Genomic DNA, 58,173 nt, shown 5'->3' with positions numbered 1-58,173 from the left:
TTTTTTCTAAGTTACATAGGCGATGTATAAAATTCTTGGGCTTTTAGAGCGGTTTATGTAACATGCATAGTGACAGAGTGAAACTAAAGCTACTGGGTGTTCTGTTGTTTGTATTTCTTGTTATGCATCAAGCAGAACATTATTTGGGTATGTAGCGTAGCATTTCAACATAAAAGATAATATGTATGCTGACTTCAGTTCATTGCATGTGCTCGGCTTACAAGCTCAAAATTTGAAGCATGTGTTGTGAATATCACCTGGTCATTGGTTTCAAGCTCGAAATGCGTATGTATAAATGAGCAAAGGATAAGTGGAAAAAAAGAATTATCATGGGCCTCGTATTACCATGTTTTTATTGACTGCGATCGTCACGATCTGCGAAAAACAAGTGCCATACGGGTCGAGCGACTCGAGACGAGAGCGCGCTCACGTGCGCGGAGAAATCATGCGAGTACCTGGTGCACGTGAGGACGCAGAATTCTCGCGCGACAAGTGTGCCTTCGCGCGCCACGAGCACGGAATAACCGCGTGTGTTGAGCAACAAACACGTACACGTCTACCCGCGTCAAGCGTGCAAGACGCGAACGACCCCTGCAATGAACTCCTATTTTCGTAGCATCGCTAACACCCCGCGCACTTCGCTTAAATACCTTCTAAAGCAGTGCCGAAAAGCACAAGCAAGGTGTACTTATACCTCGCACACGCGAGTGCTTTTTGTAGGCTTGAAATTCTTCCGCCCGATTCTGTGCAACCACGCAGAACGACGCTCCCGGTCATTTTTTCCGATCTGAACATAGAAAAAAGTCTTTCCAAACTCAGTTCGGTTGCTGCATCCGAAGGCGCAGCAGCCAGGCATGATTTCCTTGCAGTCAAGCGTGAGCGCGACAATCGGAACACAAAAAACGTAGGGAAACTGGGCTGCCTGCGCTCTAACTCAGCCGGCCCGCCCGGAACTTGGAAGGAATATGGCGCCCCAAAGTCACGTGGTACGGTTGGGCCAATGAACGCGTCGGCGGCGCGGGGAAAACGAATGCGGTACTCTGAAATTTTTTCCAGTGATTCTATGCAGTACGGCGCCACCATAACAAAACAGCCCTATAGAATGCGTCGCCTTTGACGTAATTCAATCACCAGCATCAGTGGCATTTCCTGCACCCTAATATTTACCACATAAAAGTTCGCTGCGTTTCGATTTTTTGCATGTCTGTGCCAAAAGGGTCTTTATTTTTTGCACAGTGATCCGTGGCACGTTATTTTTTTTCTCTCTCCAGGATTGCATGCCCATGCGCATGAAGGCCATGTACGCCGTACGAGAGGGGTTTGCATTCGACATGGTCTACGCGCTGGTTAGGCCATTCCTCAAGAAGAAGCTTGCCGACAGGGTATGTATCTGCTCTCGAAGCGCTTTGCTCTCGAAGCTTATTTTGCTATCGAAGCGAACAGTTTTTGTTTTGCAACTTACACAAGCGCCAGCCATACATTGTGATATTGAAATGAGCTGAAAGTCAGCGGTATTAACCGTATGCAGTAGTGTTCTGAGTTGGACTAGTTGGTTTAAGTTCCATATGGCCAGCTGAGAATGCAGACGACGGCAATAAAAGTACATCTATTCTGCTCGTATACGTCTGTTGTTCCAGTGTCTGCGCTGTTTGTCATTTTGAACACATTCAGAAGACCACTAAAGAAATGCTGTGTTTGAGCAGCCGCACGTGCTGAATCAGCGAAGCCGCATGGTCGTATTTCCAGTCTTGATGCAAGAGTTTTGACAATAACAGTTTTTCAATAGAGAGAGTGTTTGTAGTGGGCGGAAATATTTATCTCTCTGTTTTCTAGCTTAGTCTGATGTCCTGTTCTGAGGATATGGTTGATATCACAATTCTGCGGTGCTTTCTCCCTGTTGTGCAGTTTCATCCGTACGGAGAAAATTTTGAAGAACTCCACAAGTACATAGACCCTCACGTCCTACCTAAAGAGTACGGTGGAGACGCACCTCCATTGGACTTTATAGAATTCTGGAGCAAGCTTGAGGTCAACTACGATGACTATAAGGAGGACAGGAAGTATGGCTACATCACAAATAACCGCAGTTTTGCCACAGTTGCGGAAATTGAAAAAGAAGTCACGTTTTTGTAATAAAAACAAAACCAACAAGAGTAAGTACAAAACGAAACATATCTTATTTAATTTTTTTTAAAATGTCGTCGTCGCTAAGCAGCACGATCAAAAAGTTGGTGTTTGTAAACTATATTTAGGGATGACGACACTGCCATGGTGCAAATATATTCAGGTAAGCGAACTTGATTTCCGTTTTATTTTCCGCGATGTTTCCTTTCCTTTTCCTGCCTTTTTCCTTCTTTCTTTTTCACTGCTCTCCTGATTTTGTTCGTGTAGTAGAATTTTTTTTCTCTGTGCCTAAGTTTCAGCGTCATTATACTATTTTTATATATGTTTTCGATTGGCTTGAGCCCATAATATCAATGTCAGATGGACGTTAAATTTAATTTACTTTCGTGCTCACTTGGTCCGATAGAGACAGTTCGACGAAACTAAGGAATAAGAAAAGTCAAACACTCCGCAGCCGTGATACTTGCCTAATGGCGAAAGCACTACCATCGTGTCACCAGTTTGCATAATAGCGAGATTTCGGAAAGCATACCGCACAATTGACTTTATTTAGTGACTTACTATAGCAATAACAGTGGCCGTAACGTATGATAACATGACTCTATGTAGTGTAGCAACAAAACCCCAATACAGAAGGGCGTCAGGTAAGGAGATACGATCTCTCCTATGCTATTCACAGCGTGTTTACAGGAGGAATTCAGACACCTGGATAGGGAAGAATTGGGGATGAGTGTTAATAGAGAATACCTTAGTAACTTACGATTCGCTGATGATAATGCCTTACTTAGTAACTCAGGGGACCAATTGCAATGCATTCTCACTGACCTGGACAAGCAAAGTAGAAGGGTGGGTCTAAAAATTAATCTGCAGAAAACAAAAGTAATGTGTAGCAGTCTTTGAAGGGAACAGCAGTTTACGATAGGTAGCGAGGCACTGGAAGTGGTAAGGGAATACATCTACTTAAGGCAGATGGTGACCGCGGATCCGGAACATGAGGCTCAAATTATCAGAATAAAAATAGGCTGGCGTGTGTTCGGCAGGCATTCTTAGATCATCAACAGCAGGTTGTCATTATCCCTCAAGAGAAAAGTGTATAACAGCGCTGTCTTACCAGTACTCACCTACGGGGCAGAAACCTGGAGGCTCACAAAAAGGGTTCTACTTAAATTGAGGACGACGCAACGTGCTATGGAAAGAAGAATGATGGGTGTAACGTTAAGGGATAAGCAGAGAGTAGATTGGGTGAGGGAAAAAAACCGCGAGTTAATGACATCTTAGTTGAAATCAAGAAAAAGAAATGGGGCATGGGCAGGGCATGTGATGAGGAGGGAAGACAACCGACGGTCATTAAGGGTTACGGACAGGATTCCTAGGGAAAACGTAGCGGGAGGTGGCAGAAAGTTAGCTGATGTTGCGGTCTCCAAGGGAGCGTACTCCACCGCTGCCGACAGTTGTTGCGATGCCTTTTGCTCGCAGCTCGAGCGCCGTTACTATTGGGTAGCGTGACGTTGTCGGCAGGCTGCAGGCGTCTGGAAGACCATGGTGATCCGGCACGGACGAGACCACTTCCAGTGCGAAACTTGCACTATTTATTCAATGGTTGGTGAAAGATAACAAGAAGAGAATCAAGTGAAAAAGTACATTGCTGGGTCCTTTAAATAGGCCCACTAAAATCGTAGGAGGGATTTTGGTCATGTCAACGTCACGTGACACGCATTGAGTCCCACAGTGCTTGGCGGTGGCAACCACTTTCCGAGGGCGATGTTTTCCCGAGCTTGCCTTCACTGGTGGAACCAGCGGGTCCTGGGGATCGTAGGCAGCTGATCCCTTCTCTTTCGCGCGTCGTTGGTTCGCGGTGAGGGCTTCTGGTTGCGAATGGGCGGCTGATCCATTCTCCCCGTTGACGTCTTCACAAGCGCCTCCGCTGGCGGCAGCCCGGGGGTCCTGTATGGTTCGCGGAAAGCGTTCTCCCCTATAGTTGGACAGTTCGCTGAAAAGGTTTTCACGCACACACACAAAGGGGTCTGTGAGCACTGCGGGGCGTCCGCAACACTGGCATCCACTCGAGACAACCACAGCAAATTAGAAATCCACCCTCCGTTTCGATGAGGCATGGTGGTTGAGCATCCTTTTTGCCCGGGGTGTTACACCCCAACCGTAGCAGCTTTTCCGGTGGGAGAAGAAGATCCCGACGAGTAGGGGCCAGCAGTCACTCGACGAGGGATCGGAGTTTCAGTAGCAGAAATTCTCTCAGGGGTGGCGAACCCTTGGTTCTTAGCTGGTATATTCCTGGGCGTCGTGCATCAGTCCTTGTGGCACTCTCGTGCCTTTTCTCCTTAGTCTGATCCGGTGAACTGGATTTGCAAACCGGTCTCGCAACTTTTTGTCTCCTGTTTGGGCAAGCAATCACCCCAGAAGAGTGCCGGACCCGCAACCACAAAGCAGCGAGAACAAGGCCACCCTTCCCCAAGACACACGAATCTTTTAGAAAAAGAGAAAACCCGCTATTGCTTTCCCATGCCTCTCGCGCGTCCTCCCCCCTCCCCATGAACACTAAAACAGCCATTTCTTGAAAGCGTTAGGACGTGGTTACTAAAATCAGCTAACAGTCAACTACAACTTCGCTATAATAAAAGAAACGTATAAAAAACCAACGTAATAATGCCACGGAAATCCGAGTGAGCCTGATGCTTTCGTTACTCTAGGGGCAACGACTCAAACCATCGGCATTGCCGTTAAGCTTACCCTTCTTGTAGCGAATATCGAAGGTGTACTGTTGAAGAGCCAAGCTCCAGCGCCTGAAAATATGTCTTTCAATTCAAACACGAGGTCCATCAGTTCGCCCCTTTGATTGGGATTCAACCCCGCTTCTCTACTAGCTTGTCAATAGTCTCGTGAATGTGTTTTGCCCCCGTTACTGATGTTAACTCTGGAAAGTCGACAAGCATCTCCTCAGGTTGGTTAAGGGACATGTTTACAATGGCCTCCCTCTGCCGGTAGGGTTAAGTAGATTGCTGTGGTACACTTGTGGTGTCCTTCGTTTTCCCGGTACCATGATTACGTAGTTTGTTTCAGATAATTTCTGAATTATGAGAACCGGCCCTTCCCATTGAACCTGTAGTTTGTTTTTCAATAAGGGTTTAAGGATCATTACCTATTCCCCTGCTTCAAAGCGTTGCGTTCGAACCGTCCTTCCATAGTATTACTTAGAATTGCTTTGTGCCTTACGCATTTCCTGCTCTGGTAATTCTTGAGATGTGTGCAGTCGGTCTAACAGCTCTAGCACGTATGTCATAACCGAAGGATCGTCCGCCGAAGGATCGGCCTTTCAAGGATTCTCTAACAATGCGAAGATGTGACCGAAGGCCGCGACCGGGAACAAGCTATGAAGGTGAAAAACCTGTTGACTCGTGCGGTGCAGTTCGAAGCGCGACATTGCTGCAGGCAAGCAAACCCTCCAATCGGGTTTGTGCTCATAACAATGGGCTCGCAAACGCCATTTCATGATTGAATGGAATTTCTCTATCCCGTTTGATTGCGGGTGGTACACTGAGCTATGAATAATTTTAATACCGAACGTTTCCAGAAACATCTAGGATAGTGTGCTACGTAAAGTCGGATCGTTGATCTGACTGGATTTCTGCGGGAAACCCTACTCATGCGAAGACAGACAAAACCGCGTTGACAATCTCCACCGAGCTTAGTTCTTTGAGGGGCACCGCCTCTGGGAATTTCGTACAGTGAGAATGTACCGATATCCAGACTGCGTTGCAGGAAGGGGTCCCACTGTGTTTATTATGAGCCGGCGAAACGGCTCCGTGATAATAGGAACAAGTTTCATTGGTGCTTTAGCCTTATCTCCGGGCTTGCCTATGCGTTGACATGTGTCGCAGCCTCTTAAGAATGCTTCCCCTTCTCTAAAGCAGCCGGGAAAGTAAAATTTCTGCAGTAAGCGATTTTTTTGTTTTACGAATGCCCATATGCCCTGTCCAAAAGCCGCCGTGGACCACGCGCAGGAGCTGCTTACGATGGTAATGCGGCACCACGAGTTGGCTGAATTGGACTCCGCCTTTCGACTTGTGTACTTTCTACAGAGGACGCCTGCCCTCTTGAGGAACTTTACGTTCTATTTTGCTGCAGCTTCATTCGCGTATGGCCTTAGGTTACACATGGTGGAATCTTTTTCCTGTTAAGCAAGCAATGTGGCAGGGCTTACATTCAATAACTTTATTCCGCATTCTGTCTGTCGAGACATTTCAGGCTGTGGTGCTTTCCTGACCTCTTCATCAGCTAGTGTACGTCCCACAATATCCTCTATAGGACTGTCCTGTTTGGTTCTGGTTGACGAATCCTTCGTCAAAACTGTTTCCTCCACCACTGGACATTCATACACTGCCTTGGCCGCAAACTCCCTTGCCTTGGAACGAGTTAGGGCTTGCACTATTCCCTCACTAAACCCGATTCCCCTGCGTCGAAGCAAATCCTCAGATTTGTTAGAAAACAAATTTGGATTTTGTGGCGGGAGATGTGCCGAGACGGCGGCTTCAGTGTCCAGTACTCCAAAAGGGCCTTCGATACGAATCTTTGCCACAGGGTGACAAACACTGGAAGCCTCTACGGCTTGCCTTATCCAAGCACATTCTCCCGATTTTTCCTCGTTACTATTCAGTGACATCCACACCAGTTTGGGATTTTTGCATCCCACGGAGAATTGCCCCGTCTGTTGGAAGTTGTAGCAAACTACTGGTTTGTTTGCCTGAAAAGCTGTTTTCTTTTGTCTTTCTGCCCTCTGTTCGGCTGTCTCCTCCTTTCCCTCGCTGTTCTCGTCACTAATTTTTACCGAATCTGACCTTTCCTTGGATTTATACTGACTCGAGTTTGACCATTGCTCTGGCTTGCCGGGTCTGTATTTATTCATCTCCTTCTTAGGAACTTCGTTCCCTTCGTACGCGCGGCGAGTTACGTAGTCCTCAGCGAGATCGGCTACTCTCGTGATAGTGTCCACGCCTGGCCTATCCTGAACCCAATACTTGATATTTTCTGGCAGCCGGCGGTAGAACTGTTCTAAAGCAGCACACTGCATTGTCTTTCCGGCGTCACCGAGTGCACCCTCTTCTCTGAGCCATTCTTTCAGGTTTACCTCCAAGGTGTATGCGAAATGTGAGTATTATTCACTTTTGGTCTACTCGACCTCCCTGAATTTTCGCCGGAGTGCTTCTGCTGATAATCTATACTTTTTAAGCAGACTCGTTTTGACTTTATCGAAGTCCTCTGCTTCTTCTTTCCCCATGCAGGCAATGATATAAGCTACCTCACGTGACAGTAACGCAAGCAAGCGTTTCGGCCACGTGTTTCTCGCAAATTTTTTCCTTCTCACACGTGCGCTTAAATTGCACCAGAAAAAGACTTGTGTCCCACCCTACTGCGTAGGGTACCATCAAGTCTGTGATTCAGCGCTCACTTTCTCGTGCGTCTGTGCTAGGTCTTTCAGCAATTTGAGCCTTCAGAAACTCATTTCGACGTGGCGCTCTTCTTTGGCCTCACGTGCTGCCCGCTCGCATTCTTCTTTTTCTTCTAGGCGGTTACGCTCTTCTAGGCGCTTACGCTCTTCCTCCTTATCCGCAATGCTCTCTAGGCATTTCTTCAGTTCATCGTCGTCTGCCCTGGTCGCTTCGATTGCCTCTATGATCTCTGGCTTTCTCTTTGATTCGGAAATTCGGAGGCCCAACTTCCTGGCCAATATAAACAATTCCGGCTTCTTTAGTGCCTTCAATTTCAATACTGCCCTTAGTGCTGCTAGCTCTTCACTCTATAATAACTTCGACGTACTCGAAACTTCCGTCAACGGTTAAAGAAAAATCACTGCTCGGTACTCTCCCCTCCCCCCAAAAAAACATGTAAACCAAGTGATATCTTAGTGAAGAAAACCTGTGCACTCACCATACGCAGTCATGAATCCTGACACCTTCCTTCCGAACGTTGTCACCAGGAGGAAGACGAGACGATCACTTAGATTCCGTCCAAAGTTGGGGTCTCCAGAGTAGCGTATGCCGTCCGCTCCAACCAATTGCAGTGTTCTCCAGGGTAGCGTACCCCACAGCTGCTGACAGTTGTTGCGACGCCCGTTTCTCGCAGCTCGACCGGCGTTACTATTGGGTAGCGTGACGTTGTGGGCAGATGTCTGGTAGACCATGGCGATCTGGCAGGGACAAGACGTCTTCTAGTGGGAAACTTGCACTGTTTATACAATGGTTCGTGAAATATAAGAGATGAAGTGAAAGTGTACAATGCAGGGCCCTTTAAATGGGCCCACTAAAATCGTAGGCGAGATCTTGCTCACGTCAACGTCACGTGACATGCAGAATCCCACGGTGCTTGGCGGCGGCACCCATGTTTTCCCGAGCTTGCCTCCACTGGTGGCAACCCGTGGGTCATGGGGATCGTAGGCAGCTGATCGCTTCTCTTTCGCGCGTCGTTGGTTCGCGGTAAGGGCGTCTGGTTGTGGATGGGTGGCTGATTCATTCTCCCAGTTGACGTTTTTAGAAGCGTGCCTCCTCTGGCGGCAGCCTGGGGGTCCTGTCTGGTTCGCGGACACCGTTCTCCCTGAGAGTTTGACAGTTCGCGGAAACATTTTCACGCATGCACACAAAGGGGCCTGTGAACACTGCGGGGTGTCCGCCAGACCGGCACCCACTCGAGACAACCATAGCAAATTAGGAATCTATTCTTCGTTTTGCTTAGGTATGCACACACACGAGGGGGCCTGTAAGTACTGCGGTGCCAGACCGGTAACCACTCGGGACAACCACAGCAAACTAGGAATCCACCCTCCGTTTCGATGAGGCATGGTGGTTGAGCATCCTTTTTGCCCGGGGTGTTACACGCCAACCGTAACAGTGGGCGGAAGAGATTAAGAAGCTTGCAGGGACAACATGGCCACAATTAGCACATGAACGGGATAGTTGGAAAAGTATGGGAGAGGCCTTTGCCCTGCAGTGTGCATATCCAGGCTGATGATGATGATGATGATAATGATTTAGTAACTTACTATATCAATAACTGGTGGCCGTAACGTACGATAACATGGTCTAGTTCGAGTTTCATGCAAGCTGTCGCGTTCGGTCTGACGACCCTTGAGCCGACTACCTTCTCCGTTACTGAATTTGACACAAGTTCGCAGCATGCAATATTTTCGTCTACCGATTGTAGAATGCACATTGTTCCCCGGAAAGGCTTTGGTCCCGGGTTCGAGTCGCGGACCATGACGAATTTTTCTTCAACTGTGAGGCTTTTCTTTCGAGGAAATCGTATGGGTTTCCTTTGTAGCAATTGCTACGAAAGGGTGGATGTCTGATGTTTCCTTTATAATTATTGCTCCGCACTTTGCGGGTTTCCACAGAACTATTACGTCAAACTCTTGCCTTTGCTCCGAGTTGTTGACAAATTTGACTTCGCTATGCCACCTGCTAGCCGCCTGGTTAGCTCAAATGGTAGAGCGGCTGCCCCGGAATGGCGGTGGTCCCGGGTTCGTGTGCCGGAGCAGGACTAATTTTTCTTCAACTGTGAGGCTTTACTTTCGAGGAACTCGTATGCGTTTCCTTTGTAGCAATCGCTACGAACGGGTGGATGTCTGATTTTCCCTTTATAATCGTGTCCATATGTGTTGCGGTGACCCGTCGAGGTAATTTATTCGCAATATGATGTCATGCCGTTAAACACCTACGATTCAGATGAAAATACTTTCTGACGAAGCACAATGCGTATATTACATGATTGTTTGTTCCTGGACTCAGTCGCTAAACGCGCGCTTCGCGTAACGGCCAACAATGTCTCAAGAAAGCGATAATACCTATGGGCAAACGCCAAAGACGGAACAGTGCCCTCCCTATATACTGCTTGACGTAAGCAGCCAAAATGCTAGCCTAATAAAAATGTAAGGTTAAAATAATGATAAGCAAAACAAATAATATTTTTGCGATGCCGAAACAAGTCCAAGTGCTGTTCAGGACCGCAGGCACAAATACAGACGGCTCAAGTCGACATCTTAAAACATGGCGACCGATGCGTAGCAGCAAGAACACATACGGCATCCTAATAGTCTTTGGTTTGGCCCTTTTAGCCATCTTCATCACGATGATATAAACAAGGGCTACGCAGGGATAAATATTTTAGAAGTTTACCTCGTCATTTCTATTAATCATGGATTATGCCTTAGTTTTTATATAGGCAACCAAGGGGGGGGGGGGCTACGCAGAAAAGCGCTCAAGTGAGAAACCAACGTAGGTGACGCTGACGCATGCATACCGGCATTAACATTGCTTCCACGCGCACTGTTCGACGTACTTTCCTTCGCAAGCGTTGCACGTGTGTTTCCGCACTAGCAAGCCGCTGATAAATCTTTCCTCTACGGCTTTGCGGCTCCCGGAAACGCCGCTTTCCCCGATCGCCGTCTTTGCAGTCGAAGCACTTATCGGACAACGCGTCTGCCGGCTTGACGAACCTTCTCGTTCACCATTGTCCCCACAATGTCAGGAGTCTACACCAAGAAATGTGTCGACGACGTGTGGGATGTTTCCGAAGGGGCGCTTCCTTTAAAGCTGCAGCGGATAGCTGAAGTTGAGTTGGGAGAGACTTCAGCGAAAAGAAAAGAAGCCCTGGAGAGGCTTTCTGAACTCTTGGAAGGTAAGCAACCAGTACACTTCTTCTTGTAGCGCAGAGTGTGCGCGTGCTGCCAGCATCGAAAGCACGCGAAATTTTCCGTGAGCACATTACCGCACTCTCCTTCTTGCACTCGGTGATGCTGAGCAGAGAGAGAGAGAAAAAACATTTATTCGGACCATCGAGGTCGTTGCTCTCAACAGTATTTCCTTGAGTGTCCTGGACTCGCTACGCAGCAGCTGCCTTTGGTTGAGGCAATTGAGCGTAGATGTTTGTGTCTGAGCGACGTGAGCGATATGGTGTTTTGGCGAGGCTGGACATTCAGGAGGCACGTTTTTCGCGGTCGCTCCTGATGTTACTGAGTGATTTGGAATGGTAGTGCTTAGCAGACCCGTGTCGGGGCAGTGTGCTAGCGGGTGGGTGGACCGGTGCGGCTTCGTGTTGTGGATGGCCCACAAGCTCAGAGCTTCCGTCGTATTTCACCCCACTGTGCGAGACGTCTTGCTCGCGTCCGTCTCACAGCGATTCTGAATGACGATGCGCGCCACGACATACCTCCATAAATTTCACGCTTCTTAAACTCTGCGGGAAGGTGGCGCTGGCACGCAGCAATCGTAGAATGTGACCCTGACAACACGCCTGCCAGAACCACGCGAAGTCGCAATAGAGCTAATCAAACAGCTGGGTCCAAAGAGCAAGGCAATGTTTACTAATGCCTCAGAGCAAGTGATTAAAACGAGGAAAATTCCATGCGGATGGCTTGAAAGTAAGATCAACCTCATCTACGAAAGCAAATGTGATAAGGGCAAGACGAGTTCGTTCAGGCCAGTTACAGTAATGTCGGTGATATGTCGAATGTCAATGCAAGCCGTAAACTTAGAACTGTCGAAATGGGTGGAGAGAAATGATTTAGTGAGGCAACTACAGGATTGTTTTATAACAGCAAGCCGCTTACAGGGTAAGTTTATTCTAAAGCAATGCATAGATTTCAAGAGCTCATACTAGACTTTGACTGATAAAAATTTTATATTTTGTGGCAGCCTATGACAACGTTGACAAGGAATTGTTATTGGATATCTTCAAGCAAGCAGGTATAGATGATGAATATCTGGAGCTGCTGAGGGAAATATAAAGGCGCAACCGCGTACAAATTGCCTGGGAAGGCCAGAAATAGAATGATGCGGTGAATATTTCCCAACGACAGAAGCAAGGGTCTCCTATCTCTCTGGTATTGTTCACACTTTATGTTAAGGGCATAGAAAGACGACTGGAGCCCAGTAAATTATGGCTTGATTTATCATAAGTTCATAATGGCCAAAAGGTGCAACAGAAGAACCCTGGGCGAATGTATGCTGACGGCTTGTGCATCGTGAATGGCGCTGCGGACAATGCAAGAAATGTACAGGCACTTGCGTAAATGTGTGGTAACGAAGCGACGAATTATGCCTGAAGTTTAGCACCGAGAAATCGGTAATTATGACCGTTAACGAAGAGACGAGTAATCAACAGCCAGGCAGAGCCATAGAAAAGGAATATAAAAATCTCGCCGTATACGTAAACAAAGAAAGATTTATTTTGAACACCCGTCAATTACCGTGAACGCAAAGGGGAAGCAGAATGCATAAATAAGGAAACAGATAACACTTTGGGGCTACCGTAAATGTGAGGCCGTGCGTGGAATCTGAAAATCTGAAAATGAAGTAATGGTGTCAGTGCTTAACTTTCGCAAATGCCATTCTGTGCATAAAATCGAATATCTGGTTAGGGTTGGAAAGTAATGAAAAATTGGTAGGCCGGTTGGTTTTGGGAGACCACGGTGAAACCAAGAACTGAGGCAGTGAAGGGTGACACGGCTTCGGCCTCTTTTGAATCAAACATTTGCAACAAGTACAGCAAGGTGTCTGTTGCTGTGAAAATGTGAAGGCCACTCACCACATTCTACTGCAATGCGAAGGCATTCACCCAGCGAGATTCGTAGGCAACGTGCACGTTCCCAAAGCGCTTGGATGTAAAGTGGATGGAAGCATCAAAGAGTCAGCTGTCGTGATAAAGAAGAGACGTTGAGAGTATTGCTGAAAAAGAAAGCACCGAAGAGACTCATACGACCGGATCCATTACAGGCATCGATAGCGGTATAAGCTAGATAAAGAAATTTTAAGGAAGCGAGTGAAGGTTATTAAGAAGATGTATACAAAATGGTAGAACGAAAAGCACGTATGTCATACGAGAATGGCTCGAGCCCGCTAGGTGACTATTTGTCACCGCCCCGTTTCCAATAAATCAATAAAGGGTATGCCATTAAATCGTCTTCATGATGATCGCAGGTAAGTCACGCAAGGCAAGATCCGCATGTAGTAAGGAACATCGTCCCCTTTGTGTTCGATCTTTCTGTACTCGGTCCATGCAGCACAACATCCCTCCCATTATCCGTAGATCCCTCACGGAACGAAAACTACACTCGCCGTTCGCGTTGTCAGTTCCCTAGGAAAGCACTTAGAGGTTTCCTTCTTTGTACGATGGCACGTACAAATATCTCCAAGTGACAAATAAATTTTGACATCGCGTGTTAAAGCTTGTTCTGTAAAAATGTTAATTGATTATGTGTAATTGGTTAGTAATAAATGTAACTGAATTACAGTGAGCGTTACAGAATAAACTAGGTAATCTTGTAATTACATTACCGAAACAGGTTCTCCATTACAAGTTATTAATTACGTGTAATTCGACCCGTAAGAGACGGCTACAGGCACGGGCCTGTTATGTAACCGCTGTAGCCTCTTTGATTGTAATAGCTAGGGACGTCGCGAAGAACTCGCCTTCTCAGTAACCAGGTCACGTTGCTCTTTTGTACGCTTGAGAACGGGCAGATACCTTTGCACGCCAGTTTTGTAGCAAAGAAGAGCGACCTTTAAACAAAACCGCTATGTTGACATTTTTCTTTTTAGGTAGCAGAATAATTTACCAGAGCGGTAATTCTTTTTTTCGTAGTACGCGGCGTTCTGCAACGCCCAAGGACAGATTGCAGAAGTGAATATTTCACTCTTTGCTCGCCCATAGAGAATAACTGAAGATTTGCGCCGCTAACATCATCGCCTCTGCTATGCGCAGAAGAGGAAGGCCTCCATCCGAGACAAGATGCCGCATTCCTTCTGCGGTTCCTACGCGTGCGGAAGTACAACGTGGAGGCCGCACTGCGTACCATCCGCAACTACTACCGGAACCGTAACACGAGTTGGACCATCTTCGAGGACTTAATGCCATCCAGCATTTCGGAAGCAACTCGACAGATTATGATGATAATGCCGGGAACGGATGTTTGCGGACGCCCCATCTTTCTTTTCAAGATCGGTGAGTAACGCCAACCACGAGTGATGTGTGGTTGTTTGCATGGCCGATCGTAAGCTGTCTACTAACTAACTAACTAACTAACTAACTAACTAACTAACTAACTAACTAACTAACTAACTAACTAACTAACTAACTAACTAACTAACTAACTAACTAACTAACTAACTAACTAACTAACTAACTAACTAACTAACTAACTAACTAACTAACTAACTAACTAACTAACTAACTATATAACTAACAACCAACCAACCAGCTAGCCAACTACCTAAACAACTGGCTAACTGTCAAGATTTTTGCATTTAATGAAGTTAGAATATAGTGAATTTTGGAAGAAAATTTTTAGCTAGACCATGAGCATTCTTGCGAAAATTACTGAAAATTGCAAAACTGAAAAAAAAAGAAGCCTTAGGCATCAAGTTCAACTCTGTGCCTAAACAATGAAAACGATATCAAAAGTCCGTAAACTGCACTTAATAACAAACACAAAGCGAACAAGATTGACATGTTCTATACCACTTGGAAATATACAACTTATTGGTGAGTTGTTTTGCGAAACACTCGTAAAAATTGTTACAATTTTACGTACTTTGTAGATTCATATATCAAATCTGTCCGCTTTAGATAACTTAACAGAGTTAGTTTAGATTATTGCGATACCTTTTTTAGTGCCGAATTACCGATTTGTGAACTTCGTGCGGCTATTCTTTAGATAGTTACAAGTTTCCGAAAATATGGGTAAAATATTTTAGGCCCTAAAAGCATCTGCGTGTTTGGGCCACTGGAATTTAAATTTCGCTCTCATGTTGTAAATTTCTTTCAAAAAAGTCCCCGCTGTTGTTTCATCAGACCGTTCCTTCGTTTTACATTTATTTTAATTGAGAAATTGGATGTTGCCCTAGCGAAAGCTTTCTCTCAAGGTCACGACATTGTAGAAGAAAAGATAAGGCGAGATAACATCATGCAGAGAACTCTCATTTCACTCCTTCTAGTACATTGTCGCTTTCCAGGCTCGTGGGACATCGTGGAATCTTCTTACGTCGAAATGCACCGGGCCGTCATGCTCTGCCTTGAGCATTTAGCGAAAGATGCTACAACGCAAACACTGGGCATGGTCATGCTGTTCGACTACGCTAACCTGACGCCACAAAAAGTGCTCTCCATCAATGTGGGCTTGATTCGAAAAGGCTTCGAGTACCTTCAGGTACGTGTGCAAACGTTCTCTTAAAAAAAAATAAACTCGTGCTGTTTCTGCTTAAAACCGAGAAATATGCATTTGCCTTACATAGGGTCAGGTGTCGCCACATTGCTTGGATTGATTAACGGAGTCTAGCACTGTAATACAAATCAGGAAATTTGGGAAACGCCATATCGGGGCGCTTTAAATTTTTTTTGGTACCATCTGGGCTTTTTTAACACGCACGGAAAGTGCGATGCGTTTGTAGGTGTTAAAATTGTTGTCACGGGCTTCAGTGAAATCGAACAAACTCCTTTCGCATTAGTTCGCATTTGCTACTTTGGACTCAAGCTACTTTCGAAAGCTTGTAGGTCCGCCTGCACCTCTAGCAACACCCCTCCTCCATTCTCCTTTTTCTTCTCGTTTGTGCCAGTTATGATATGACATGCGTTGACAGAATACGCGCCTGCCAAATTAAAGAGCCAGCGTGAGCGCGCGGCTCCGCCACTGAAGTTTACCTGCCAACGCTGCAACGTTGAGTGACCCATGTCTGACAGTACGCGTCCCGGTGACTGAGAACTTTATCGTAATGTCTACCTAACTATAGACTTATTCATCGGGCGAAGGAGAAATGGCGCGCCCCAAGCGTTTCCTCCGCTCTGTCTTGCGCGAGCCTGAAGTGGCACTGCTCGGCTGTGTTGCCGCCGTGTGCTGCGGAACGATTTGGAGATGTTTCAGCTCGTTCTTCGCAAATTTTTAGATGACGTCGACTGATGCAAGGCCGGCGGGGAACTATTGTGTAGCCTTGGATGCAGCAGTGACCACAGCATGCGGAGATTTCTCTTTGCTCTGCAAACATGCGACGTGAATCATGAGTCGCGGTGTGTGCACGTGTTGTTTAAACTATTATGGCCGCATCGCATTCCACTCGGCGCATAGCAGCGGGGCCTGTAGATTGCCTGCGTGAATAAGAAAATAATCTCGCTCTCTGATTGCTCGCACGGGGAGATAAAATATAAGAGTGCTCGTTTTCAGCCAACCCAGCGCAACTCTGAAATACATAAGTTCCAAGCACAAGAATATTTTCATCAGCGACCGGCTTCGTTCTGCATGCAACTATGCTACGCCAACGTTAGCCTCCTGAATGAGGCCGATGATGTATTTAAATAAAGCAATCACTGCGGCGGATGAATAGGCATGACACATAAGGTTTGTATTGACAGGCATTGTCTCTTTAACCTGTAAACCACTGATATCCAAAGGCGGTAGAATGAAAAAGTCCAGCTTTGACCGAAAGGTGAAGCACGGATTGCGATAGCAAATTAGTCAATAGCTATGCAATGTAAGAATAGTAATTTTATCGGCCTCGTCAATTTGTGTACATTAGCTTATTAACTTAATTAACAGTGATATAATTTGTAAACACGACTGAACGAGGACGTAGAAACAGACACACGGATACAGCGCTACCTCTATGTGTCTGTGTCTTTTTACGTCCTCGCACCGTCGCGCTTACGCATTCTATCATAGATTTCAAACAACTAGTCCACAACCTCTTTTATCTATATTAACAAGCACGGTGCCATACGTGCACAGGTAAACATGAACATATCTCGCTCTATGAGCGCGGAAACTCGCTGTCAAAATGCTAGAGTAAGGAATGGCGACGGCAGCAATGCTTTAATTGACCTTTATGCATCTCTCGCTTCACCTCGAATGACACGTCGACAGCACAGCGCATACGAAGCTACCGGAACTACGCGCACTTTGCAAACATCACCGATAGCTTGGAAGATGGGGCCACGTCGCGGATCGTTCACGTCGCAGATCGCTTTGATGATAAGGCACCCGCACCGCGCGCCGTAAGCAGCAGCCGGCGGGGAACTCCCCCTTGCCTCCGTCGCCTCACCCCCGTGCTTCGCGCGCGGCATGAGAGGGCACGCTTACGGTAGGCCTTCCTTGCCCGCACACGCTAGAACGAGCTGCGTTCGCCGGCTCAATCTTGCACGCTTTCACTCGCGCATAGAGCACACGGCGCCCGGCGACAATTTCATCGGTCTTGAACTTTATACTAACCTCACGGCGACGCCGATGGCAGAAATGCGCTTGTTGTTCGCAATAAAGAAATGCACGGGTTATTTGCGAAGACACTATTTCCGCAAAGCAGGTGGGTTGCTCCTAGAGGACGCGCCCAAGAGCCAACAAAAAAAATGATTCCATTCCCTTGCGGGTTGTGATTGATGTTTAAATCCCGCATGAGTGATCAATCAGCGAATCTTTCTTCGCGAAAAAAACGCTAGAAAAAGAATGGGCTAACGCTCAGTAAGAACATGCGTGGTAACTCCGTATTTTTGCCGCATGCGGTTTAGAACCGATGAATTCAGCAGCTTTCACGGCTCTGTACTATCGCACTGTTTGCCCTAGGCCGCTGCAAGGCCCCACAAGTGTGATGCATACTGTACGGTATGATATTATTACTAACCAAAACTATTTTATTCGTGGGCGTAGACCGCAATTAGCAATAGAGGTAGCCGCGCAATGTATCTGCAGACCACAGTTTGAACGCTTTTCAATGTAAACGGCAGAACTTATTCCGTCGTAGAACGGGTACCCATGCTTTCACGACTGTTGCTTGTTTCCTAACTACTAATTGCTGCTAACCGACTGGTTCGAATTAAAGCAAGAATGTTTCAGTAAGACTATATTCGTGAAACAAGTCTTTAGAAATGCGCAACTGATATCCGATGCTGATGTAGGATAAAACGCCCGTGCACATATCGTAACTCAGCGCTCTGTCGGCCTCACCGGCAGCAGAAACTCCGGCCATACCAAGTTAAATCACTACAGTGCATCTCACATTTCCGTTTCCAATGTAGAAGACACTACATCACGCCAAGTAGACGTTCGCGAGCAGAAAAAAGAAACGTCCTCAAAGCAACTGCCGCTAAGCGCACACCTGGCATGCATGCACAGAGCGTTCGCCCAAACCAGCACGCGTACAGCTAATAGACGGAGCCAGTGCTTACGCAGTACTGCGGGTACCATCAAAAAAGCAGGTCTATAGAATGCTTCGCCTGTGGTGTAATTCAATCTCCAGCATCAGTAGCAATTCGTGCACCGTAATATTCACCATATAAGCGTTCGCCGCGTTTCAAATTTTTGCGTGTGAGTGCAAAATTTTTATATTTGCGCAGTGATCCGTGGCACGTTATTTCAGAGCCATAGCCCTACTCCGAAAAAAGCAGTAAAAGACGACCGGGACAGACTGGCCACGTACCACGACATAATGACACACTACACGAAACAAAGAGAAGCGTACCCACAACCCCAGAAACAACTCGACAGGTCTCAAGAAACAGATTGTAGAAGGTTGCAAACCAGAACGTTCCGAACCCAGTACACTTAAACAGAGCAAATTCAACACAATACCGAGAGCCGAGCTGCAAGCTCTGTCAAGCACTAACACGCAGACATGGCACACATCTTATGGAAATGCGCAGATATCAGATCAATATATGTAGAAGATAACACTGAACCGGACCTTCTTGAAGAGCGATGGCTAAGCGCTCTGACTAGATCGGAACTAGACGATCAACTATGGCCTATCCAGCGAGCCCGGGCAGCTATGGAAAGTGTTGGGAACTCGGCGCTGACGCCCGTTGTTGCACCTGGGTCGCAAGCCCCAAGGGTAGCGTTGGCCTGGCGGCCTGGGGTACAACTGGAAGCATCCGAAGGTCCGGGCAAAGCATGAGTCGACTGGTAACAACAAAACAACTTGTTTATTCTAACATCGCAAAGAGTTGGCGGTCAGGTTGACCGAAGTAGAGAGACGGGAGTGCACTTTACTCAACAGAAGAAATCGGAGCCCTCCTTTGGCGTCCGGGGGCAGCTGCTTTTATACTCTCGCAGTTGAGGGCAAGAAGGAACCCCTCTATAGACGAGCACGTGACTGTGCCGCTCGGGCACAATGGGATAAGGTGGCGCAGCCGTCGTGCCGGCGCCGTTCGGGCACAATGGGGAGGAGAAGGTGGCTCATACTGTCGTGTCGGCGCCGGTCGGGCACAATGGGGAGGAGAAGGTGGCTCATACTGTCGTGTCGGCGCCTGTCAGCCCCCCTCGCTTCACAGTTGTTGGGAGCTCCTCTCCCCGGCTGCCGCGCTTCGACAAGCGTGGGCACCAATATGCACATACACTCACACACGCACATGAAGACACGTGGCATCGGAACATGCCTGGACGCGCTTGGCGGGGAGGCGTAGCGGCGGCGCCGAACGGGCCAAAATGTCTGCCGCTTTGAACGAAGCCCCGGCGTCCGTTGCATCCGCGCCGGCTAAACCGCGCGTCGTAGGCGAAACGTAACAGACCGCCCCGCCGGGGGAAGGAGATCCCGATGGACAGGGGACTGCATCCGCTGTCCGGAGGGATGTCGCTCGATGATGCTCATAACCGAAGTCGGGCGTCCCTCGACGTTTCTTGAGCGCAGCGCACAGAGAAGGCCTCGTTCTCTCGTTCAGGTTCGCACGGGACACTGCAAAGTGACTTCGGGAGAGTTCACATTTTTGTTCTCGTTCCCGGCAAGCGTTAGAACTACGCTGAAACTCAACCGCTTAGTCAGCAAGCACGGCACAACCCTCACTAAGCCCTGCCAGGCTCTTTCCCCTTCTATACCACTGCCTAGTTCCTTACAGTAGTCTAGCAACACTCAGAACGCGTCCACAAATTGGAATATTGCACTAGAAAGCATGTCATCACTTTGAAACACTAAACAAAAGCAATATGTTAAAAATCCTGCCTCAGGAAGAAAAACATCAGTAACAAACAATTTTGAGGCTGATTCCTACGTTAGGGGCTTCGACTTAAGCCATCGGCGTTACCGTTGAGACTCCCCTTTTTGTAACGCACCTCAAAGGAATATTGTTGCAAAGCGAGGCTCCAGCGCAGGAGGCGGCCATTTTTGGGAGAGATGGTCTGCAGCCATTGGAGAGGGCAGTGATCCGTCTCAATGATAAACCTCGAGCCGGCTAGATAGCATGACAATTTCTGAACGGCCCACACGAGACACGCACACTCTTTCTCGGTGGCGCTGTACGCCTGCTCACGACTGGTCAGCTTACGACTAGCATACAGGACGGGGTGTTCTACTTCTCCATTTTCCCGTTGGCACAGTACAACGCCCATGCCTCGCTCACTAGCATCGCACTGAACTACGAACCCTTTTGTGTAGTCTGGCGATCGTAGCACAGGCTGGCTTGTTCGGGCGCTCTTTAGGGCGCTAAAAGCTCTTTCCTTTGTCTCGTCCCAGACGACTGTTTGCGGCTCTGTCTTTCTTAGAGCATCCGTCAGGGGAGCCGCGATATCAGAGTACCTGGGGATGTACCTCTGATAGTAGCCGGCGACACCTAAGAACGACCGAATATCGGTCTTCGTGCGCGGTTGCGGGAAGTCTCGCACAGCGGCCACCTTTATTTCAGAGGGGCGGCGACGACCCTGACCAGTCACGTGACCGAGGTAGACAACCTCGGCCTGTGCTAACTGGCACTTAGGAGCCTTGACTGTCAAGCCCGCATCGCGCAGGCGGGTTAATACTGCCCGCAAGTGTGCCATATGCTCAGACCAGGATGCGGAGAATATCGCTACGTCGTCTAGATACGGTAAAGCGAATTCTTGCTGTCCCCGCAACACTTTATCCATGAGGCTTGAAAAACAGTATGGCGCGTTCTTCAAACCAAAACTCAACACTTTAGGACGGAATGTTCCCATTGGTGAAATGAACGCCGCATACCTACTAGCCTCTTCTGTAAGAGGAACCTGCCAATAACCCCTGACAAGATCTAGGGTGGAAATAAACTGAGCGCTACTAACTTTCTCAAGGCGCTCCTCGATGTTAGGGATCGGATAAATTTGATCCTTAGTGATGGAATTAAGCCTGCGGTAGTCGACGCAAGGACGAGGTTCCTTGCCCGGTACCTCAACTAAAATCAAAGGGGAGGTATAACCAATCTCACCTGCCTCAATAACACCGAGCTGTAGCATTTTCTTTACCTCAGCCTCCATAATATCGCTCTGGCGGGGTGACACCCGGTACGCCTTGGATCGTACTGGCTCTGGGGAGGTAAGTTCTATGTCATGAGTAAGGACAGAAGTCCTACCAGGCCTCTCAGAGAACAGACCTTGAAACTCTTGTAAGAGCTGGTGTAGTTCGGTTTTCTGCTCAGGCGACAGCGATGCTTTACTGATTAAGTCACTAATGACTTGATCGGTGTCTTCCCTGTTCGTCACTGAGCCTAGTCCCGGAAGCTCGACCGGAAGCTCTTCAGGAACGTTTACCATCATGCACACCACTGCTTCCCTTTGTCTATAAGGTTTGAGCAGATTACAGTGGTAAACTTGCTGTGCTTTCCGCTTTCCTGGCAGACTCACCACGTAGTTAACGTCCGACAGTTTCTGAACAATTCGTGCTGGGCCCTCCCACTGCACGCCTAGTTTGTTGTTTAGCGATGTGCGCAATATCATGACCTCATCGCCCACCTCAAAACGACGGGCCCTGGCGGTCCGATCATAATAAACCTTGGCCCTCTGCTGGGCCTTTGCCATTGCTTCACCTGACAACTCCTGTGCCCTTCTTAAGCGTTCGAGGAGCTTAAGCACGTACTCCACCACGACTGGGTCGTCGCCCCTGCCTTCCCACGATTCTCGAAGCATGCGAAGCGGAGATCGCAGCGAGCGACCGTACACCAGCTCAGCTGGCGAAAACCCCGTAGCTGCATGCGGCGCGGTCCTTAATGCAAACATCACCCCAGGCAGACACAGCTCCCAGTCAGTTTGATGTTCAAAACACAATGCTCTCAACACGCGCTTCATGACGGAGTGGAGCTTCTCAACGGAATTCGACTGTGGGTGGTACACTGAGCTGTGTAACAGCTTTACCCCACACCTTTCGAGAAAAGTTGTCGTCAAAGCGCTAGTAAACACTGTGCCCTGATCTGATTGGATTTCCGCAGGAAAACCAACTCGCGCAAATATGGACAGTAGTGCATTGACTATCTCAACTGAGCTGAGTTCTTTAAGCGGCACTGCTTCAGGGAACTTTGTCGCTGGGCAGATCACAGTCAAAATGTGTCTGTACCCCGTGGCTGTTACCGGCAGAGGTCCCACTGTATCAATAACGAGCCGTCTAAAAGGCTTCGTAATGATAGGTACCAATCTCAACGGCGCCCTCGATTTGTCCCCTGGTTTGCCCACCCGCTCACAGGTGTCACATGTCCTCACGAAATGGTCTGCGTCCCGAAAACACCCTGGCCAATAGTACTCTTGCAAGAGACGGTCCTTAGTTTTCTTAACTCCAAGGTGTCCGGACCACGAACCCCCGTGCGACAAGCGCAACAGATCCTCACGATAGCATTGAGGCACGATCAGCTGATCGAACTCCACTCCCCTGCGGTCTAGATACTTCCGGTACAGAACTCCACCTCTTTCCACAAAACGCGCATTTTTCCGGGCGATACCTTCCTTGACATTGCAGCGCACGTTTTCTAGGCTGCCATCCTTCTTTTGCTCGGCTATCAAAGCCGACCGGCTGACTTTTAGCAACCTATCAAGTCCGTCTGACGTAGGCGCGATGAGCAAATCTGCAGATAGCTCTTCTAACTTTCCCGCATCGGGAATTTCCTCTCCAGTATCTGGTGCCTTTAACGTTACAGACTCAAGTTTATTCAGTTCGGGCGTGCTCCGAATATCAGCTTGCTGCGCCTCTGACCCTTTCTCATTGTTCGATAACGTCTGCCCCGCAACTACCGCCTTTGCAGCGAGCTCTCGAACCTTCGATCTGGTTAAGGCCTGAACGCTAGCCTCACCAAACAAAAGCCCCTTCTCGCGCAGGAGGAGATCGGACCTGTTCGAAAATAGGTACGGGTACTGGGGGGGGGGGCAGCATAGATGACACTGCCGCCTCCGTCTCAAGCGCTCCGAAAGGTCCTTCAATAAGCACTTTTGCTACCGGCAGACACACGCTATGAGCTTCCACGGTTTGCTTGATCCATGCACACTCGCCCGTGAACATATCGGGTTCTACGTAGGAGGGGTGAACTACATCCATCGTAGCTGCGGAATCGCGAAGCACTCGGCACTCTTTCCCGTTCACGAGGAGGTCTCGCATGTAAGGCTCGAGAAGCTTCATGTTCTCGTCAGTGCTGCATAATGACAAAAACACAACTTTTGGTGTTGTTTCCGGACACTGCGCCGAAAAGTGACCCGGCTTCTGGCACGTATAACAAACGCGCGCTTGCCTCGTCTCGAACCGCTTTCTGCGTTCGGCTTCGGCTGCCGCCGTCTCCTTAGGTTCGGTCGCACTGCTTTCACTCGCATCCGCACTACGTGTGTTCCCTTTTGCTCTCATGGGTGTGAACTTCGGCCTCTCAAACTTCGAGCCAAATTCACCCTTTTGACCGTCCTTAGCCCCGCGAGCCCGACGCGTCACAAACTCCTCGGCTAGCTCAGCGGCTTTAGCCACCGTACAAACGTCTGGCCTATCCAAGACCCAGTACCGCACGTTCTCAGGTAACCGACTTTAAAACTGTTCTAGCCCGAAACCCTGCAGAACTTTCTCGTGGTTACCAAACGCTTTCTCTTCTTTGAGCCACTCCTGCATGTTTGACATAAGCCTGTACGCAAACTCTGTGTATGACTCACTTCTGCCTTTCTCATTTTCCCGAAACTTCCGACGGAACGCCTCCGCTGACAGCCTGTACTTCTTTAGCAGACTCGATTTCACTTTGTCGAAATCCTCTGCCTCCTCTCTATCCAAGCGAGCGACTACGTCGGCCGCCTCGCCGGGTAACAAAGTGAGCAAGCGCTGTGGCCACGTTTCCCGAGAGAACCCCTGCTTCTCGCACGTTCGCTCAAAGTTAACCAGGAACAAACCAATGTCCTCTCCAAGCTTAAACGGCCGCATCAGGTCAGTCATTTTGAGCAATACTCGTTCTCCTGCACCGTGTGCCTGACTTCCATTACGAGCGCGTTCCATCTCTATCTCGAGACGCTTCATTTCCAAAGCGTGTTGACGCTCTTCTTTTTCTTTCTCTTCTTTACGTTCACGCTCTTCTTTCTCTTTCTGTTCTTTAAGTTCGCGCTCCTGTTTCTCTTTTTGCTCTTTAAGTTCGCGCTCCTGTCTTTTTGACCTCTCCTCAATAGTCTCAAGGCATTCCGACAGCTCGTCATCCTCAGCCTCTAACTCAAGAATAGCCTTTAGCAGTTCTGGTTTTCTGAGTTTGTCTGAGACATCCAGACCCAACTCTCTTGCAAGCTCCAACAATTTCGGTTTGCGCAACGACTTCAAATCCATGGCTGCTCTGAATGCTGCTCTCTCTACTGCCTATTATTGTCTTGCCGCAAACTAACCCGGCAGCAACGACAACCACAATTACCAGCTCTGTTTCTGACACTAACAAAAGCCTGGCAAAGCTCAGAAGAAGAAAGTCCCGCACTCACCAAACCTCGTAGCCAAGAATTCAGCGCAGTCGTTCCGCTGCAGGCAACCAGTCATCACACAGGGCTCGTTGCACTGCTCCCGGATGGTCGTTGAGCTGCTCAGCATACAGTCAACTGCATATCTTCGCTGCTGGCCTCCGTTGTCGCGATCTCACCGCTGGCAGACAGTTGTAATCGCACCGCTGGCGCGAGTTGTTGGGAACTCGGCGCTGACGCCCGTTGTTGCACCTGGGTCGCAAGCCCCAAGGGTAGCGTTGGCCTGGCGGTCTGGGGTACAACTGGAAGCATCCGAAGGTCCCGGCAAAGCATGAGTCGACTGGTAACAACAAAACAACTTGTTTATTCTAACATCGCAAAGAGTTGGCGGTCAGGTTGACCGAAGAAGAGAGACGGGAGTGCACTTTACTCAACAGAAGAAATCGGAGCCCTCCTTTGGCGTCCGGGGGCAGCTGCTTTTATACTCTCGCAGTTGAGGGCAAGAAGGAACCCCTCTATAGACGAGCACGTGACTGTGCCGCTCGGCAACAATGGGATAAGGTGGCGCAGCCGTCGTGCCGGCGCCGTTCGGGCACAATGGGGAGGAGAAGGTGGCTCATACTGTCGTGTCGGCGCCGGTCGGGCACAATGGGGAGGAGAAGGTGGCTCATACTGTCGTGTCGGCGCCTGTCAGCCCCCCTCGCTTCACAGTTGTTGGGAGCTCCTCTCCCCGGCTGCCGCGCTTCGACAAGCGTGGGCACCAATATGCACATACACTCACACACGCACATGAAGACATGTGGCATCGGAACATGCCTGGACGCGCTTGGCGGGGAGGCGTAGCGGCGGCGCCGAACGGGCCAAAATGTCTGCCGCTTTGAACGAAGCCCCGGCGTCCGTTGCATCCGCGCCGGCTAAACCGCGCGTCGTAGGCGAAACGTAACAAAAGGCTATGCCTCACAGCACATAATGCCCGGGTGGCCTGAGCCTGGGCTGGCAACCTCGCAGGTCCTTTTCCCATTAAAGTTTCTTCCATCCGTCCTCCAGGTACAAATCCTAAGGTCAAACTCGGCGCGCGTTTGACCTTCAGCAGCCGGCGCGCACGCGTGAAGCTGTGATGTCGCGTCACGTGATCCGGTGCGGAGAGGCGTCGCCGCTTCGCTCGCTCGAGCCTCGCCGCTGTGTACCACGTGACTAGGGCAGGGTTTAAAGGAGTAAATATAGCCTGACGTAGGGTGAGCGCGTGCACACGATACGTCACGTTGGCGACAACAGCGTCTATGGTTCGGCCAATGGTGTGTGGTTCGACGCACCGGCGCAGCCAAAGCAACTGAACGTTGCCAACGCTCTCCGACGCTCGCCCGCGCGCTTGTAACGTCGGACTGTAAGCGCGCATTCAGCGGCCGCTTAGCCGGCGCTCGGTCGCTCAGTCTCGCCATGGATTAAGCACGCGCCGGTGTTAGTGCGTCAGCTCTTCGCCGCAGGCGCCAGGCTTAGTCTGAGCACACTGGCGATATAGCTCGCCTGGAAGAAGCACTGAAGAACCATGTCCAACGATGCTTAACAGAGCTTTCGCTCGTATAACTAGATTCAAGCCACGTTGGACCCCAGCCAGTTTTAACAGTGAAGCTGCCTATGGCTGCGATCTGGAACAAAAAAAGAATGTTTTCAAGATATTGACAAAAACAAACCATCATGTGGGTCGATCCTTGTGCTAGTCCTGAAAGGGTCCAAGCTCAATGGCACATACCCCTGTGGGCTCATTGCGCTGTGACGATGCGTGTCTATACGTGAATGTATACTTATGAAGTATAACAACAACAACAACAACAACAACAACAACAACAACAACAACAACAACAACAACAACAACAACAACAACAACAACAACAACAACAACAACAACAACAACAACAACAACAACAACAACAACAACAACAACAACAACAACAACAACAACAACAATAATAATAAAAATAATATTGTATAAATAAATAAAAAGTAAAAGACAAGGAAATGAAAAAATAAGAACAGCAAAAAATGACGTTCTTGCCCAAACGATAGTCTATGACGATGCGTGTCGAAACATCACGGCATATGCATAAAATCAAACCAAAAAGAAAAAAAAAGTAAAGAAATTATAAAAACACAGAAAATAAGAAAATAAATGTAAGTAAAAGATAATAAGACGAAACAAACAACGAAGTTATGTGTTTGCACCTTTATTCAGTCAAGACAGCACAACCCCAACACAAAACTTAATATATCTATTGAGCAATAGCGCTTCGGTGGTCTACAATCTTCACATAGTGGAAGGGCTCTGAAGCTTCTTTTCCCTGCAGGATTGCATGCCCATGCGCCTGAAGGCCATGTACGCCGTACGTGAGGGGTTTGCATTCGACATGATCTACGCGCTGGTTAGGCCATTCCTCAAGAACAAGCTTACCGAAAGGGTAGGTGGGTGTTCTCGAAGACTTCCGTGGGTACTGAATGAAAGTGAAGGAACTGATTTTGCTATCAAAGCGAATAGATTTATTTTAATTTTAGAACTTACACACAAGTAATACATTCATTGCGATATTACAATGAACGAATGATATTCTGCAATGAGCAGAAAGCCAGCAGTATTAACCGTATGTAGTATTGTTCTGAGCTAGACTAGTACGTTTAAGTTCAACACGGCGAGCTGAGAATGCAGACGATGGCAAGAAAAGTGCATCGGTTCTGCACCTACGTCTCCTGTTCAAGTGTCTGCGCTGGTTGTCATGTTAAACGTATTCAGAAGACCATTAAAGAAATATGCGGTGTTTGAGCAGCCGCGTGTGCTGAATCAGCGCAGCCGCATAGTCGTATGCCCAGTCTTCATGCAAGAGTTTTTACATTAACACTTTTGCGACAGAGGGTGTAATTATAGTGGGCGGAAATATTTATCTTTCTGTTTTCTAGCAAAGTCTGATGTCCTGTTTTCATGATATGATTGATATCCCAATTCTGTGGTGCTTTCTCCCTGCTGTGCAGTTTCATCCATACGGAGAAAATTTTGAAGAACTCCACAAGCACATAGACCCTCACTTCTTACCTAAAGAATACGGTGGAGACGCAACTCCATTGGACTTTACAGAATTCTGGAGCAGGCTTGAGATCTAGCAGGACGACTGTAAGGAGAACAGCAAGTGTGGCTACATCACGAATAACCGCAGTTTTGTCACGGATGCGGAAATTCAAAATGAAGTCACGTTTCTCTAATAAAGATACAGCAAACAGGAGTATGAAGAAAACGAAAGACGTCTTCTTTTTTTGGATGCTGTCGTCGCTAAGTAGCGCGATCAAGATATTCGTGTTTGGAAACTGCATTTAGGGATGACGACACTGTCACGGCGCGAAAATACTAAGGTAAGCGGACTCTATTTCTCTCTTGTGCAATTTTAAGGATAAAGTCTTAGGTCTTTATGTTGGCGGGTGACGTTGGCGCAACTGTGCCGTGACGGAAAAGGGCCGACGCCGCAAAGAGTAACGACACTCCAAAAAATGCTCGGATTGACGTCACACTTCTCAGGGAGGTTATTGTAAAAAAAAAAAAAGAAACAGAATTCGTGGCTTTGAAAACGAAAATTTAGTACATTTTCAGTCTGGGTGGGAATCGGACCCGGGCCTCTAGGGCGCGAGATAAGCACGTATCCCTGCAGCCACAGCTGCTCTTTCGTTTTTTTTTTCTTACAAGTTACTCCACGTTTCTGGCTTACTACAGGCGTGCCTAGCGCTCGCGAGATTGCAGACGTCTTGTCTAGCAATCACGCGCATGCAGTGCTGAGCTGTTTTCGAACATTCGCTGCGAAATGTGCAGGACCCTTAATATTATGTATGTATGTATGTATGTATGTATGTATGTATGTATGTATGTATGTATGTATGTATGTATGTATGTATGTATGTATGTATGTATGTATGTATGTATGTATGTATGTATGCATGTATGCATGTATGCATGTGTGCATGTATGCATGTATGTATGCATGCATGTATGTATGTATGTATGTATGTATGTATGCATGCATGTATGTATGTATGTATGTATGTATGTATGTATGTATGTATGTATGTATGTATGTATGTATGTATGTATGTATGTATGTATGTATGTACGTATTTATGTATTTATGTATGTATGTATGTATGTACATACATACAACACACAGGGCAGGGTGTTTCAGCGAACGCTTTCAAAATTGTTTAAAGGCTGTGGCCGATAGCTTAATTCTAGTTCATGAAGTGGTCTACTCGAAGCGGCGGACACTACTTGCACAAAAAAATGAAATGCAATATCAATTGATTTACAATAATTCACTAATTATCTTTTTAGCTAACTATATTATGACCCACATTGCAATCTACAAATTCTAGCAGTGGACTTCGCAAGGCGGATACACTTGGAACGAATTCTCGGGACGATATCAGTTTCGAGATATGAATTCCCGAGCTTTGCGGAAAAATGCATTGGCGTTTCAGGGACTTGTGTGCTTCAATGCATGCAACGAGGTTTTTTTAACAAATTAACTGCAACGGCCATGCATTGGGGCGCTCTTGGTCATTGGAGACAAAAGGTCCGAGCGAGATCGCGACACCCTTCAGCATGTTTTGCCGTGGAAGAATTAGGAGCACATTCAGATGTATCCGATCGGTAGGGTAGAACTGTGTCAATGGTATGCGACGGGTGCCGATCATAGAGCAAGAAAAAGGGTGAAAAGCCGGTGGTGCTCTGAGTATGAGTGTTGTATGCGTAGGTCACGAAGGGCAGAATGACGTCCCAATTCGTATGGTCGGAGGCGACGTACATGGCAAGCATGTCGCCGAGCGCATGGTTGAAGCATTTAGTGAGGCCATTGGTTTGAGGATGGTACGCTATACTTGTACGATGAACCACGTGGCATTCTTTAAAAAAATGGCTTGAATTACTTCGGACAGGAAGACGCGTCTGCGATTACTGAGCAGTTCCTCAGGTGACCCATGAAGCAGGATGAATCGAAGAAGCAGGAAGGAGGCAACACCGCGCGCTGTAGCTGCCGCGAGGGTGGCAGTTTCGGCGTATCGCGTGAGGTGGTCGACTGCCACAATGGCTCAGTGGTTTCCAGCCAATGTCAGGCGAAGGGCCCACACAGATCAATGCCGAAGCGCCCAAACGTCCGGGTAGGGCAAGGTGAAGGTTGTAAAATGGCTGGCGAGAGGCAGGGTGAAGATTTCCGGCACTGACAATTGGAGCAAGAGCGAACAAACTTCTGAGCGCAGTTGTACCTCCCTCGCCAGTAGTACCGCTGTAGAAGGCGCTCGTATGTTTTGAAAACTCCCGTGTGTGCAGACTGTGGATCGGCGTGGAAAGCTGGTTTGTTAGTGGCAAGTACTGCTAACAACCACTGGCACCCGTCGGGGTTATAATTGCGTCGATGAAATAGGTTGTCGCGAATGGCGAAATAGTGAGCTTGACGACGAAACGTATGAGTGGTTGGCTTTGCAAGTCTACAAGAGAGGCGATCCAATGGTCCTTGCGCTGACCAGAAGCGATGGTGGTAAGGTTGAGCGAAGAAACGGTAAACTGGGACAGTGAGCAGCAGGCATTGTCGTCAGGTAAAGGAGAGTGCCATAGGGCGTCGGCATCAGAATGCGGGCGCCCGCTGCGGTACAGCACCCGGATATCGCAGACCTGCAGGCGAAGTGCCCATCGGGCAAGAAGGCATGAGGAATCTTTCAACGACGACAGCCAACATAGTGCATGGTGGTCCATGAATACATCAAATGGACAGCCATACAAATGAGGCCGGAACATAGTAAGAGTTCAGGTGATGGCCAGGCATTCTTTTTCCGTCACAGTGTAATTGGTTTCAGCTTCCTTAAGCCTACGACTTGCAAAAGCCATGACATACTCAGGAAATCCTTGTTTTCGCTGGGCAAGCACAGCGCCGAGGCCAACACCATTGACATCTTTGTGCATCTCGGTAGGGGCTGTCGGGTCGTAATGGAGCAAAATTAGCGGAAACGTTCGCAAACGACGGAGCTTTGGGAAGGCCTCGTCGCACTCGGACGACCATGAAGTGAGGGGTTTGTTGCTTCTAAGTAGCTTTGTCAGGGGTGATATGATGGCGGCGAAATTGCGGATGGATCGGCTGAAGTAATAGCTGAGACCTACGATGCTGCGCAATTTTTTCACGGACGTTGGCTTAGGGAGTTCGGTGACGGCGCGAAGTCTGACTGGATCGGGGAGTATTCCATCCTTGGATACGACGTAACCTAGAATTGTCAGCTGCCGAGCTGCAGATCGGCCCTTCTTTAGGTTTAGTTGTAGGCCAGCGATTGTTAAACACGTCAAAACACGCTGGAGCCTTTAAAGGTTAGTGGTGAAGTCGGGAGCAAAAACCACACCGTCGCCAAGATAGTACAAACATGTGTGCCACTTCAAGCCGCGTAGAACTGCGTTCATCATGCGCTCGAAAGTTGGCGGTGCATTACAAAGTCCAAAAGGCATTACGTTAAACTCGTATAAGTCTTCGGGTGTGATAAAAGCTATCTTCGGCCGATCGGCATCCGCCATGGGCACTTGCCATGGGCACTTCCTGCGCTATCGCGTGATGGGGCGGAGGCATAAAATTTGAGACAGGCTGTTGTGTATGCGGTGGCTGAGCGAAGGTCATCAAGAAGAACTGGCCAAAGCAGCAATGTGTTTGCTGCTCGATGAGGGCGAGGTGTCAACGAGCACTGCCTGCGTAGCTCCTCGTAGGTTTGGCATAGAGTGACGATGTCGGTTACGGACTCAGGATTCTTTACAAGAAGCATGTTGAAAGCATTGTTCTCTATCCCTTTCATGACATGCCGGATTTTGTCGGACGCCGACCTCGTCACCATTGACTCTCTTACACAAATCCAGAACATCGTCAATGTAGCTGGTAAATGGTTCACCCAGTTGATGTGCACGTTCTCGCAAACGTGATTCCGGACGCAGCTTGCGCACAGCTGGGCGACCAAACAAAGCCACTAAAGAGGTCTTGAACGAGGAGCACGTCAGAAAATCTGACCCATAGATGTCTAGCTAGAGACTGGCCACACCTGCGAGATAGAAGAGCACGTTGCTCAGATTTGCAGGATCGTCCCATTTGTTGTGGGCGCTTTCGCGCTCATATGTCATCAGCCAGTCCTCCACGTTGGTGTTGTCCGCGTCGCTGAAACTGGCAGAGTGCCTGTGGCGAAGCACACCAAGGCACATGACGGGCGGAGGAGACACTTGCTGGGATGGAGCAGGAGGGGATTGCTGGGATGCGTCTTCAGGCATGGTTCTGCATAGGGTATGGGATCGAAGTTCCAGGATAGACGTTGTAGGCCATGGAGGAAGGAATCTCAGGAGAGGCCCTGACATCACTCTTTGTGAAGCTCAAGTGAAGCCGGAAGTTGACTTTGCTCATAGCGTTGCTCCGCCTATCGGGCCAGCTCTCCTCTCTTGTTTACATTTCTCGCAAAACCGCACCGCGCAGCGCTCAACCGTGCTGCTCGGACCCGTGCGCTCCGCAGCAATACTAAACAATCGTTAGCACGTTAGCATGATTCCGCCAAAGAGGGCAAAATTTCCCGCGGATATTCCTTCGTCCGTTGCCATTGCCGTGGCATGGTACATTGCGTACAGCGTTGCATGCGCGTTCATTTCACGAACTTCAGTTCCTGCTGTCCCACCCGGCCACAGCAACATCCGGGAGAGCACGGTCCAGATAACGCAGTGCAACAAAACACGGAGACCAACGCAAACCTGCCCGCACGGCGCCTTTGCCGGAGCAAAGGCGCCGTGCGGGCACGGCGTTTGCTCCGGCGTGCGGGCACGGCTCACACGTATTGCTCACACGGAGCAATACGTGTGAGCGCACAGAACCAAAACAGAGCCGCCATTGTGGCCCGAAAGGCGTGGCCGCTACAACAAAGAAATAAAAAATCAGCAAAAGAGAGGGGAAGCTACTACGTCACTTCCTCCACACTTTTCTCCTAGCGCGCGGACGGAGTAGGGCCTCTCATCAGTTTCCTTCCTCTTTGTTGTAGGCGGAAGCACCTTCCGCCACCTGTAACGCGTTTATTAGTCACCGGCGTTCGGGACTGATCGTTAGAGGAGGGCACGGACTCCCAGCATGAGCAGCGTTTCCCGACCGAGAGCGCTGAAGAGAACGACCCACTATGCCGTTCTAATTCTCCTCTATAATGTCTATATATATATATATATATATATATATATATATATATATACCATTCGCGTCACATCCAATCCAGCATGGAATCGTTGGAGATTCAGGCACAGCGCAGGAGGATATAAGTCTAGCTATATATATATATATATATATATATATATATATACATATATATATATATATATATATATATATATATATATATATATATATATATATATATATGGCTAGACTTATATCCTCCTGCGCTGTGCCTGAATCTCCAACGATTCCATGCTGGATTGGATGTGACGCGAATGGTTCTACACGGGACACAAGAGGCCGGACCTTTATTGATGTGCCCACAAACGTTGCAATTAGAGATTCCGTTGGAATCCTGTCGTTATTTACCAGTTGATTGCAATAGTAAATAGCAATGACGCCTGCTGTGGAGAGCTTGTCCAGGGTTTCAGTTGGACTTAATCAGGAGTCTACGCCCGTGCAAGACCCTTGGTGCACACAAAATGAGGCGTAATAAAAGCACTCACCGGGATGGAAGCGAATGAAGTGCATTTCAAGAGGTCTTCAACACAGGTCTGGTCAGGTGAACGACACACTATACCTTCCCGCCCGAACACTCGCACATCAGTGATGGTCTGGAAGTGGTTGGACGTGGTCTTAAGTGCCTTCTGGACAGCTTGTGGATTCGTGATGCTGATGGAACCTCCATCGGTAGGCACAAGCACAACAGCAATGGTGCTAACGCCACTAGGAAAAAAATAAATCTAGAGGCAATTCATTACGTGGCTGTGATGCTGACCAGGCGGATCGCGCCTGGTCAGGAGAATTGGCCGACATCAGCCCAAGATGGCTGACGCAAGGAATGGAAATAAACCAGGGACTAAAATAAGGATGAGACACTTCAAACCACCCGATACACAGGTGAAACGCCAAAGCAGGACAACAAAATAGTTGCTCTGTCGAGGCCAGTACGGAACGCACTTGCGTTTTAGGCCCCAAAGAACAGATTTCGCGATGGGCCTCTGTTGACCGAAGCTCTTGTCTTGTCTTGTGTCCCAGACAGTGGCGCGTACCCACTATGGGGGATTGGCCAAGAAGCAGGCGGTTTTCCGTAAGGTTAGAAGTATAGAGAAACTAGATTTGAATAGTGGAGCGTGGGACGATAGAACTGTAATTTAGACTTGCAATGAAAGTATTGGTAAGAATTTTGATAAAATAATTTAACGTAAAGAAATGAAGTAATAGAAACTATGGATAATTGTAGAAAATCACCAAGGTACTCTTTTTGGCTCTCTAATAAAATTGTAAACAGCAAGAAAAGCATCCCTGTGGCTGGTTCCCAGTGAAGTTGCCCCAAAAGAAAGAATGTTTGTCGAGGTTAGTGATAGGCCAAGTTTGGTAAATGAGTATTCTAATATTCTTCTTTGTCTTAGAAAGCGGCGGCATGAGAGAAAATAATGTTCGATAGTTTCAGGTGCACTGCAATAAGAACATAGAGGGGACATCGCGAGACCAGACCTGTGTAAGTAAAAATTTAGAGGAGGTATACGGCATCTCAATTTTGTAAAAGATACTTCCAATTGCCTTGAAGGACACCAATTAATATTCCATGGGAAGCCAAGATGGTGGAATTCAGAACACGGTGTTAGCATGGATATTGCAGAATTTTGAGATATAGCGAAATTTCTGTACCTTGCCGCGGTGACATAAGCTGATGTCGGCAAAACAGTTATGATAGGGCCGTTAAGGGATGCTCGTGCGAGTGAATCTGCCATTTCATTCAAGTGCAACCCACGATGTCCCGGTACCCAAAGCAAACATACTTTTCGTAAGTACGGACGTATCATCGAACGAAATGTTCTTTGAATTGGTGAATTTAATGATGCAGTTAGTGCTGTGCATACAGATAGCGAGTCGGTCATGATAACAGCTAATGGGTCTTTTTAGGGGTGTTTTCGTAATGCTAATATAATCGCTAATAATTCTGCCTGAAATATAGGTGTGAAGTCGGGAAGGCGAAGGGAGTAGGACCATTGAAGAGATTCAGAGAAGATCGCCACCCCTGCCTTCTCATTGCAAACAGAAGCGTCAGTAGCTACTACGTTGTCAGTGGTTAGCTGGTGCAGGTGGCCGTGTAAGATATTGATTAAATATCGCCTTGGTAATAGTTTAGCATGATTAGGAAATATGTCCTCGAACTCAATTTTGAGGTCTGTAAAGGCATCATTTGAATGGTAAACTTGGCGTATGGATACATCTAGTTTTTGTAACTGTGCTTGTACGAACACTATCTGAGGGCTGTGCAATCTCGACCACGATACTTGGAAAAACTCAGCAGGTTCAGTGATAAAGGCATATTGCGTACGTCTTTTTGAAAACTCATACATTTTTAGAAATGTCTGAGCCGTAAGCATGCGGAATCTGAAATCTAGGGTGGGTATATGAGCTTCCTGATATAAAACAGCGTTGGCAACAAATCTAGGAAGCCCGAGGCATGACCGTAGAGCTTCTCTTTCTAAAAGTATGAGAGGTTTAATTTTGTAGGCGGGGCCACCGGAAAGTATCACGCAGCCGAATTCTAATATGGGCCGAACATACATATTATAGATCATCAGTAAGGTATCCCTGCGTAGTCCAGAGCGACGGTGGCTGAGCCGGCGGAGCATAGCTACGGCTCGTTCTGCCTTTGTTTTAATATGTTCAATGTGACTGCGCCAGGTGAGTTTGCCATCGTAAATGACACCAAGGTACTTGACTTCGTCAACTTGAGGAATGATTTCCTGTCGGTATTGTAAAGTAATTTGCACCTGTGCAGTTAATGGGAGTACCAATACCGCACTTTTGCTAATATTTAACGACATGCATAACCCCTCTAGCCATGTCTCCAGCTTTCGTAAGTAATTCTGCAACGACTGTTGTAGTGAATGTATATTATTTGCGGACGTAAAAAATGCGATATCGTCCGCGTAAACAGCAGCAACAACACATACTTCGTCCTTATCATCTTTGCTGTTCCCATCTTAGCCTTATTGACCGCGAAACTATAAGCAAGGGCTGCGTAGGGCCAAATATTCTAGGAGTTGACCACGGCTGCGTGACTTGACTTCTATTAATTATGGCTTATGCCTTAGTTCTTAATATAGGTTGCTATGGCTAGGCAGAGGAGCACTCAAGTGAGATAACCAACGCAGGCGAGGCTGAGATAAACAAACGTTTTGCATCTCCATGCAGGCGAATGCATGCCAGCATTAACAGTGCGTCCACGCGCACCGTTTGACGTACTTTCCTTTGCAAGCGGTTCGCGTGTGTTTACGCACTAGCAAGCCGCTGAGAAATTTTTCCTCTAAGGCTCTGCGGCTGCCAGAAACGCCTCTTTCCTGATCGCTGTTTTCGCAGTCGAAGCACTTATCGGACAACGTGTCTGCCGGCTTGCCGAACCTTTTCGTTCACCACTGTCCCTACAATGTCAGGAGTGTACACCAAGAAATGTGTCGACGACGTGTGGGATGTTTCGGAAGGGTCGCTTCCATTCAAGCTGCAGCGGATAGCTGAAGTTGAGTTGGGAGAGACTTCAGCGAAGAGAAAAGCAGCCCTGGAGAGGCTTTCTCAACTCTTGGAAGGTAAGCATTCAGTACACCTCTTTTTGCAGCGCACAGTGCACGCATGCTTCCAGCATCGAAATCACGCGAACTTCTCCGTGAACACATTACCTCACTCTCGTACTTGCGCTTGGAGATGCTTAACACTTTTTCTTTGAGTGCCCTGGACTCCCTACGCAGCGGCTACCTTTGGTTGAGGCAATTCAGCGCAGATGTTTGCGTGTGAGGCGACGTGAGCGATGTGGTATTTTGGCGAGGCTGGACATTCAGGAGGCACGCTTCTCGCTGCCTTTCCTGATTCAGCTGTGTGCCTTGGAATGGTAACGTTTCGCAGACCGGTTTCGGGAAAGTTGTGAAGGGGTGGCTGGGCTGGGCGCGGCATCGTGTATGTGGATGGCGCACATGCTTCTGAACAATGATGCACGCGACGACATGAATGAATGAATGAATCTATGAATTTCACACTTCTTAAACTCTGCGGGAGGGTGGCGCTGGCACTGAGCAATCGCAGAATGTGAGCCTCGCAACACGGCCGAATAATCCGACGAAATCGCAATAGAGCTAATGAAACAGCTGGTTCAAAAGAGCAAGACACTGGTTACTAATGCCTTAGAGCAAGCGACTAGAATGAAGAAAATTTCGGTTGGATGACGTGAAAGCAAGATCAACCTCATCTACGAAACCAAAGGTGACAAGGGCAGGACCAGCTCGTTCAGGCCTGTTATAGTAACGTCGGTGATATATAGAATGTGAATGCAAGCCATAAAATTAGAATTGTTGATGTGGGTGGTGAGAAATGATATAATGAGGCAACTACAGAGTGGTTTCATAGCAGCAAGGCGCTTGCAGTATATGTTTGTTCTAACGCAATGCATACATTTCAAAAGCTCACAATAGATTTTGACTGATAGCATCTTCAATTTTATGGGGGTCTACTACAATACAGAAAGGGAATCGTTATGGGATATTCTCAAGCACATAAGCATAGACGATGACTATCTGTAACTGCTGAGGGAAATACATAGGGGCAACCGCGTACAATTTGTAGGGGAGGGCCAGAAATGCAATGATGCAGTGAATATTTCCCAACGACAGGAGCAAGGGTGTCCTATCTCTCTGGTATTGTTCACGCTTTATGTTAAGGGCGTAGAAAGACGACTGGAACACAGTGAATTACGGCTTGATTTATGTTAGATTCATAATGGGGAAAGGGTGCAACAGAAGGTCCCTGGGCCGATGTATGCTGACGGCTTGCGCATGGTGGATCGTGTAGCGGACAATGCAAGAAATTTAGATGCGCTTTCGAATATGTGTGGTAACGGAGAGACCAATCTGGGCCTTAAGTTTAGCACAGTGAAATCGGGAATTATAATCGGTAATGAAGAGACGTGTAATAAACAGCAAGTCATAGTTATGGACAAGCCATATAAAAAAACTCGGCGTAGACATAAACAAAGTAAAGGCTTACTACAAACACCCGTCAAGGTAATGTGACATCAAAGGAGATGCAGAATGCATAAATAAGGGAACAGGTAGCACTTTGGGCCTACAATATATACGACAGGGTGCGTGGAATCTGGAAAGAAAGTAATGGCGCAAGTGGTTACGTTCGCAAATGCCACTCATTGCGTAAAATCGAATATCTTGTGAGGGTTGGAAGGTAATGAAGATCGGTAGGCCGATTGGCTTTGGGACCCCACAGTAAAACCGCATAGGAAGCAGTGCAGGGTGACATGGTTTGGGCCTCTTTTGAAGCAAGCGTTCGCATTAAGTTGAGGCATGTGTCCGCTGCAGGCCCCTCAGCACATTTGAATTTGAAGGCAACTCAGCACATTCTAATGGAATCCGAAGGTATTCACCGAGCGACACCCGTAGGCAACGTGCACATTCCCGTAGCATTTGGAAGTAATGTGGATGGAAGCACCAACCGGTCAGCTGTCGAGATAAGGAGGAGATGTTTAAGTTATAGGTGGAAAAAAAAGCAGGGAAGGGACTCATACGACGGTATCCATTACACGCATAGGTAGCAGTACAAGGTCTACATCGAAATTTTAAGGCAGACAATGAATGTTAAGAAGATGTATGCAAAATGGCAGAATGATAAGCAAGTATACCCCGCGAGATTAACTCCAGCCCGCTACGCTCTTAAGCAAAATTACACCCTTTTGCTACACAACAATAATCGTAATCTTTCTTGTCAGCATTTCCTTTCTTTAATGCGGCGAGCCCCGTACTTTCCAGTAACAAACGGCATGCGCGTTTTCAGCATCACATGACATTCCCGACAGGAAAGTAGCGGGCACGGCCTTTTCAAGAAAGGAAACGCAAGCATGGCAGATATCGATTATTGTTGTGTGGCAGAGATACACCCCAAAGGGTGTAACTTTGCCTAAGAGTGTAGGTGACTATTTGTCACCACCCCGTTTCCAATAAATCAATAAAGGGTATGCCATTAAAGCATGCATCTCGCAACGTTATATCCGCATGCAGCCAGGAACATTGTCCCCTTTGTGGTTGACCTTTCTGTACTCAGTCCGTGTAGCACAACATTCCTCCATTATCCGTAGATCCCTGACAGAACGAAAGCTACACTCGCAGTTCGCGTCCTCATTTCCCTAGCAAAGCTCTTAGAGGTTTCTCTGTTTCTACGACGCCCCGTACAAATATCTTCAAGAGAAATAAAACGAAAATCCTGACACCGCTAGAGCCCTAATGGATCTGCATTACTGTTTTGCATGTGTTTGACGTTTCTCTTCGTTTACGCTTAAAAGGTGATGCGCCATTGGCATAACGTACAGCATGCATCGACTGCAGACAGTACGAAACAGAGGGGGCCGCAACGTAGTATAACAACAGATATTGTAACATTCAGACTACATCTTTTGAGAGTTGGCCGTTGTTCACCTTCTGCGTATCTGAAACATCCACGGTCCTTATGGAAACTTCGCGTTCTGGTCAGCTGGCTCATGAAGCGTTTACTTGTGTGCAGTCGGATCTTTCGTTACGTTAAAGCTAGTACGGAACGTTTAACTGTATCAGAGTTTCTTAATCTGTACCCAAATTATAACTGACTCCCAGTAAGAATGCTGCAATGTGGGAATCGATGGACGAAATTAGGACTTGCCCAATGCGAAGTGTGCAGTGCATCTAACTTATGCATTGCATGCACACTTATGCACAGCACAAAACTAGAGCTAGCCAATTGAGAATCTAAAAGCAAAAATGAAGAAAAACGTATCCATGTTTGCTAGATTTTGTTTCTTGAGTTATATTCTGTTTTACATTACGAATATCTATCCAAATTCTTTGTATGCACACCTTCGGCTAGCAGCGTGCTCTAATATAGCAATATTTGTCTCGGAACAGAAAGCTATGCTTTTAATGAAATTAGCAACCCTTTATGCAGTATTGGGTTGATATCTTCGCCAACCCGATTTCGAGCGATGTTCTAAGGGGGAGCTTTAGCTCGGGTCCTCTAAAGTGCATAAGAACAAAAAAATTGTTCTTCTCTGGAACAACTGCACTGATTTTGATTAAGTTTCTTGCATTTGAAAGAGAAACCTAAAATATACTCACCGAAATAAGCAGATACATAATTTTAACTGTCACATGTTTTACAATAAGTGTTTAATGTTGAAGCTTGGAAAAAGAATGATGCAACAGGTTTACAACTTTGTAACTCAGTAATAAATAATGGTATCAGAATTTTGTAAATTTCACGTAATAAGACATTTAAAGTGGACTAAGTTGTAATACACACCCCTCTGAAGTGCACCACTAACTTGTCATTTGTTTTACAATAAGTGTTTTATGTTGAAGCATTGAAAAGAAATAATGCACCAGGTTTTCTACTTTCTAATTCAGTAATAAATAATGGTATCCAAATTTTGTAAATTTCATGTAATAAGACGTTTAAAGTGGACAAAGTTGTTGTAATACACACCCCTCTGAAGTGTACCACTAACTTGTCACCGCAACGTTGTAACAATTTTCCGTAAACTGTGAATTCGTATATCAAGTGTTTTAAAAAACGCAGTTTACGGAACTGCAATACATATTTTTCGTTTAACGAGAGATATTGGTAAACATTGTACTGAAAGTTTTTTGAAGCTTACCAACCTACCAATATAGGCCCTAAATAAACTTTTTGCTATCTGTAGTCGCTAGAATTTAACTCGTTTTTCTCAAATGTAACAAATTTCATTCAAACCTCTCGAGCGGTTGTCTAAGAAATACATTTCTGTGTTTTACATGTATTTAAATAGGGCAATCGGAGTTGGCCCCAGCTAAAACTTTCTCTTTCTTTTAAATTTCGAGGAGAGCTGCCTCTTAAGGCTTTTGTCTTGGTTTCCTCTTCATCAGAGTAAGGGCCATCACATATCGTTTCTTGACGATTTGATGTTTTTCTGCACATCTCTTTTACTTACAGTTGAAGTATATTTGGCGCACTCCACAGTCTATACACTCTCCACATGTTGATGAGAACGACACTGTGTTTCCTCGTGGGCACCGGAAATACAGGAGGGATCTGTCACGATTCCCCCATGAAGTTCTTAACTGATGTACCAATGATCGGTGTTGCTTGGCAAATTAATTTCAGCGCGTTGTGTCGAAAGGAGGGGAAAGGGGGCGGGTCAGCGTAGCGCGACATCGTGCACCAGATGGATCACAGGCTGTTGGTTGGAGTCATGTTCGGGCTCACTGTGCCTGTCGTCTTGTTCGCCCCGTCTCGTGCTGCACTTGTGAAAGTGGCAAACTTTCCTGAAAGGAGGGGCTAGCGCGGAGTGATTGCCGAAATCTCTTGCAATGCTAGCTGCACAGGCAGCCACCGTCATCACCCTTTTCTGCATATAGCTATTCAGTTGACGAGCAGTTGTGTACAAAAGACTAGGAAACGTTGCGTGTCACGTTGTTGGCAAGAATGTGTTAGACGAACTGAATTACTCAGATTTCGCAAGGTGCACAGAACCACTTATCTGCACTCACCGCCACTTGACGAAGACAGCCCGCGTTAAAATTTTAGCGACTTCTCTTGACTCATCTGCTTTTTCATGCGTGCGCTGGTTCTTGCTATCTCCTATTTTCGTTAAGGATCATCGTGGCGGAACCACCTTGAGCACTGACGGGCTTGAACTGTGCCTTCACAATTTGCGCTGTAATATTGTCCAACTGTAAGTGTTCCAACTTTATACATAAAAGTGTTACTGTTTCCTCGCATCATCATTTACAGCCGAGCCGGAAATGAACGCTCAGAAAGACACCGCTTTCCTTCTGCGTTTCCTGCGGGTGCGAAAGTATGACTTAGAGTCGGCCCTGCAAACCATTCGAAACTACTACAGGTGCCGAGAGGCCAGTGAGTCCTCTTACCGGGAATTACTTCCAAGCAAAGTGCCGGCGGTTGCTCGCAATCTGCTCATGGTTCTGCCTGAGACGGATGTCCATGGGAGGTTGATCCTACTCTGCAGACCAGGTAAGTAACGATGCTTCAGACTGGACCTCATTATTCATGTATTCGCAAGCACACGTGGTCATTTCTCAGAGCCGCACTCCCATTGAGTGGCAATATTAGCTGTACATCCGATTAGGATTCCAGCAAATGAACCCGATACGGGACGACCAATATGTGACAAAGAAGGACGGTGAACTACGTTATGAATATAACGTAGTTCACCTACATGAGTGAAACTTCGAAGCGTAGATCGAAACCTGAAAGCATATGGCACCTTTTAAGCAGTCATCGCAAGAACAATACGCGTGTTCTTGAAGAGAAAATGACAGCAGCACGCTTTTCGAATGAAACGCGAGCATATGGAATTCTGTAGACTAGAGTAAGAAGGTGCAGTGCAGTTTCGCCCTTTCCTGACCGCACATATTGTTACGAGCCACCTCCGTTGACTAATGAAGAAGATGATGATGACCGGAACATTGCGGGAACGACCAGCACTTGTTGCAGTAGCGAGCAACGTGCTTTACATGGCGGCAGTTAAAACAGATAGGTCGATCATCTTCAATTGTCCAGTCAGCAGGGTACCTAGATCGCGAAGCGAACCTTTGATAACGCGGACACGATGTTTGGGTCGCAGAAGGGGTCTTACGACTGTCCACATCGCACGCAGCGTGAACCCCGAGATTCACTAGTTTGTTTCACATGATGGCTTGGACTAGTGAAACCGCTGGTGCGTTCGAGTCGCCGGTGTTAGAGTTGACAAATAGGTTAGCTGGAGCCATCGTTTCGATTTCGCGGCGGACAATCCTCGTCGTTTCGGCCATAGGCTGTGAAAGCTGAGATGGCGGCCGCTCTGCACACGAGACGTCGGGACGGTGTTGGGAAGGCGGGTGAATGGTCGTTCGATACGGCGGCTCTTGGCCTGCTAGAAGCGCTGGATCACGGCATCAACGGTATCACTTCTGCACATGAGCAGATTGAATGCGTCGTCCGCTATCTTCTTCAGGACGTGGCCGACCTTATCAGACTTTGGCATATCGTTGTCCGCTTTACTGCACAGCGTCAGCACATCCTGTATGTACGACAGGTACGACTCCGTGGATGTTTGGGCTCGAATTGACAGCTGCTTCTTCGCAGCAATTTTACGACTGGGGGCATTGCCAAACACATCACGGAGCTTTTGCTTAAATGTATCCCATCTCCGAGTTCGGCCTCATGATATTCATACCACAACTTCGCAATTTCCCTCAGACAAGATACATCATAGGCCAGCATAACCGTCAGGTCCAAGTGATCGTGGTCGCTCACCCGTTCGTATTGTGTCAGCCACTCATCAACTTCGGTGTCATCGGTCCCGTTGAACGTTCCAGGGTCTCGAGGGTGGGTTAAAGCAATCGTGGTCCACGGCGCAAAAGCAGACTGCGGCTGGTCTGCCATGGTGGTCGCACCGCAAACGCTGACCGCTTGGAGGCTCCGTCGTGTGGGGAGAGTATCCCGTAAGCGCACCGATGTGGGACGGGGCGTCAAATAGATGAAAGCGAAGCACAATTAGAAGTAGAGGATATTTACAGGGATGGCCAAAATGGCTGAACATGCGCAACGGATCGGCCATCATGGTCTTGGTTAGTTCCAAGGAGGCGGTCCGTAACAATATAAATACTTGAAAAATGTTTCTTTTCTATCTAAATGTGAAAAACACATGGAGAATTGGCATATTCTGTAAAAAAAAAGAATGTTTTGCGGAAGCTTTTTGAGCAATAGCGGGAAACACCATGGAAGTGTAGTTCACCCAATAGACCTATGAAATAATTTGCGATGCGTACAGACAGTTGTCTTCATATGGGAAGCATAGGTGTACGTTGCATTTGCTCTACATTAGTGTGTGACAGTACTGTAGCAGGAGATCTTGCATTAGTCTGTTTACCCTGAGCGTGCTTTCAGAAGAAAGTGAGTCGCGTGCCAAACGTTTTCTGCGTAGTTCTGTGTTGCTGCTCTAGACCCACAAATGACGCTCGCGACCTGTCATTCAGCAGTGGCAGAAGACATTTAGAGAGAAACTTCGCATTGAATAGCGAAACTCAAGAAGAAAAAAAAACTGTTTTTTGTATTTTGCTGGTAGGCAACACTGTCAATGAAGTATAATAAGGCCTATAATCTATGCACTGAAAAACTGTTAATGAATTCCGAGAAGGAAATGGGCTGCCTGTGAAGGAAATCCTTGTAGAGGGTGGCACGAAACTGAGAGGCGTTATGAGGGTAGAAATATGTGTTTATAAAGCTCCTTACGCTGGCACAAGGCAAGCATGATTGGGGATATTTGGGAGAGGCTTTTGTCTCGCAGTATGATGGTAATCAAGTCTTCGACTGTAATGAACAATCGCACATAGTACTGTAAATTAACGAAATAAGTTAACATCGGTTCTATCTGTACATTTTTGTGAACATTCTCAATGCGATATAAGCGGCTATGCTGAGAAGGAAGAATGCGAAGCCACTTGGTGAGCCTATGCTTGTTATGAGCGTCGGGAATAGCACTGCGTCAGTAGCAACTACCTCAAAAAGGAAGAAAATGGAAATAAAACTGCCATAATTTTGAGGCCAAGGCGAGATCACAATTGATAAAGTAAAGGCTACATATCGTGACAATCTGTTTTTTTTTTGTTCTTTTCAGGCTTATGGAGGCCCGAAGAACTGCCATACGCGGATTTTCATCGTGCTTGCCTGCTCTGTTTGGACCATATGGCGCCGAATCCTGTTACACAGACGTGTGGCATTGTTCTCTTGGTTGATTACGCCGAGTTCACCGCCGACAAGATATTGTGGGTGAACGTGGGGCTTGTTAGAAAAGCTCTGGGATATGTACAGGTCTGAAATTCCAATTTCGATCTTTAGGTGGTGCCAGTTGCAAATCAGCGACTTTATTGCAAAAATAAGCAACAGGCACCAGACTTAACCTCAGCGCTTTGATGCAGTCCTTGAGTGTGCATAGACAACGGCATGCGAATTAAGTTTTAATGTGCATAGGTTGTCACTTTTCACTACTTCATAGACACAATGCCTTAACAGGTGAATAAATCGCTAATAACTGTGCCATACCGGCAGACGAAATGGCATTATTTCTTCAATTTCTAAACACTTAATGCCAATCACGCGGCTCCACACGTATGCATACTCAAAGACGGTAATGTTTTCTGCCACTTACAGCTTAATACATTCTCACAACTAATACGGCCGTCGAATGCGTACTCCCGCACCCAGTGCTAGCCGTTACGGCTGTAAATGAAAGATAGCTTTCCGAAGTAATCCAGAGTAATTCGACGTGAAGTGTGTCTATTATAGTTTTTAGTGCCATTTCTTCAACTTGTGTCACTCAACTAACGTTTCTTGATTGTGTTACGATTGCCAGACGAATTCACTGCATTCACTGCAGCTATCGTCGTCACCCCTTTTATTATCATTAAAGATGCATGTGTATCTGCAACACCAGATGTAATGGTACTAAGGAACTTAAGGACCTAGACTCTCACTGACATTAAACCAAGCCGTGTGGGGAGGGTTGCACGACACAAATGGGAAGCTCGGTTCTAGATTTTGGCAGCAGCTATACCGTGCGATAACTACAGCGTAAATTATTTTTACTTTACATAAACTTTTGCATAACATTTTGCTAAAGCACGCGCTTAACTCGGTAACAAAAGCGAATAGGTTGCGACAGTTTCACAGGCGCAGCAGTTTAATATATCCACACTACATTTTTCAGCGAACGCATCTGTCAGGGCGCTCACATGAACCCGACAAAAACGGGTAAAGTCAGCTTGTAGGGCTGAGATTTGCTTGTCGCGTTCATGTAAACGCTAGCAGGTCGGGCTGCGTCCGATCGATTGCACCGGTTGGGCCGACTCAGATTGATCCAAATGCAACGCGTGTGCGAACGAGGACGGGCCGGGTCGGATGTTCCTAGACAGCAGCCACGGACAAGACGCACTGTTTTCGTCGTCCCTTCGCCAAATGCTGCCGCAGAAACCTCGAGCGGTTTGGTAGATGCGCTCACGTAAATGCTATCACCTCTGGCTCTCTGACCCCGACTTCTCACTCTGCCCGCCCTGTTCGTGTTCATGTAAAGGTAACTTTTGTGACGCGCCATCTACTTTGTTGCTGGTCTTTCAGGAAGGTATGCCGATGCGACTGAAAGCAGTGCATATCGTAAGACAGTCATACGCTTTCGACATGATTTTCGCCCTCTTCAAGCCCTTCATCAAGGCCAAGATGGCCGAACGGGTAAGTAAGCAGGTTAGACAACGAATTTTCAGTTATGTACGATGTTCTGTTCCTGAAGCTTATGCCGCAGGCCATGTTGTTGGTCATGATTATGAATTTGATGTTTTGTGGCGCAGGAGCCAAGTGTGGTCAAAGGGCGCCAGGTCACAGTAACTGAATTGCCAATGGACCAATCACATACGAGAGTTAGTTGTGACATGGCTCTAAAGGGGACTAAAAATAGTGGCTGTAAAAACCGTAAAATTTATACGTAATGAAAGTATGGCAATGACCACTGAGGTGTACTATAAACACAAGAGGCGTATAACGAAGGGATGGTAATACCACAGCATGTCAGCGGCAAAAAAATTCGAAAGAAGCACTATGTATTTCCAAAACCCTTGGAATGCGAGAGCCTGGATGCGGGTGCGATACAAAGGGACACTGTCGCAGCAACAGCCTCTTGCAAGAGGATGCTCTGCCAATCCCTAGTGCTTATCACTTTCAATAAACCAAAATCATTTGAAAAGCTTAAAACTCATTTGCTATCATATAACCGTTCTGGTCCAAGCAACATTGCCGGAGGGCGTGGTATATGCTCCCTGTAAGTTAAAGGGAAGTGCCTTTTACGTAAAAGTTCTGCTTCCTGACGTGCTAGAACATGAAGGACGGTGAGCCTTTCCCCACATCTGCCACAGGTTGGAGGTTCATCACCAATCAGCAGAAAAGTAGGGGAGCATATGTGTGCCCTGTCCCGAATCTGGAGAACAGGACATCAATGTGTCGTGTGTTCATTGTGTAGGTGGAAATACTTGACTGTGTTTTTTAATATTATGATTATTTTTATTTATTATTCTTGTCATCATCATCATCATCATTCGTTTCAGCTTCCCACAAGCGTCGCCAACGGTTTCTCAGTTTAGTATGTGAGAAAGGTTCAAGATGTCCTTATTCAGTGCAAATGAGCAAGCTTTGAATGGGCAATATGCCAAACGGCAGGCTTCCGAACTAAGGAAAAAACAGAAAGGAACGAAAATATGGCTAATGGAACCGCGCATGTATATGAAAACCAGGACATAGAATTGTGCCTCGGGTCGGGCACAAGCTGCAGAGATGCTGCATAGAGATGCGCTGATTGCATTATGCCTCCTAAGACAGTTCAGCAGCATGCATACCGTTCCACACAACCTTTCAACTATTCAGAAACTCCATAATGCATCTACGATGTAAGATCGAAAACATTACGCGCTTGCTAAGCTTTTGCGCTGGAATATGTTAAATGAACGGTTAAATGTGCATTATTTTACAAAAAAGTCAGAGAGGGGGCAAGGATAATTACGGGCAAGACAAGAAGATTTCTTGCATAAGGCTGATTACGGAATTTAGGTAAGCTGGCATTCAATGTTTAACCCTTCGCTAGGAACTTTATTTCAAGCACCATTTCCAGCAAATACCGATTAAAAATGTAGTATGAAGTACATTGTGGTTATGGTTACAACTTTTTCTTGTTCTGTATTTCTCCTGTCCGTAAATATATTAAGCAGAATGCAATGCCATATTGCTGTGGATTTTCAGTACATATTTATCGAACTTGAACTACGTGCAGTATTTTGAGCAAATGTCTCGTTTTGACTACTGGCTGACTTCAGGTCTACAAAATGAACTAGCACCTAAAGTCATTATTTAGGAATAAGTGCAAATTTATTATTTGAGGTTATATTTTATACCCAATTGTACTTAAGAAATATATAATAAAAGTAGTGGAACTGAATTATTTATCGTGCAAATTCTGGTGTATCTGGCTGCTCTTTAACTAGAGTTAGTAAAAACCATAATTTTTTTTTCATATATTTACCCTAAGGGCCCAGAATCGGGCCCTTATCGGGCCCGGGGGGGATAACAATAGGAAACTTCAAAGGGAGCGTTATAAGCATGGAGATCAAAACAAAAATAAATACCCGAACTGTTTTCAGCACCAAGGAGATACAGTGCATCTAGTACATGACGTAATGATTATATGATGCAATAACACAAGGTCGAGCTACAACACTATTACAATGATGTAACAAGTACATGACAATGATCAAAAGTAGTAAGACGCTCAAGTAGGATAACATGGCTGTTTAAGAAAGATCAGCTGGTATGGCAGGTTTGCTCATCAATTAGGTTATTAAAGCCGATTGGAAAGAAAATAATTCCTTAATGTTGGCAATGAATTACAGAAGGGCGTTTCACTCATTTATTAGTAAGAATGAAGGTGAGTGTATATTTTAGCACGCGTGCGAAAGGGAAATACACCTTGTGTTCGTGGTCAATACGGGCCGAGATGTGGGCAGCTGGGTGAATGAATTTGCGTGAACGGGCACTGTCACGGTAATAAACACTGCGAAAAAGCATAATTGTGAATATTTTCCGCGTAATACAAGAGGTAAAATGCCAAGTGTTCCTTTCATGGATGACGCACTGTAATGATGAAAATATGAGGGCCAGATGAATTTAGCGGCTTTATTTGAATTGATTCCAGCATGTAAGGAGGGTAAGCTTGATGTAGATATACCTGTTAGAAGCGTGCTCTAATAATGGTTTAATTAGCGAATTAAATGCGTGAAGTTTGGTGTCGGAATTGCATTTTAAATTGCGATTGAACACTACTCCTAAGTATTTATTTGGCGAAACTGTTTCAACTGCTGAATTGTTAATTAGGTACTCGTTAGGCAATAAACTGAAATTCGGGCAAAATTTGACGTGTTTAGTCTTCTCGATGTTAATTTTCATCTCCCGTTCGCTGCACCATTCTGAAAGAGCCGTTAAGTCGGATTGCAGGGTTAAAGTGTCGTTCCGGTTTGTTAGTTCTTTATATATTACGCAGTCACCTGCAAAAAGACGTGTGGAAGACTGCATGTTAGTCGATATATCGCTTACATTGATTAAAATGACAATGGTCCCAAAATTGGTCCATGAAGGACTCCCGACTTGACATGCGTGTGGTAGAGATACGTAGTGATCGATTTTAACACTGTGAAGTCTGTTAGTTGGAAAGCACTTATTCCAGATAAATGTTTTGTCATCTAGCTATAGGCTTCGTAGTTTTGTTAGTAGACATTCGTGAAAGACGCGATCGAATAATTCAGAGAAGTCAACAAAAATTACATCGCTGAAGAGTGACCCATTGATAGAGTTGTGTAAATCGGTTACTAGTTCAAACAACTGGGTGTTAGAGGATCGGTTTTTCTGGAAGCGGTGTCAGTTTTCAAAAAGTAATTTATTATATTCAATGCGAGGCATTATTTAACTGTATATGATATAATAAGTTTGCAGCAGATAGATACAATAGATGTCACGAGTCCCTTATTTTTAATAAATCTGAAGCAGTAAATCCAGAGTGCGCTGACACTATCACTGACATTATGCGATTACGTGATCGGTAATACAAAATCGACTGTACAATTACCTTGGGCCTCACAGTATTTGCATTTACTATAGCATTTCGTAGCTAATTGGCTAACGTCAGTACGCCCCGACATTTCATATCAAGCTGATTCTAGATCCTTCATTAGAAATCAAGGAGCAACGAAATAAATGGTGCTAAACTGCGCAACTTGAAGAAGCTTGACAGTAGTTACGCAAAAAATGAAATCCAAGCACTGCTTTACTGGAATACTGGCAGACATGCATAAAAGGAAAAAAAACAACAATAGCACAGAACGTAAGCATATACAATGAATAAATTGCGTCCATTTACTATTAAACTACGTACGCGAGCTACAATCAATAATACCGAAAAATATGGGGAGACGAGGAAGTCACGAGGAATCTTCAAGGTGATTTTCTACAAATATATGAAGCAGGCTCTGTAAGGAAATAAAGGCAAAGTCTATGCCATCGTTGTACATAAGCTAAGCTAGTAGAGTAGCAACAATTTAGTACAATTTCTTGAGTAGCAGCACAATCTAGTGCGAGGAACTGTCGCTCACGATATGAGTACGACGGCAATTGCTCTTAGTGACTTTCATAAGTATTTAAACTTGTTACATTTCAACTGCTTAGCTTTTTTTGGAGCTGGACGCGTTTATTTCTTATCTAGCTCAAAGCACGCGCGCTCGCCGATTAGTCATTGTCTCAGACCGGAGATGGATCCAGTGTGGCTGGAGAAACTCGCCACCGCAAAAACTCGATGGAGGTTACTCCACCGCGTTCAGTCAAGAAAATAAAAACGAATAAAAAGATAAAACTCGAACGGACGGAGTTAACTGCGCAATATAAAGAAAGAAGTTGAGAGTGGGCGAACATCTGATTATGAATCGAATATCATAGACAAACTATTCGTATTCACATACGAAAAGGAAAGATTCGGTATTTCTGAATATTCGAAGCCAACCATTTCGAAGAAGTTACTGTTGAAGTCTTGCAACTGTTCCCTGAGTGCAAAAAGAAAGTATTGCAAATTCTCAGAAGTGAAACAATCAGAAAAATTTTCAAAGTAATGACGATACAAAGTGAGTGATGAAAGCTTTGTTTTTGGCTTCACGGCAGAAGCCTACCCGACGACCATCACTTTTGCTTGTAGTCTGACATTTAGTGTTTCTAGAGGGTGCTCATGTGGCAGTTTTGCCTTTTTTACGCAACATATAGTGGTGTTTTCGTTGCAACTGGCCCGTTTACATGTGCCTATGATTAGCAAGACCTCTTTCTTTTTCTCAATTTCTGATAGTATTGGCGACAATTTATTTAATGTTTTTGGAAAGCTAGTAATACAGCACTCGTTCATCCTTGAAAAGCTGGTTTGCAACCGGGTTCTGAATAAGGCAAGAAGTTGTTTGTACACGTATTTTTTTATGCCAATGGGAGATCTTGTTTATGGAACTGATCCTTTGCCTTTGATAGCTGTCCTGCTTGAACTAGTCCGCACAGGCGTAGCACCTAATTACACCAAAATAACTATTCCAGCTGCAATAGATGCATCTGCGTTTGACTATTAGATAATCCATCCCAATATTCAATACTTTCTATTCGTATTCCATTTATATTTTAAAAAAGGGGATATTCGTCTACCGCTTTTGGATGTTTTAATTCAAAGGAAGAATGTAAAGAATGTATAGGCAGAAATGCAACAGATGTATAGAAAAATCTGATTAGCCCAAGCACGTTAAACGACTATTTGACGCCACCGAAAAAAAAAGAAAAAAAGAAGGGGATGTCAATATCAATCATCATCATCATCACCATCATCATCTGCCATCAATACTGCCGTTTCAGAAGAAAACGCGAATGCTCGTTTGTGGGCCTCGGGCTGGGCGCGTAGTTTCACGGGAGAGGAGGGGGGCAGGGCTGCATGTAATCGTCACTCGCTTGCCCAATGACCGATGAATGTCAGTGATCCACAAAGTCGCACGAGTGCTTCAGCGGGGTTAGGAAGCTGTCTGCCTGCCTACTCGTATAATCCGCTTCAATGGTTGCCGCATAATTCTTTTTCTCTTATTCTTTACACAAGTACCGCTTCCACGGCGACAACTTCGAGAAGCTTCACGAGGAAATACCACCCAGCGCGCTACCCATAGAATACGGTGGCCAGAGAGAGCCACTCGACTTTGAAGACTACTGGAAGGAAGTCGACGGGCAAGAGGAGTTTTTCGCGCGTCTGAACAGCTTCGGCTACTCTACAGAGTGCAAGGATGACATGCTCGCTGAGACTGAGAAGCTGGGCGAACTGACTTCGCTTTGATGAGGAGAATACGGCTGTGGAGTTCCCAAACCCTCGTTACGTTGTATTTTTGCTATGAAATGTGCGAAATAAAGATTTTCCTCCAAAAAGATTCCCACATGAACTGAATAGGCACTATGTAGTCAGCGACAAGAAAGAAAAAAAAAAGGAATTTCGATGCCCCTGCCACTTACCCTCGGCGCTTTAACAAATAGTTGTTTGAAATGCCACCTGCGCAAAGAGAAGACGCCTTAAATGTTCAGCGACAGTAAGTACGCCGTGGTCCCACACACGACGCACTAAAAGGCAAAATATACAAGCGTGTGGATGAAGACAGTTTATCGCACAATGAGGTCGCTTGACAAGGGGAAGGGGGATTTCACGGACATTTTTTTAGAATATATTATGTTTAGGAGATGTTGACACCTTTAAGTGGCGCTGGCTACTTTTTTTCACAGGGAACTGAAAATAATAAAAGACACGGGTATAATAAATGTACAAGAAATAAACACGAAATTAAAATCAGCTCATAAATAAATTAATCAAGCACATATAGCCTAAAGTTCAAGCCCCAGATATAACAAACACGTGCAGTCTTTAAATCCAAACGCGTAAGTTATTGCCTGTTGTCAGGACCCTTGATGAACAGTTCCTGACCTTGTGCACAAATGTATATTTTGGCGCGCCGCTCTCCAGACGTTTACAAGGAAGAGCTAAGTGGACAGACTGACACATTCACCGATGTTTTATTTATATCTGACGCACAAAACACTCCTCAAGCAAGACGAAGGATCTAGTGGCAAAGAAGCGTCTGAGGCAAGTGAATGCGAGGTCATGGATACAGTGGCTAATGAGGTGATTCACTGGCGCATATTACATGTTCCATTCGGGAGAAACTTGCCGCAGCATTCTTGTCTAGTAACTGACTGTATGGATGCTCAAAGTCTAGCTGCAGTCAAGCGACATTAAGCCAGACTGCTATTTAATATGAAAGATTGAAGTAATGAGCGTACGGATAAACCTAATCATTTGATAAAACGCGTGTGTCCTGTAGTGGGATGATTGTCAGTGGCACCGAGGTCGTCCATTGGAACGCTGTACACTGACTGTAGTTCGTCACGTCCAAAGGTGGCTGAAAGAATTTTCGATTTTTCCTCGATGAAGGCAGCGGACGACCTTTTAAACGGTTAGTCGCTACAGCAAGGTCAAAGCTACCGATATAGAAGTCATGCGCTGTAGTCAAGGACAGCATATAATGTAGGCGACAGCTGTACACTGCCACGGCTACAGCTGCTGGTCTTGAAATGGCATGTGGGGCACTATGTCGACGTTGTACAAAGCCTCGCGTGGGGAAACTCGTGTTAGACGTTGATAGGGTTTCGTTCAGTGGTTGCTAAATACAAGTGTACCAGAGCACAGAAAGACAGGCTTGATTGCAGAAAGGCTTATACTGATGTTCTCGATTATTCTGATTTCCTCGCACTCCTCATGCCCTTCTCAGTAATGTGGAAAGTTGGGCTAGTTGGTGATTGATCATCATACCTTGCAGCGCTCTGACACGGACACAGAGAAGACACACAAGACGACACTCGCTGCACAAGACGACGGCAGCGAGTGTCGTCTTGTGTGTCTTCTCTGTGTCCGTGTCAGTGCGCCGCTTCACCAGCAAGGTATGATGATCATGCCCTTCTATTATTTCAATTACCAGTAGGCACTTAAATAAATCTACGGGGGAAGTCTGGGAGAAACTTTGACTCGTTTCTTATTTTTAAAAGTGGGTTGATTTGTTTGGGATTTGTTAATGGTTACATTATTCATAATACTGTAATGCGCACAAGTGCTCTGTAAATTATTCTTACCGATATGTTCCGTTCATTCAATTCCTCATTCTTGCATGAGACCAGTGGCAGAATTCACAAGGCTTTTTGTTCATAAGCGCTATTCGTGACAGGCTGATCGCCTTGGATAATGTGTTTAACATAACCGCTGGCAGGCATCTGTTCTGACAAACAGTTCAAGCATAAGCACTTTTCTTGTCTATGTGAATACAGGCCCAGAAGTATGCATTACACGCAGTGGTGGAGGGATTAGTAGAATGTTCTGTGCATGTCAATCATCTCTTCCTTTTTTTGTCTTCGGGGAAAAGCTTCGTTTCCATTGCGAGAACTACGCCAGATGGAATGAAGAAATCTTGCCCAGCGTGGTTGCCAACGATATGGAGCTCAAGGACAACCACTCGATTACAAGGTCTTTTGAAGGCACGCAGGCGCAGTAGAAGAGATATTCGCTGCTAGCAATCAGTACAGCTATATACAGGATGTCCCATTTTAGCCAGAGTTTAAAAATATGCAAATACCCCGTAGCTGGATAGAATAAAGGTAATGTTCTTTGCAGTCGCTTGGACATGCACAACATATTTTTTTCATTCCACTTAATTGCTTAATTAGTCTCTCTTAATTAATCAAATACTCAAATATTATAATTATATTGAAAGTGTCAATGAGAAAATGTAGAGCGACATGATCAACTCCCGATACAGCCTTCTGTTCCTCAAAATCTGCTGCATAAAAGTGTTTTTCCGAGCGTGAAAGAAGCCCGAGAGCACACGTAAAGTGTCTTGAGCGGCCAGTCCCACGCCAATTTTCTCATTGATACTTTTCATCTAATTATAATACTTGAGAAGCTGAATATGAATAATTAATTAAGAATATTTATCTAATAAGGCGGAATGAAGAGAAATTGTTTGAGTATCTCCAAGCGACAGCAAACAACATTACCTTTGTTCTGCCCAGCTACGTGACACTTGTACATTTTTAAACTCTGGCTAAAATGAGCTGGGACACATTGTATTATATGCAGCGAAAGGCCAGCTGAGGAAGATTTTTTTCACGAACAAAGCGGTACTGCAGGAGCTAACTTTTTGGTGGTGGGAAGAAAGCATTGAACAAAGTTTGCTCACGTTAAAAGGCCACGATGAACATTTTTTCCCTAAAAAAGCCTCCCTATTTCTGTGTTTCCCATGCTTGATTTAAACAACTAGAAAACAATAGACCCTTGTTCTAGGATATGCGGCGACACATGATAGATCCTTCAGCTGGCACAATCCCACTCGGGCAGTGAATGCAGTGGAAATTATTTAACCTATTTCGTAGAGGGAAGGCAGTTCCACTGGCGTGACTGCTTGAGTGCGCATATGATGTTTTTTTTGTGCTTATAGCATGTGCTCTCGAGTTGCGCTAAATAACACCTGGCGCGTCTGCTTTGTTAGAGTGACGTAAGCCAACGTCGGCCGTTATGAGTGAAAATACAGTCTGTTTATCGGAGCATCTGCAAAACAACGAAATAAAGAATAAAATGAGAATTGGGAATAATGTAACAGCGTGTTTCGTTATGTACAGTGGGAAAAAGGACAGCAAAAATGAATTGGATTTTGCTTAAGGTGAGAGTCCACAATATATTTACATTTATCTTCACCCAATAATAAATAAATGCAGTCAACAACAGTGCTTTGGTTATGCTTACGCAACGCATATCTGGTTTTCATAAGAAAGGAACCAACTATATGAAGCACCCTGCATACGTATGTTGCATTAGAACATGAAAACATTGCATGCTTGCATCTGGACTCCGTGATAATAAGACCACGGTAAGTATTTCTGACTTCTTACTTTTTTCTTTAGGGTTATGTAGAAAAATGGAAAGTTAGGTCCTGTTAGCGCTGGTGAAACCAAAATATCAAGTTACCGAAGCAAGAATAAAAAGAACAATAAAGTGTCAGCTCCTCTACAGTTGAATGTCGTTTAAGTGACATTAGCAAAACAGTGCGAAAAGGAACTCCTATCGCAAGAGCCAAAGTTCCTGTTTAATGAAATTGGGGGTTGCTTAAGTTATTAGGCGCAGGTTACTCTCTTCGTAGGCCCAAAAACAAACAAACAAACTGTCAATCAATCAAACAATTAAACAACGACTGCAACCACAACAGAAAGTAACATAGAATTTATGTGTAGGTAAGCTGCACGTTACTTTGCATGAAATGTCCGGGCTACCAGAAGTCACACCTGTCATGTACACATCCAGAGAGGATAGATGGGCTGCATCTCCTAAAAGAGCGGGAATTGAATTCAGTGACCATGTGTTTTTTCTCATAGTTATTACGCCAAGAAAGATGGGAAGATGCACTTCTTTAGGGCTGGCTCTCCCAAGAGAGAGCTAAATAGAGAGGTAGATAGAAGTGATATGGGAAAGGCAAATATGTTAACCATGTTCTTGGCTAGCTACCCTGAACTGAGGAAGGGGGGAATAACACCTAAACTTGAGTGGAAAGAGAGGCCAGAAGTTCAGTGCACGCTGAACTTCACAGTATGTACACACGCACACATGCACAAGCGTTCACGGCACAGGCAGTCACAAGCGATCAGATGGATTGTTACATCTCAAGAAACGTAGCGGCGCTTCCTTGGTTTCAGTAGCACACGCACGTCGCCACGACCCGACTTCCTTCGGTCCTTCTGCCTTCCTGAAACCGTCTGCCAAAGACAAAAGGAGAGAAACAGTGGTGGAGAGGATGGTGAATAGTAAGCCAACAAAGATGCATTATTGCGACCCGTATTTTTGGAAAGGAGCTTGACTACATGCGAAGCATTAGCTAAAAAGTCAAAGTGCAATGGTGATCAAGCGATAACACTAAATGAGAGTGAACTTATTGTTAGGACTAACATTCTTTTGACTGCCATGCTTGTAAATGTCCGAAAAGTAACAGCACATGAAGACACTGGTGCATCAACCAGCTTCATAAATGAAAAATATGTGGACAAGGTTAACAGCAGCACTGGAAAGGATCGAAAAATTCTGGAACCTGGTTTTAGAAAGTGATGGAGTTATATTTTAGTACATTGTAAAGGAAAGTTGGGCAAAGTCTACATTGATAATACAATCGCACACTCGAATACAAACGAGTATCATGTGATGCACTCATCTGAAGTCCACGAAGTACTGGGTCAAGCCCTACTAAAATCAGTATCAAGAAATTTCAATTCATTGGCAAGAAGGAATTTTCCTCGGCAAAGTTTTTCATGGAAGAATGATCACGCAACTCATAAAATCAGAGAACCTGCACTTTTGCCCATTATTCTTAGTAGTGGCACCACGTTTCTTCGCATTCACTAAAAAATACAAGGTCTAACGCATAAACACGTTCCTATTGCATGGTCTTCAGTATGCTAATGCTGCTACATATATGTTGAATCCGCTGTGACCATATCGTCTGACTGTATACTGACATTGCCTGATTAAAAAAAAATACCAAATCAATGTTTGTTCAACATCAAACGAACATTAGTGCACTTAGTTTTGACGTCGAGCTGAAATTGTCAGCATGGCTAGAATCCCACTAACCATTCTTCAAAGCAGAAAATAATAGTATGCTAGAGCTTCATTTAAGATGATCATATCAAAGACAATCACAATGATCGGTGGAACAAGAATAAAGGAAGGACTGGGTACAGAATTAAGCAAGAAAGTAATAAATGAGAATATGAATATATTTTTTCATGATGCCAAGAAAGCGTCAATGAAGTTATCAAGTGTGGTGCCTTCTTTTCATGAATTTGCGGCCAGCATTTTGTTGAGTAGCCTGGAAGAGTCTAGGATTACCTTCGCTTGCTGTATTTTGTTCATGCGTATTGCATATGGCACTTGTTCCTAGTATCCGCATTGCGTGAATTATTGATATTTGCGTTATCAACGCATGTCGTAATAGTGTTGTTTGGCTACTCTGAAATGCATTTTGATATATGTGAGAAATATGTTCACAATTCGTACATGTCAAAAGAACGACTGGGTGCTCATTTGTAAAGGCGGATTATAGGTAGCCATTATAGCTATCTTTTGCAACTGGTGTATATATTACTGCCTTTTTAGTAGAGGTAGTTGTTCCCAAGACGCGGTGACAATAATTAGTATCATAATAGAATAAGGTATTACAGATGAATAGCTTTATAGTTAGAACTCTATGTGTTGAAGCTGCCACAAAGCCCCAAGAGCAGATGAGAACTTTCCAGTTATATACTGAATGTAATGGTACCAGGACACTCCACTACAAAATATAACACATTAGGAGAAGAATTCATTAACTGCCTTCGTTGATTTGTAATCATAAAGTATTTACCTGTTATCGTCAACTGGTTTGTTGT

General features: G+C 46.0%; 3 protein-coding genes across 3 annotated transcripts in view; all 3 read left to right on the top strand.

Moving 5' to 3' along the window:
- Positions 1–2,152, top strand: part of LOC142583002 (alpha-tocopherol transfer protein-like) — a 12,142-nt gene extending 9,990 nt beyond the window's left edge. The window contains exons 4-5 of the mRNA XM_075693216.1: positions 1,272–1,382; positions 1,906–2,152. Of these exons, the coding sequence (XP_075549331.1) occupies positions 1,272–1,382; positions 1,906–2,133 (339 nt within the window). The 3' untranslated portion in view covers positions 2,134–2,152. The remainder of the gene's footprint in view (positions 1–1,271; positions 1,383–1,905) is intronic.
- Positions 2,153–14,079: 11,927 nt separating this feature from the next.
- On the top strand, positions 14,080–28,393 carry LOC142581940 (clavesin-1-like). Its single transcript, XM_075691375.1, has 4 exons — positions 14,080–14,130; positions 15,141–15,334; positions 27,112–27,222; positions 27,788–28,393. Exons 1-4 carry the CDS (start codon positions 14,082–14,084, stop codon positions 27,914–27,916), a joined length of 483 nt encoding a protein of 160 aa, XP_075547490.1. The 5' UTR covers positions 14,080–14,081; the 3' UTR covers positions 27,917–28,393.
- A 7,915-nt stretch (positions 28,394–36,308) lies between these two features.
- LOC142583001 (alpha-tocopherol transfer protein-like) lies at positions 36,309–52,094 on the top strand. The gene is made up of 5 exons (XM_075693215.1): positions 36,309–36,599; positions 41,809–42,048; positions 44,696–44,889; positions 46,192–46,302; positions 51,773–52,094. The coding sequence occupies exons 1-5, from the start codon at positions 36,443–36,445 to the stop codon at positions 52,001–52,003; spliced, it is 933 nt and encodes a 310-aa protein (XP_075549330.1). The 5' UTR covers positions 36,309–36,442; the 3' UTR covers positions 52,004–52,094.
- Positions 52,095–58,173: the final 6,079 nt, after the last annotated feature.

The sequence above is a fragment of the Dermacentor variabilis genome, chromosome 5 (genome assembly GCF_050947875.1).
Source record: "Dermacentor variabilis isolate Ectoservices chromosome 5, ASM5094787v1, whole genome shotgun sequence".
Taxonomy (NCBI): Eukaryota; Metazoa; Arthropoda; class Arachnida; order Ixodida; family Ixodidae; genus Dermacentor; species Dermacentor variabilis.
This window is presented reverse-complemented; position numbering and strand designations above follow the sequence as displayed.

What these genes read in the sequence shown, in the direction of transcription:
- LOC142581940 (XM_075691375.1), top strand. Translation starts at nt 14,082, where the DNA reads ATGCCGGGAACGGATGTTTGCGGACGCCCCATCTTTCTTTTCAAGATC. An exon ending in CATCTTTCTTTTCAAGATCG is followed by an intron (nt 14,131 to 15,140) that starts GTGAGTAACGCC and finishes GTCGCTTTCCAG; the next exon opens with GCTCGTGGGACATCGTGGAA. An exon ending in AGAACAAGCTTACCGAAAGG is followed by an intron (nt 27,223 to 27,787) that starts GTAGGTGGGTGT and finishes CCTGCTGTGCAG; the next exon opens with TTTCATCCATACGGAGAAAA.
- LOC142583001 (XM_075693215.1), top strand. Translation starts at nt 36,443, where the DNA reads ATGTCAGGAGTGTACACCAAGAAATGTGTCGACGACGTGTGGGATGTT. An exon ending in GCTTTCTCAACTCTTGGAAG is followed by an intron (nt 36,600 to 41,808) that starts GTAAGCATTCAG and finishes CATCATTTACAG; the next exon opens with CCGAGCCGGAAATGAACGCT. An exon ending in AGGCCAAGATGGCCGAACGG is followed by an intron (nt 46,303 to 51,772) that starts GTAAGTAAGCAG and finishes TCTTTACACAAG; the next exon opens with TACCGCTTCCACGGCGACAA.